Source organism: Neoarius graeffei, chromosome 4, assembly GCF_027579695.1.
Source record: "Neoarius graeffei isolate fNeoGra1 chromosome 4, fNeoGra1.pri, whole genome shotgun sequence".
In the NCBI taxonomy this organism is placed as follows: Eukaryota; Metazoa; Chordata; class Actinopteri; order Siluriformes; family Ariidae; genus Neoarius; species Neoarius graeffei.
The window spans coordinates 14,575,801-14,647,889 of NC_083572.1; the positions used below are offsets into that span (position 1 = coordinate 14,575,801).

At 42.8% G+C, this 72,089-nt stretch overlaps 2 long non-coding RNA genes across 3 annotated transcripts; both read right to left on the minus strand.

The window, feature by feature from the left end:
• Positions 1 to 36,812: 36,812 nt before the first annotated feature.
• On the minus strand, positions 36,813 to 46,495 carry LOC132884306 (uncharacterized). Of its 2 annotated transcripts, none has more exons than XR_009654436.1 (6): positions 46,283 to 46,495; positions 46,090 to 46,193; positions 44,961 to 45,019; positions 44,768 to 44,854; positions 42,510 to 42,629; positions 36,813 to 37,405 (listed from the first exon to the last, which is right to left on the minus strand). It is a non-coding gene; the product is annotated as an uncharacterized LOC132884306 (long non-coding RNA). The 2 variants fall into 2 exon arrangements; XR_009654437.1 differs by having other exon boundaries at positions 44,961 to 45,032.
• A 65-nt stretch (positions 46,496 to 46,560) lies between these two features.
• Positions 46,561 to 50,559, minus strand: LOC132884308 (uncharacterized). Its single transcript, XR_009654438.1, has 3 exons — positions 50,491 to 50,559; positions 50,285 to 50,335; positions 46,561 to 46,926 (listed from the first exon to the last, which is right to left on the minus strand). It is a non-coding gene; the product is annotated as an uncharacterized LOC132884308 (long non-coding RNA).
• Between the last annotated feature and the right edge of the window lie 21,530 nt (positions 50,560 to 72,089).

The following is a 72,089-nucleotide window of genomic DNA, read 5'->3' on the forward strand; positions in this document are numbered from 1 at the left end:
GTTTTGGCACATTGTCATCCTGAGTTCATTCTTAATACGAGCCAGTCTGGAGAATGAACGTTCCCCTTCACAATTTGTAATAGGCAGGGTCAAAAAAAGTCTGAGTGCTATGTAGACATTTGGAAAAGTGGACTGTAGATCAAAATCCACCATGTACTTGGGCATTTTTGATTTTCTGACATGAATGATTTGTATTGTACAAGTTCATCTGCCATGCTCATGTCCAAATCTGTGGGATATGCTGCAGCAAGTCTCTCATCTCATTATCTCTAGCCGCTTTATCCTGTTCTACAGGGTTGCAGGCAAGCTGGAGCCTATCCCAGCTGACTACGGGCGAAAGGCGGGGTACACCCTGGACAAGTTGCCAGGTCATCACAGGGCTGACACATAGACACAGACGACCATTCACACTCACATTCACACCTATGGTCAATTTAGAGTCACCAGTTAACCTAACCTGCATGTCTTTGGACTGTGGGGGAAACCGGAGCACCCGGAGGAAACCCACGCGGACACGGGGAGAACATGCAAACTCCGCACAGAAAGGCCCTCGCCGGCCACGGGGCTCGAACCCGGACCTTCTTGCTGTGAGGCGACAGTGCTAACCACTACACCACCGTGCCTGCTGCAGCAAGTGATTTGGTAAATCAGAGGCCCTTTGTAAGGACGTTTGTAATCAGAGGGCTCTCTTCAGGGGCGTCAAAGTAGGGGGGAAAGTGGGACTCAGTCACCAGGGCCATATGTATTGGGGGGCCCCATGGGGGGGGGCCATTTGAGCTAGGTCCATAGGGCCCAGAATTTGGTGCTACTCTTAACAGTACGCTTTCCCGTTAGGGCTCTCTCTAGGGCCCCCAGATAGCCAGAAGTCACGACCTTTAGCAGGGGCTTTCATAATCATAGTATCCTCTGAAAGCATTCCCCCTACTTCCTTGAACCCCTAGTTGGCAGACGTTACAGTCTCAGGAGTTTTCACGAGAGGCACTACAGCAGGGCCAGGGGCCCTCTGATTGCCGTGCCCCGCCGCCCACCAACCCACCCCTTCCCTCTGTTTTCTTCAGATATGCCCTATAACAGTGTAAGTAGTCATAAGATCCTAGAGAATAGAGGCCCTCTGATGTCACAATTGGCATCGCCATCGGCATTGCTATGGGCCCCCCTGGGCCCCTGGACCCCTTGGGTCCCTGGGCGCCGGCCCGACTGGCCCGGTCCGTAATCCGGCCCTGGATATCAAGAGTTATCAAAGAACTACATGCAAATTTCCCCACTGATAATAGGCAAGGCAAGGCAAGTTTATTTATATAGCGCAGGGCTTTTCAAAGTGTGGGGCGCGCCTCCCCTAGGGGGCGCCAGAGTTCTTCAGGGGGCGCGCAACGTGAGGAAAAATAAACCAGAATAAGTTACTATTGCGGACATTTAGCGAACTTCAGCTAGCCTTTGCCAGAGACAAAATGGATCGATTTTTAGTACCTAAAGCTACAGTGAGTGAGGAGACAGAGTCTGGGCCAAGCAAAAAAAGAAGGAAGTATGACCACGATTATTTAAAGTTTGGATTTTCATGGACTGGATCTGAAGATGCTCCACTGCCACAGTGTGTTGTCTGCCAAGAGGTGCTAGCTAACGATGCTATGAGATGTTTAAAATGTGTAAAGCAAGATGTTTAAAAAAAAAAGCACAGATGTTTAAAATGTGTAAAAATGTTTTAAAAAGCACAGATGTTTAAAATGTGTACAAAAGAGGTTTTAAAAAGCACAGATGTTTAAAATGTGTAAAAAAAAAGGTTTTAAAAAGCACAGATGTTTAAAATGTGTAAACCAAGATGTTTTAAAAAAAGCAGATGTTTAAAATGTGTAAAAAATGTTTTAAAAAGCACAGATGTTTAAAATGTGTACAAAAGAGGTTTTAAAAAGCACAGATGTTTAAAATGTGTAAAAAAAGGTTTTAAAAAGCACAGAGGTTTAAAATGTGTAAACCAAGATGTTTTAAAAAAGCAGATGTTTAAAATGTGTAAAACAAGATGTTTAAAAAAAGCACAGATGTTTAAAATGTGTAAAAAATGTTTTAAAAAGCACAGATGTTTAAAATGTGTACAAAAGAGGTTTTAAAAAGCACAGATGTTTAAAATGTGTAAAAAAAGAGGTTTTAAAAAAGCACAGATGTTTAAAATGTGCAAAAAAGAGGTTTTAAAAAAGCACAGATGTTTAAAATGTGTAAAAGATGTTTTAAAAAAAGCAGATGTTTAAAATGTGTAAAAAAGATGTTTTAAAAAAGTGCAGATGTTTAAAATGTGTAAAAGAAAAAAAAATGTTTACAACAACCATTTTTTAAAATACGAATGGAACATTAAGTATAGCAACAAACATTGTAAGAGGGGGCACTGTTTATTTGCTCTCTGAGGGGGGGCTGACTCTCCCACACTTTGAAAACTCCTGATATAGCGCATTTCATACACAGTGGCAGTTCAATGTGCTTTACAGAGGTAAAAGCAAAACAGTAAACAATAGAAAATAAAATTACATAAAATAAAGGTGGAAGAAGAGAGAAAAAAATAATAAGAATTAAACAATAGTAGAAATACAATAATAAAATGAAGTAAAAGTTCAGTAAAAACAGCAGAATAAAATAGAATAAAAGTTAAGTAAAGTTTAAAACATCCAGAGACTGTAAAAGTTAAGTAAAGTTTAAAACATGTAAAGATGATGATATTTATCAGTTAGCAGAAAGCATCTGAGAACAGCTTGGTCTTTAATCTAGATTTAAAGCTGCCAACAGCAGGAGCATTTTTGATGCCCTCTGGGAGTTGGTTCCATAGCTGTACTGCATAGTAGCTAAAAGCTGCTTCACCACATTTTGTTTTAACAACAGGTTTTACCAGTAAATTTTGCTGCTGCGATCTGGTAGATCTGATTGGGTTAGGCCGCTGCAACATATCAGAGAGGTAATTGGGCCCTGTACCATTTAGAGATTTGTACACCAGCAGCAATGCTTTAAAATCAATTCTGTAGCTTACTGGAAGATCGTGGTTGGAGGTGATTTCAACTGAACTCCTGATGAGTGCATGGATACATGGCCTTCAAGACTATCACAACAATATAGAAATCCAATTATAGGGGAATTCATGAGTGATAAATTGATAGATATCTGGAGAACTTTAAACAAAGAGGCTAAACAGTTTACTTGGCACAAACCTAATAGTCAAATTAAATCACGTATTGATTATTGGCTGGTATCAAACTCAATCTTAAAACATGCCACAGAAACAACAATTTCTAACACTTCTTTAAGTGATCACTGTCTCATTAATTTGAAGCTGACAAACAAAAATAGAAGCAATAAATTCAAAAATTATTGGAAATGTAATTCACAGTTGCTAAAGAATGAGTATTGTCATTAAAAAAGAAATTAGATACCTTGGTATTTGGATCACCAAATGCTCAGATACAAGTGGGGAAAAGAATATCCAAAATAACATTGATAAATGTAAAAAAAATAAAAAAATTTAAATTAAAAATAAAAATAAATACTAAGTAACTGGTTTCAAAGCAATTTAACATTATTTGGAAGGACAATATTAACTAAAATTGAATCTATATCTAGGCTAATTTATCCAGCATCGTCTCTAGAGATTCCTCCCAAGATCATTAAAGAAATTAATAAAATAAACTTTAATTTCATTTGGCGAAACAAACATCAATACATCAGAAAGGGGGACTTTCATCAACTGGTATTGTTACAGTGGAAGTTGATCTTTAAACATAACTTCAGCTCTCATAATGTTCCATTGTGGAATAATAGAGCTATATTAAGTAGGAGGAAATCTATATTTATGGAAGACTGGATGGAAAAAGAGATATGGTCTATTGTACATATTATGGATGGAAATGGCAAAATACTTGAATTAAATGAATTTAATACTAAATATGATATGGATTGCTTCATCAAGACTTATAAGAAAGTGACACAGAACATTCCAATGGCCCTTATTCAATCAATAAAAAAATAATATTGCCTCCTGGGAACCAAGAAAAAAATGGGTCTCTCAGTTTCTCTTTTGTTGCGATTTCCTTACTAGGAATTTCCCAGCAACCCTCCTAGTCACATGATATATCATTGGAAAGCCCAGGATGTACTCTTTACAAGACACCAGATTCATGAATAGCTTGAAAGAGTAAGAGGGTGTGCACATAAAACAAATGTCAACTACAGAGGACACAAGTTTATGGGCTGGTTCTCAGGAGGATATTAAAATTGATGATGTGGACCTGGTGAACAAAAAGTGCAACAATAAGTTTTTGAGAAAATATTTAGTTAACACTATTTCCAGGTATAACAAGGAACACACTTTGTCTTCAAAATTATGACAAATCTAAAATTTCAACTACCAGAACAAATTTCTTAAAATTTCCAATCCCCCAAATATAAAGAAATACATTTTAAAACAATATATCCATCCATCCATCCATCCATCCATCCAATGAATATTTTATATATATATATATATATATATATATATATATATATATATATATATATATATATATATATAAATAAAAGATTTCAATTAGAAGTAGAAAATTGTTATATTTGTACCACAAATATAGAAACGACAGAACACGTGTTTTATGCTTGCGAGGTAGTTCTGAACTTATGAAAATCCCTTCACAATTGGATATCTTCCAAATCCATAAAAGTATAGATTTCTTTTCCTTCCAAAACATTCAGATGGGTTTGATTCTGGAAAATAAGAACACTGAGTTTGTCAGAAATGGCGAGCTGAGGTGAAGTGAGGACCCAAGAGCAGACTCGAAGCAGGCAGTGTACAAAAAAAGAACTTCGTTAATGAAGAAAAACTGAAGAAAACAGGGACAAGGGAAACCCAGCCAGAGAAAGCAAAAAACACAATCCAGAGGAAAAGGCAGGTAAAACAGGGGCAAAAAACTGGACCCATACAAGCAGGGGGACTTGAGAAGTCACAAAACCAAAAAGCTGCAGCGAGGTGAGGAAAGTCTGCAAGAGACAGCCTGGCAACTGGAGTGGCTCCAAACAGCTCTTAAGTAGGCCCTGGCTGGTGGGAGAGGCGTGGTCGTAGGTGTGGGAGTGCCGCTTCAGGGAAGATGGCCTCCAGCAGGGCAGGACTGAATTTTGGTCCTGGATCCAGCCTGGAACCGGCATGGAAGTCCCACAAACTCAGGCAGGGATGGACTGGACCAGACTGTGACAGAGTTTCTAGTGAATAATCTCATTATAGTTACAAAATATTACATACACAAATGTCAATCTAGACAGTGCTCTCCATCATACTGAAACAGGAATTATCTTTATTTCACAAGTGTCTCAAGAATATTAACAATGCCCAGGCTAAGAACTTCATTCATCTCATTATCTCTAGCCGCTTTATCCTGTTCTACAGGGTCGCAGGCAAGCTGGAGCCTATCCCAGCTGACTACGGGCGAAAGGCGGGGTACACCCTGGATAAGTCGCCAGGTCATCACAGGGCCGACACATAGACACAGACAACCATTCACACTCACATTCACACCAGTGGCGGCTGGTAGTCTTTCAAACAGGGGAGGCTGGTCGGTTACGATATTTCCAGATTTTAAAAGAAAAAACACCTCAATTTTGCCCATACTCTTGCCTCTGATCTGGCTGATTGTTGGCAGGGTCACAAACTGTGAAATAACAGGTTCTTTTGGCCCATTAGCCTACTGTCCAATATACAGGTGCTGGTCATATAATTAGAATATCATGAAAAAGTTTATTTATTTCAGTAATTCCATTCAAAAAGTGAAACTTGTATATTATATTCATTCATTACACACAGACTGATATATTTAAAATGTTTATTTCTTTTAATTTTGATGATTATAACTGACAACTAATGAAAATCCCAAATTCAGTATCTCAGAAAATTAGAATATTACTTAAGACCAATACAAAAAAAGGATTTTTAGAAATGTTGGCCAACTGAAAAGTATGAACATGAAAAGTATGAGCATGTACAGCACTCAATACTTAGTTGGGGCTCCTTTTGCCTGAATTACTGCAGCAATGTGGCGTGGCATGGAGTCGATCAGTCTGTGGCACTGCTCAGGTGTTATGAGAGCCCAGGTTGCTCTGATAGTGGCCTTCAGCTCTTCTGCATTGTTGGGTCTGGCGTATCGCATCTTCTTCTTCACAATACCCCATAGATTTTCTATGGGGTTAAGGTCAGGCGAGTTTGCTGGCCAATTAAGAACAGGGATACCATGGTCCTTAAACCAGGTACTGGTAGCTTTGGCACTGTGTGCAGGTGCCAAGTCCTGTTGGAAAATGAAATCTGCATCTCCATAAAGTTGGTCAGCAGCAGGAAGCATGAAGTGCTCTAAAACTTCCTGGTAGATGGCTGCGTTGACCTTGGACCTCAGAAAACACAATGGACCAACACCAGCAGATGACATGGCACCCCAAACCATCACTGACTGTGGAAACTTTACACTGGACCTCAAGCAACGTGGATTCTGTGCCTCTCTTCTCTTCCTCCAGACTCTGGGACCTTGATTTCCAAAGGAAATGCAAAATTTACTTTCATCAGAGAACATAACTTTGGACCACTCAGCAGCAGTCCAGTCCTTTTTGTCTTTAGCCCAGGCGAGACGCTTCCGACACTGTCTCTTGTTCAATAGTGGCTTGACACAAGGAATGCGACAGCTGAAACCCATGTCTTGCATACGTCTGTGCGTGGTGGTTCTTGAAGCACTGACTCCAGCTGCAGTCCACTCTTTGTGAATCTCCCCCACATTTTTGAATGGGTTTTGTTTCACAATCCTCTCCAGGGTGCGGTTATCCCTATTGCTTGTACACTTTTTTCTACCACATCTTTTCCTTCCCTTCACCTCTCTATTAATGTGCTTGGACACAGAGCTCTGTGAACAACCTTTTGTGTCTTGCCTTCCTTGTGCAAGGTGTCAATGGTCATCTTTAGGACAACTGTCAAGTCAGCAGTCTTCCCCATGATTGTGTCGCCTACAGAACTAGACTGAGAGACCATTTAAAGGCCTTTGCAGGTGTTTTGAGTTAATTAGCTGATTAGAGTGTGGCACCAGGTGTCTTCAATATTGAACCTTTTCAGAATATTCTAATTTTCTGAGATACTGAATTTGGGGTTTTCATTAGTTGTCAGTTATAATCATCAAAATTAAAGGAAATAAACACTTGAAATATATCAGTCTGTGTGTAATGAATGAATATAATATACAAGTTTCACTTTTTGAATGGAATTACTGAAATAAATAAACTTTTTCATGATATTTTAATTATATGACCAGCACCTGTACATGATGGTGGTGTTGGGGGGGGTATATTTTAACATTTTATATTTTAAAATTGTGGCATGTTGTTTAAAAATTGATCATTATTGAAAGCAGCTCTTTGTCAGGAACCTCAGCAGTAACAGCAGAGTGTTCTGGAATAGGCACAAGCACTGACCTTGGGGAGCCAAACATAGAGCTGGGTGCCACACATTTCATTCAATGACACTTTCCCTATATTTTACTTATTTTGACTGAGAAATGTTTTATTGACAATTTTGATAACCCTTCACTTTTAATCCAGGTCTGTAGTGTGAAATGTTCTCGGCTCTGTTTTTGTTTAAAAATGTTTTCCAAATTGTAGCTGTGTTTAATTCATATCCAGAAAAATATATATTCCAATATAATATACTCAGCATAAACATTTTAAATAGATTCTATATTTTTGGTCCATCCATGACATATTACTAAAGTAGCCTATTTACTGTTGTTGATGTGGGTCACTTGCTGTTAGCCAATTCACTTTCTCGTACCAGGAGAGCTGAAAGGAACGAGTATTATTCCCTACCTTTTTCACCAAGTCAATTTGAGGCGTTGGTCTACCCTGCTCTTTAATTTTAATTTTTTCCTCGAAAGGAAGACTGGCAAATGGCTTCGCCAAAATTAAATCAGCAATGCTTGGCATCCGTGCGCAGCTTTCTTGCTAGCTGACTAGCCCCCTCAAGTTCAAGTTCAGTCACTCAAATAAACGAAATTTCTGGAACTAAGATAGCAAACTTGACAACACTATATTTACATTTTATTTACAATGAAAATATATACAAACTAAAAAAGCTGGTAGAAACCGTATGTAATGAATGAAATCGAAATGTAAGCTGATCTCTTACAATACACCACACCACTTGCGAATCCGCATGGGACTGAACTGAGATTCACCGCTGCCTGTCTATATTTGAAACGAGCTGTCAATCAAAGAAAATATCCGGCTGCTTTCACCAATCACCAGTCTCCTCGCGGAAAGCTTTGCCATGTCCCTCCCACTGTGAGGCTGGGAGTCCGTGGGGTGGGCGTTTTCGCAGTATTTGTCCAATAACCGTCTTGCATTTTGATATTGAAAAGCGCATAGCTCCCAAATGCCATTGAAGTCCACTGAGGCTGGGAGTCCGTGGGGCGGGCATTTTCACAGTATTTGTCCAATAACCGTCTTGCATTTTAAGATTGAAAAGCGCATAGCTCCCAAATGCCAGTGAAGTCCACTGAGGCTGGGCTGCATCGCGCTGTCACGAGGGGGAAAAACTCACGCACACATTAGGGAGACTGGGGAAAGTTATAACGGAATGATTTCGCACTGTAGTTGGGTTGAGCACATATATTTCTATGATTCTGGATCTGAAATAGCAATGTTATAAGGTCGGCTATAACATAAGCCTAGCGCAATTCATCCTACACGATGTTCGTCATTTTTAGAGGAGGCTGAGCCTCCCTCGTTGTCTTAGAGCAGGGGTGGGCAATTATTTTTTCCATGGGGCCACATGAGAAACAGAAGATTTTGTGGAGGGCCGGACCAAAAGGCTGAACTAAATTCTGCATAATATTAATTGCATTTCTTTATATAAAGCAGTAAATAACATTGTTTTTACAAGCTGCTAAGACTGGTAAGAGTATGGAAAAAACGAGGTTGCCTTACAAAAAATGTCATTTATTCAATCAAATTTCCCAAAACAATGGTTAACAAAATGTGAACGTTTGTACCATTTTTTTGTCACATTCACCCCAAAACACAATAAAGACATCACAATATTGTCTTTCTACTCCAAATATCAAGCAAGATACATCATATTATAATAATGATGCCCACATTTGTAGTCTAATCACCTCATTTGGTGTTTTTCAGTTTTTTATTTGTTCAGTGAGAGAAATCTAGTCTCTGTTGGTCTTTAACGAGTGCATCAAAGTCAGGTTGAATGTCTGAGGTGGAGATGCGAAGCACAGCTGACAGATGATCATCGGTGAGAGAGGATCTATACCTGGATTTGTTAAACTTCATCACTGAAAATGTTTGTTCGCATATGTAGGTAGAGCCAAAGAGAACAAACATCTTCTGAGCATGTCTCCTCATGTTTGTTGAAAGCCCTGCATTCGGCATCTACCTTTCTTCTTTTTGCGGACGTTTTGGGGGCTAAAGTCTTCTTGTGATCTGCTCGCAACAACGTCGATTCGGTGTAGGTATCAGATCTACAGATCGGCTCCGGCGCCTGCTGGTGACGTCACACCATGTGATTGGCTGGACCATTTGAAGGATGACGTACAAGTTTGTGGTTGGTCTGGACAAATTACGGAAGTAGTTATCGCGGGATTAGGTTTCGTGGGATTTCATGTCATGTTCATGTCGCGCTCATTGCGTTTTTGTTGAACACAACTTCAAAATAAAAGCAATGCACATTCAGTCCATGCATGAGGTAAAATTAGAAAATACGTTTATTTTGTAATTTCTCATTAACCTTACGTGGGCCGGTCAGAATGAACCAAAGGGCCGGATGCGGCCCGCGGGCCGTAAAATGCCCAGGTCTGTCTTAGAGCAATCGCCTGTGATTCACACCTACGGTCAATTTAGAGTCACCAGTTAACCTAGCCTGCATGTCTTTGGACTGTGGGGGAAACCGGAGCACCCGGAGGAAACCCACGCAGACACAGGGAGAACATGCAAACTCCGCACAGAAAGGCCCTCGCCAGCCATGGGGCTCGAACCCGGACCTTCTTGCTGTGAGGCGACAGCGCTAACCACTACACCACCGTGCCACCCGGCTAAGAACTTCTGCTCACTTATATTGTCATATCAGTTGTGCTAACCCCTTGTTATATTTGTTTTCTTTTATTTATTTCATTCATTTTCTTTGTCTTACATATCTTTAATCCACTCATTAGAGGAGGTGGGATTTTGGTTTTTGATAGAATTGATAAATGTATTGGAGTGAGTTTGTCATTGCATTGGATTCTTTTGTTTCAATAAATAAATAAACACACACACACACACACATATATATATATATATATATATATATATATATATATATATATATATAGTGGTATGCAAAAGTTTGGGCACCCCTGGTCAAAATTGCTGTTACTGTGAACAGTTAAGCAAGTTGAAGATGAAATGATCTCCAAAAGTCATAAAGTTAAAGATGACTCATTCCCTTAATATTTTAAGCAAAAACATTTTTTTTCTTTTCATCTTTTACATTTTCTAAATGACAAAAAAAGGAAAAGGGCCCGAAGCAAAAGTTTGGGCACCCTGCATGGTAAGTACCTAGTAACACCCCCTTTGGCAAGTATCACAGCTTGTAAACACTTTTTGTAGCCAGCTAATAATCTTTCAGTTCTTACCTGGGGGATTTTCACACATTCGTCCTTGCAAAAGGCTTCCAGTTCTACAAGTTTCTTGGGCTGTCTTGCATGCACTGCTCTTTTAAGATCTATCCACAGATATTCAATGATGTTTAGGTCAGGGGACTGTGAGGGCCAGGGCAAAACCTTCAGCTTGTGCCTCTTGAGGTATTCCATTGTAGATTTTGAGGTGTGTTTTGGATCATCATCTTATTGTAGGACCCATCCTCTTTTTAACTTCAACTTTTTTACAGATGGTGTGATGTTTGCTTCCAGAATTTGCTGGTATTTATTCGAATCCATGCTTCCCTCGACCAATAAAATGTGCCCTGTGCCACCCGCTGCAACACAACCCCAAAGCATGATCGATCCACACCCATGCTTCAGAGTTGGAGAGGTGTTCTTTTCCTGGAACTTGGCACCCTTTTTTCTCCAAATATACTTTTGCACATTGTGGCCAAAAAGTTCTATTTTGATTTCATCAGTCCACAGGACTTGTTTCCAAAATGCATCAGGCTTATTTAGATGTTCATTTGCAAACTTCAGATGCTGAATTTTGTGGCTAGGACGCAGGACAGGTTTTCTTCTGATGACTCTCCCATGAAGGTCATATTTGTTCAGGTGTCGCTGCATAGTAGAACAGTGCACCACCACTCCAGGGTCTGCTAAAGCTTTCTGAAGGTCTTTTGCAGTCAAACAGGGGTTTTTATTTGGCTTTCTAGCAATCCAACGAGCAGTTCTTTCAGAAAGTTTTCTTCATCTTCCAGACCTCACCTTGATCTCCACTGTTTCTGTTAACTGCCATTTCTTAATAACATTACAATCTGAGGAAACAGCTACCTGAAAACACTTTGCTACGTTCTTGTAGCCTTCTCCTGCTTTGTGAGCATCAATTATTTTTAGTCGGGGAGCCAAAGTCCCAAAAATGGGTTGAACCTGACATGGCTTGTTATACTTTTTATTTGTGATTTTATTGATAGTTTTATCCCTAAGGACAAAGAATTGGAGGGTCTGCTCTGTTGGAAATATCGCGAAAAAAAATTGTGCCTATTTTAGTGTATGTACCCTTCATTTTTCGACGAAAAATTCTGAAAAATGAAAAATTCCCTGAAATCCTCAGTGGCTTGGGTAAGCTGTCAATAAATGCTTTCCAGGTGCAAAGGACACATATGTTGACAACATTCAGTGAAAAAACAATTCTTAAACCACATTTCTACATGATTTTAGCTCCATTTAGTGCAAAAAAAATTAGGCGTTTTTTTCACTTTTTTGCAATATTTTCATCTTTACTTCACTGGCAATGAACTTTTCTCCCAAGTTATGACATCAGACAATATGCCATTCTTTTTACCATGCAGTACACTCATTCCACAGAAAAAACTATAAAAATCCAACCAAAATCAATGGATCTGTGGCGATTTCACTTCTAGTTGGTGATCAACAGGCCCAGAAACTCAATAGAATTTTAGGCTACTCTCAACATTCTGAAAGGTACACTGTGTACTTAACATGGTTTTAATGTCCACGTTACTAAACATCATAGCCTAGGGAGCTTTTAAATTTAAAAATAACTGTTCTCCCAATGGAAATAAGTAAAATTGAAAAAAAATAAAATAAAATTAAACAAAAATACTTTATTATCTCACAATTTTATTGACTCACTGACAACTTTAATAGAACAAAGTAATTTAAAAGTAAACGTGGGGTCCCTGCGCGGGTCCCTGTGAATTAGGATAATCAGGAGGGTGGCACACTACAGATCCTTCCTGTCACCTGATGAGACAACAAACAAGACCGACAGGGTGGGTCATACAGCAGCTGGATAAAAGATGCCCCCCTCCACATTGATGTACACACGTGTACACACACACACACACAGTCAACTTACATGTCTCTTTCTTCAAGCGCAAGTTCAATCCTTGAACATCTGTTGGGGTCCCTGGTGCAGAGGCATGCAATGCCACACCTCACATTTGCTCTTGCACAGGAGCATCCTCGGGCACACATGCTCTTCTTGCAGTTGCAGTATTTGTTGAGTTTGAGTTCCGATGGTTTTGCCTCTTTCAGCATCATAACTGGCACCAATTTGCTGTTTACAAGTTGCCTCCCAAACTCAGTAGCAGCTGGGTGGTTTGGCTGAACCAGGTGCGCCCGCTTACACACAGCTAATTGATGAAGAGCACAGCGAAGGTGTAATAAGAAGGCATCTTCTGTTGGAGGAAGGCAACGTATGTCTCCTTTGATGTTAACAAAGAGATGGGCTCGCAGGGCATCCAGTGTCCCAACAAAGTCACTCCTGTCATAAAGAGACACCATATATTGATGTGCTGCTGTGATGACCTCTTCCTGAACATCTAGGCTTTCCTCAGGGTCACCATACCTGCAGAGTGGCAGAAGGTCTGTCAGGTGTTTAATGGTAGTTGTGTAGGCCCGCCTTTTCCCTCTTCTGTAAAGATAGCTCACTGTGTCACATCCAGTAAGTATGTACGTGCTGAGGAGAATGGATGTAAATTCTGCAGGTGCAGTGTCATACTTCCCTGCCAGAGCTTCTGTCATGGCATGAACAGGTAGGAAGTTGTCATTCATCTTCACCCACAGCTCCTGCAGCCCAATCATGTGTCTGATGTAGTAGATGCACATCATGATCACATCTGTGTCAGTTGCAACTACCACAGCCCGTTTGTGGTGCATAATGCATACTGAATATGCAATGTGAGCAAACATTCTAGTATCTGCCTCCTCATGTTTTTCACAGGAAAGTTCTGGAAGCTCAATCTGACAATTTGCTGCCAAGAGCACAGTGTGACCAGGATCACAAAAGACACCACCAAGAATAAGTGTGCACCCTGCAGGAAGTGACTTGTTCTGAGCAGTCCATGCTTCCCCCAGGTAGTTCAACAGATTAGCTTTATTCCGTGGATTGTGAATGAAGCCTTTCCATTCAGGTACAGGGAGTGTGTCATGCGGCTTATACTCCTTCATTTTGCTGGGGCAGGTCTTCATCCTCATCTCTCGCTCCTCACCTTTCAGACTTTCAGCTGGAGAGAAATCATATCTATCACCAACAAAGTGGATGCAGTCACATTGGTCTGGGAGCATTCCAAGTAGCTGCCTCAGATAATTCCCTTGCAGTTCATAGAAGGTGCTGCTCCCAAGATGCTGGTAACGTTGAATGAATGCCATGGCATCAACTACCATTACAACAGGCTTGTCAGACGGTGGTATAAGTTTCATGACATTTAAGCCATAGCCATAGAGAAAGTAAGGCAAAACATAAAACTTACCTCAGATAAATGGGTGCCGTGGGGGGTGTCACCGGGGTGCAAATCATTGTAGGATCCCCAAATTACTCATATGTGTGTGTTTGTGTGTGTTTGTGTGTGTGTGAGAGAGAGAGAGAGAGAGAGAGAGAGAGAATGTGTGTCATATTGCTAAGTATTCAGTGTGCCTTTCAGAATTTTGATTGTAGCCTGAAATTCTATTGAGTTTCTGGGCCTGTTGATCACCAACTAGAAGTGAAATCACCACAGATCCATTGATTTTGGTTGGATTTTTATAGTTTTTTCTGTGGAATCAGTATACTGTTTGGTAAAAAGAATGGCATATTGTCTGATGTCATAACTTGGGGAAAAGGTTGATTGCCAGTGAAGTAAAGATGAAAATATTGCAAAAAAGTGAAAAACGTCTAATTTTTTTGCATTAAATGGAGCCAAAATCATGTAGAAATGTGGTTTAAGAATTATTTTTTCACTGAATGTTGTCAACATATGTGTCCTTTGCACCTGGAAAGCATTTATTGACAACTTACCCAAGCCACTGAAGTACGGAAGCCGAGAGAGGCCCGTCATATAATCTTTTTTTATTCACCTTGTTATCCCGAGATAACGGCATAATTAATTTGAGATCTCGAGAAAACAAAACCGTTATCCCGAGATAACGACATAATTAATTCAGGATCTCGAGAAAACAACACAACTAATTCGAGATCTCGAGAAAACAAAACCGTTATTTCGAGATCTCGAGAAAACAAAACAATTATTCCGTGATCTCGAGAAAACAAAACAATTATTCCGTGATCTCGAGAAAACAAAACAATTATTTCATGATCTCGAGAAAACAGCTGAGATTTCTAGCAGAGCTGCGCTCCCTCTCTCGGCTTCCGTACCCCTGTGGATCAGACAACGAAATTGGCGGACAGGTAACAGAGTAGAAATGGCTTTTTACGATGCCTTGAGAGAGAGGGGGGTCCCAGAGGAGAACATCACCCGGATGATAGAGGACAAGGTGAGACAAATGTGTTTAAACCTCACAAATCGAAGGTGTTGGCTAATCTCTGCATTTCATGAAAGCTCACCTGTTGCATCAAGCAACAGGAGGCTAGCCTAGCATGCTACAAGTGTTCACACCCAGCGCTAGCCTGCTCTCTGGTGGTAGCTAAAGTAGTAGGCTAGCGATTCAATCTTTGCTCAAGTCAAATGCAGTTTAACCATATTTATATGTTCATGTGCTGGTTCCCTGTTTACATGGAGCTGCTTACATGCAGAGAGGTAGATAGCACTAGCAGACTAGCCGTAGCAAATATCAACCATCTGTGGCCATAGTGCTTCTACTCAAGTCATTTTTTTGATATAGTGCTTGTACTTCTACTCCACTCCTCTGCTCCAGTACTTTATACATTTCTAGCAGGGACTGAGCCTGTGATTCAGTATTGCAAGGTGCTGTGTGACAGTATGTGTATGATAGTAGCCTAGTGCAAGTACATAAGGCAGTGCAGTGATAAAGTTAAGAGACCAGCATTATGTATGAACAATAAACACTGATGAAAATGATAATAATAATAATAATAATAATAATAATAATAATAATAATAAAAATATGTTTACACTTTCAGGTGGACCAAGACATCATGAATGCAATAGATGACGACACCTTGTCGAGGTATATTCCTCATCTGGGTGACAGAGTGTTTGCCAGGAACTGGACCAGTGGTGAACGCAATGAAGAGAGGAAGAGAATCCTTGTGGATCGACTTCGGTCCAAAATGAGGCTATCCAGCACCAGTGGCCCAGCACCAACAGCCACTCAAAGCCGCAACAGGATTGGTGTGGGGAACAAAAATGCAGAGAGAGGCACAAGGAAGATTGAAGTAGGATGGATGAACTACCACAATGGTGTTATGAAACAGGTTCGACGTCCAACTGGAGGTGGCACAAGGGAAATCATAGTCAGGAAAAGTGACACCATGAAAAAAATACTTGAGGATGCAAAGAAGATGCTTTTCCCTAATGGGAAATCCACAAAAGGACATATGGACGAATTTGAATTCACACTCTGTTATGGGTTCAGATGAGCCTTTAGAAGAGACACTGTCTGTTACAAGTGTCTATGACACAACTCGGCATAAAATTCTTCGATTGTATGTCTGCTCTAAGAGAAAAGATACTGAAAGTTCAACTAATTTGAATGCCACACCTGAGGCACCTCACCAAGACAGCTCACTTGCAGAGAGTACTTGCACTACAGCAAGCAAGACTGCAACTCCAGACAGACTTTCTCCACATGCTTGTTCTTCTACTATATCTCACCTCAGCCCTATAATGTCTGCTCCAGTGTCTGAAATAGGACAGCTTGTGTCTACCTCCAGCCCTCCCATACCTGCATGTGTGATTTCACATTCAAATGAGGAAGATGAAGAGGTAATATTTCTTGGTGGGCCTAGGAATGTGTCATGTGACGACGCAAGCGACACACTCGTGTATGACCCACAAATTACACCTCTGCCTCTATTTGACAATTTGCTAACCGACTTGCTTGCTGATAACGTGGTTGATGCGACATTTGATGCAAACTCCAACTCTTTCTTTGAAAACCCAGAAAATGTTGCAGAGAAGCAGCTCCTCACTATTCGTTCAGCCCACTGCATTACAGATATGATTAATACCTTTTCTGACCCCAACATCCTGGATGCAAATATTACTTTTCAGCGGGTGCTGGAAAATGGAGACATAGAAAATGGGGTGGGCAATGGCCTCGTGCTGGACTGTCTAACAGACTTCTGGTCGAAATTTTATTTGTCAAGGACTTCAGGCACCACATTCAAGGTACCCACCTTGCATCATGCTTACAAAGAAAGAGAGTGGGAAGCAGTGGCCCGCATCGTGGCCTTTGGTTGGAAGTACAGGTATCTTCCGATTAGATACTACTTTTATTACTTAGTTTTCATACATGTGGTAATGTCAAAGTTTAATCTAAGCTAATGTACATCTAAAAAAAGTTGTAAATGCAAGTGTTACATCAAGTATATTGCATGATATTAGAAGCAGTTGTCCTGCAATTCATGTGGGGTTGATCTATTGTTTTGAACCCACTCCTAGTAAGGGGAGTGCTTTGTCAGATTGAGTTCAGTAGGGAAAAGGGGAGAAAAGGGATTGCAGTTGTGCTCATGTTCTTAAAATATCTCCATGCAAATAACATGATGTTTATACCATTTTCTGTTGTTTTTGTTTACTTTATAGATTGGTACAAGCATGCAGATTTTCCTGTCCAGACTGGAACCATCGCAGCCATTCATGCTCTGCGTCGGGGAACAGAAGAATAAGATCCACAAGTTCTACATAATCATTGACAGTCAGGCAGTACCATGCAGAGCACAAACATCAGTAGCTGCATTTGACGAACTGTTCAAGGCACACTTTGTTTTCGGAACATCGTATTGTGAGGCACTTGATGGTTTTTACAGTTTCATTCAAACGGCAGTATACAATATTGATGTGGGCAAGACAAAAGAAAAACCAAGAGTCCAGGAACTGAGGGCCAGATATCACAATGTGAAAAAGTAATTTGCCATAATAAGGGTCATAAATTGTATGATTTATGTTCACTTGTTTTATTTACAAAACATTGCATTCAAACTCTTATCTGATTTGCCGTCATTTAAAATTTCATCATGGCCTTTATCCAGGAAAATATTTGCGTTTGAGTTGTGCAGAAACTGGATGTTCATCAGTATTTGGAACTTATTCTGGATTTAAAAAACATTTAGTTCGGACTCATGGAAATTTGGTTCCTTGTAATGAACATGAGGGAGATGGAGGGAGTACGGAGGGTGCGTCACAAGGTGGATGGGATCATACTGCCTTTGAGGCTTTAGAGAGTAGCAATGCTGAAACTGAAGGACAGGCAATGGAGAGCTCTTCTGTTTGTGAAATTAATTTGGATGATATGTGTGGGTCTTTGGTTGCACAGTTGCAAGCTAACATGGTAGGTCAGAGTTAAGTTCAAGTAGCAGTTGAAACAATTGAAGAATTAGTTGATGGCATACAAACCCAGGCAAAGGAGGCAGTTCTTAGTAATATTCCATCAGAGCTTCGTGAGACTGTTGAGCGATGTTTCCGTTCCATTGAAAATCCACTGATTAAATTTAATACGCTAGCTAAACGCCGGAGGTACTATGAAGAGAAGTGGCAAATTGTACAACCAGTGGAACATGTTCTAGGTGTTAGATTTGATGTTAGACGTGACAGGAAAACTGGAATGTACAGCCAGGTTCCTGTTACAGATAAGTTTGTGTATGTCCCAGTCCTTGAAACGATCAGGACTATGTTTAACAACAAAGAAATATTAGAGGCTTTTCATCAGACAAAAGAAAACAAAGTTTTTTATGAAGACATTTGTGATGGTGAATATGTCAGGACTAACAGATTGTTTTCCTGTGAAAAAAATGCGTTACAACTTCAACTTTACTATGATGATTTTGAGATGGCTAATCCCCTGGGGTCCAAAAAAGGGATCCACAAGCTTGGGTGTATTTATTTTATTTTGAGGAATCTTCCTCCAAAATTCAACTCTGTTGTAATGAACATTCAACTAGTTTTGCTTTTTCACACGTCTGACATTAAGAAGTATGGTTTTGATGTTATTTTGAAGCCTCTTGTGGACGACTTAAAATGTTTGGAAAGGGATGGTGTGTCTACTCCTGTATCTGAAAACCCATTACGAGGGAGTGTTGTTCAGATCACAGGAGACAATCTTGCACTTCATGGTCTGTTTGGATTCGTTGAATCATTCAGTGCCACATACTGTTGCCGGTTTTGCTTAGCGGATAGGGATGCACTGCAGAGTATTGTTTCAGAGGATCAGCCTGATATTATTTTTCGGTCTAAAGAACTTCATTCCCAGCACTGCAGTACTTTACAGGACAATCCAGAGATGTCATCAGCTTTTGGTGTGAAAAGAGCTTGCTTGTTAAACACACTAGAGTATTACCACACTTGTGATAACTTTGCTGTGGACATAATGCACGACATATTGGAAGGTGTGGCCCAGTATGAACTGAAACTTGTTTACCAGTACTTAGTTGATACAAAGACAATTACGGTGAATGATTTGTGTGAACGGATTGTCGCTTTCAACTCTGGGTACATTGAAAGAAAAAATCGTCCAACTGCTTTAAAGATGGATGACAGTAAAGACCTTGGTTTAAATGCGAGTCAGGCATGGTGTTTGTTGCGCAACACACCACTCATTTTTGGAGATCTCTTTGAAAACAATGATTCTATATGGCACTTGCTTTTACTTTTGTTACAAATTGTATATATTGTTTTTTCTCCTCATATAACAGAAGGTATGGTTTGTTTTCTTAAACATTTGATTACAGATCACCACAACCTTTTCAAGACCATATTCCCAACCAAAAGACTGATACCCAAGCACCACTTTTTAGTGCATTATCCGAGCTGTATAAGGAAAATAGGCCCCATTCTTCATGTTTGGTGTATGCGGTTTGAAGCGAAGCACAATTTTTTCAAGCGCTCTGTTAAGAACTTTAAAAATGTTACTAAAACTATGGTGAATGCACATCAATCACACATGGCCTTTTATTGGGAAACTTTTAATTTTGAAAGGTTTGAGCATGGACCGACTTGTATTGAAATGGTGTCTAATTTGGAGGGATGCGATGTGATATGTCAGTCTCTCAAGCTTAGTCCAAATTATGATGCTCAAACAACTAGCTGGGTAAAATATTTTGGTACTGAGTATCATGCTGGATTATTTGTGTGTTGTGGTCTACAGTCTGAGATGCCTTTATTTAAAAAAATTATCAATGTTATTTTGAAGGATGGCTGTGCATATCTTGTACTGTGCGAAGTGGTAACTTTGGGGTTTGATGACCATTTAAGTGCATTTTGTATAGAAGAAAAACTTTGCCCTTTTCACATTGTTAGTATTGAAGGGTTGTTTCATTATAAACCTTTTGATAAACAGTTTTCCTATAATTCTGATGGAAAAGTCTATATCAGGGATGCCAGGGTGAAATTGGTTAGGGGGCCAGATTTTTTTAAGTGGGACCTCGGGGGCCGAATTACACCTTAGGTACTCAACACATGGATATACTGTTTTTAAAATGATACCAACAACACATCGAAAAGGAATTGTATTGGCACCACAATAGCCTCACAATGAGGCATACAATTACATAGCAGATATTTACCCTTTGAAAATGTGACACGGACATATCCATGCAAGTAGTCCACATTTATAAATTAGAAATGCAACAAAATAGACTAGGTGCCAATGCCAACACATTTTCTACAAATAACACAAGAATTTTGATCATATTTATTGAAGGCTTACACATAAAAGCATTGTTAGGCCAAAATTAGGCCAATTAAAAAAGTCAAGGCCAAACACTCCTAAACAAGTCACAGAAATAAGTGCCAGAACAAAGCAATCCAAAAAATAAGCAAAGTGACTTAATATTCAGTAGAAAAACGTAAGGTTCTTGAAAAAAGCCAGATATGACCTCACATTACATTGGCTCAACAACAGATGGCATGTTTCCTTTGCCAGTCATACAACTCCAACCCACATTTTCACAAACCCATGCCTATGGCATTAGCCTACTGTACAGCATACATCAGTAAAATCCAACCCATTTTATTCCCTCCCAACCATATCACACAGGAATATGATGAATGGGAAGACAAACCTACTTCAGCTACATTTTACTTGTCGAAGCTAGACACCTTTTAACTTTCACTAGCTTTTCGACATTGGGGGACAGGTTCTGGGCCGTGGCTATTTTCATAACGTCATTGAGATGTTCGTGTGTCAGGCGATTACGCAGTTTCGATTTATTAATATTCATCACAGAAAAGGCCTGTGTGGCAGAGTGTGATTTGACAGATAGGAAAAAGACTTGATTTAGAGAAAAGACTGAACACATGTCATTTATATTATAGAACTGCCACTTTATAGAAATTTCAGTGTTATAATTCACTCCTGCTGAGAATAAATTCACCAGCAGATGGCGCTCTCACATAGGAATACACATAGGAAGCTTGCAAATCGCTGACATCAGAACGAAGTGTTGTCAATGAATGAATATACGTGAATGAGAGCGCTATCTGACCTGTTGCATCTTTGTGTATTCCCAACAGGTAAATACACTCAAAACATAATTCTGTAAACAGTAACACTTATAGGAGCACAGATAGCGACCTGTGTAATGGTTGTAATGGTATTAGCAATGAGTTTTCCTGTCAGTTGTTTCTGGTGCAGCGAGGGCGGCCAGTTAATGGTCACCAGTGAAGCCACTGAGTGTTTGGTACAAAATAACCTGTCAGCTAAATGAGGAATGCAGTTTGGAGATGGATATGTAATGTATGAGGTTTACTGTGAAATGTGCTAGTAATGAATATGTTTACCGTAGCCTAAACATGCTAGTAATGAATATTGCAGGTAGTTGGGTTTCGTTCTGTGTTTACCTCAGCCCTAATGAACGAACGTTAGCTAGCCTAATGCTAATCGCGATTGCTAACTCTTAGCATTTAAGCATTACAGTAGAGGGTACTTGTCTGTATGTGGTTGCTGAGGGAAGGATATACCAAGACACGATTGTTCTTTAAAGTGTTATGTGTCACACTATTTCTGTATCTATTTTATTGTTATTCCCTGTTGAGTGAGAAATGTAAATTGAATGGCAAGAATATAAGCAAGACAAATGTTGATCCGTGGTGGGAACGTTATAAATGCACGTGCAGGCACAGGAACACACACACACGCGCACACACAACGCACCCACCCACAAACACACTAGATCTTCTCCCAGTAGACACTAAGATTTATCTGCATGTTTACTATGTAGAGAGACATGATTATTGATTGAAATGCATACTGTTATTGTTGATGTAAGATGTTGAATTTGGTTACTGGCGAAATACTTCCTTTTAATGGAATACATGTCCATAGAGAGTGAATGCACACACAGTATTTTGTCTATTGTAAGGGACCAGAACGTGGCATATGATCAGTTGTATGTTAAGTAACACCTATGTTATTATTTACAGTTAGTATGGAATCCAATATGAAATAGCTGACATCAGAACGAAGTGTTGTCAATGAATGAATGTACGTGAATGAGAGCGCTATCTGACCTGTTGCATCTTTGTGTATTCCCAACAGATGATATTTCATTAAATATGTTACTCCAGACCACAGTGTCATTTTTGGGACCCGTAACATATTTTGGCGAGCCAGCCAGGAGGAATAGTTAACAAGAAAACACCACCCCTTTCATACGGAGACGAGCCTTGAGTGAGACAATGGGAGACATCCAGTATCTTCGAGACAAAGTGAGTGAAGCACTGTGGCAGTTGGTGGAGAAGGAACTTTCTGAAGTCTGCATGTATCTGAAATGCGACGGACTGGACAGAGGAGAACCCTGCAGCAGGACCCGGAGATCACTCATCAAAATGGTCGAAGGTTTGCTGGATGAAAAAGAGGAAACTCAGGAAGAAAGTGAGGTTAGTTCATTATTGACTGACACACTGTCATTTGTGACTGAGATGGGGGAATGGGCTGCCCTGGAACAGACTGTTTTCGAGGAACCCAGCCAATGTAAAGGGCTGGGTGAAAAGTACCTGCAGCCCAGTCACACTAGATATGAGACAGAGGAACACACACGAGACAATGTGGATGCAAAACTCAGCCACAGGCCTACTCTGTTTTGTAGCAGACGCGAACAGCCTGCTGGATTGCCTGAGGTCACACTGAGAAGAGAGTTTAAGATCTTTGGGCAAATCGGGGAGAGTGGTCAGAAGGATAAACTATCTTACCTTAGCCTGATCAGACAGATTGAAGTAGGACTGGACAAAGGACACTCAGATACAGAGATAATTGAGGCGGTGATCAGAGCCATAACCCCAGGTCTACCTTTGAGAGATATGCTAGAAATCAAGCGCGGGCTAACACTTAATTCCCTGTTCACAATCCTAAAAGGCCACTATAAAGTAGACAGTGCCACCGACCTCTATCACCAACTGATCAACATATCGCAAGACCAGAGGGAGACAGCGTTAAACTTTGTGTTCAGAGCTATTGAACTGAAGGACAAGCTCCTATGGAAGGCCACAAATGGGGATCTTGATGTGCAGTATAGCAGGGACACCATACAGCACAAATTCCTACGCTCAATCGCAACTGGATTGCTGAGTGACTCGGTGAAATTTCAGATCTTGCCCTACCTCAGTGATGTCAGAACGTCAGATGAGGAATTGATTGAGCTAGTGAATGAGGCAACAAAACTGGAAGGTGAGCGTCTGGAGAAAAGGAAAAGGCTCACCACGGCAAGGAGTCCACGTGTGCAGGAACTTCACACAGAAACTCAGCCTGCTTGCCCAACTGTTCAAGTGTCTCAGCCACCCAAAGAAGCCAGCCCTGCTGCTACAGCGGTGGCAGTGAGGTCTGTGAAGGGAAAGGAGAACAAAGTGGAGACATTGTGTACACAGGAGATCATTGAAGAGCTCAGAACTGAAATGAAGCAAATGTTCCACGAAGGAATGGAAGCCAATTCTACCCCATCATGGCCTAGGCGGCATGGTAGAGGTTGCAATAAGTGTCAAGAGGAACAGAATGGGGACAACTGTCAGCACTGCTTCAGGTGTGGTCGGGAGGGCCATTTCTCACGTGGATGCCGGGCACCAGTTGGGAATAACCAGTCGGGAAACGGACAGGGGCTGCTGAGATGGGACACTCAGTAGTTCCTCAAGAAAAGTCCCACCCACTACAAAACAGCCAGTCCACTCAAAACGCCCCAATGGACATAAAGGTAGCCAGTAATAATCCTTCTAAGCCGTTCAGGGTTCAGTACTTATCACCCCAACACCAGTCGCAGCTAGTCAAACTGGTAGGGAGACGATGCATGGTCAGCTGCTTCCTGGACAACCATCCAGTTGAAGCATTGTGGGACACTGGGGCTCAGTCTAGTGTAATTAATGACCGTTGGCGACAGCAGCACCTCCCTCATACAACCATTAGACCCATCAAGGAACTACTAGGGGAAGACACGCTCACTGTTCATGCAGCTAATAACACACCAATTCCCTACCTTGGCTGGATTGAGGTGAATTTCACACTGGCTGGAGAACCAGATACAGTAACAGAACTAAGAGTCCCCCTGTTAGTGTCCAGTGACCCAGCAGTGGCCGATGACCCCATAATAGGCTATAATGTAATTGAGACTGTCTTCCAGCAAGAGGGGGGCAAAGCTGCTCTGGAGAGACAAGAACTGGTACACAAGGTGAGCAAAGCTTTCGCCATAACAGTGAGCAGGGCACAGACAGTAATGAAACTGATGCAGCACTCAAAGACTCAACCTAACACTGGTGTTGTCAGGACAGGGTGGAAGAGAATGTTAGTACCAGCAAAACAAGTGATCACTGCTCATGTCCGAGCTCACATCAGCCCTCAGCTGATGTGGGCCAGGATGTGTACTTCTCACCAGATGTGCTCCACCCACCACAAGAAGGCCTAGTCATCAATGAAGTGCTCGTTCGAATTCCAGATAAGAAGAGGATGTATGTACCCATCCCCATAAGTAACACCACAGACCACAACATTGTCCTGGAGCTACACCGAATCATGGGACATTTAGAGGCAGTGAAGACTGTGTATGCACCAGAAACACAGGCTGTGGACAAGCCACTGGAGGACAAGTCGATGTCCAATTCTGTCGACACACAGTGCAGTCAGAGAAGGCACCAGCAGTCACAGGTGTGGGATCCCCCAGTGAACCTTGACCATTTAACAAACACAGAACAGGAAGTAGCAAAGCAAATGCTAAGAGAGGAATGCCAGACCTTTGCCTATGATGAGCAGGACGTTGGGTACATCCCCTCTCTCAAAATGCATATCACTCTTCAGGACACCCGTCCGGTGCAGAAAACTTACATGTCCGTCCCTAAACCTCTACATAAGGAAATTAAAGAATACCTGCAGGACCTCTTGAACAGGGGGTGGATTAAGCCGTCCCGGTCACCATACTCTTCACCAGTCGTATATGTGCGGAAGAAGGACGGTGGGCTATGGCTGTGCTGTAACTATCGAGAGTTGAATCAAAAGTCAGTCTCAGATCGCCACCCCATCCCAAGAATTCAGGACATGTTGGATGCACTAGGTGGGAGCTCATGGTTCTCAGTCCTGGACCAGGGAAAGGCGTACCACCAAGGGTCCCTTGATGAAGAGAGTCAACCGTTGACAGCATTCATAACTCCGTGGGGCCTCTACCAGTGGGTGCGTATACCATTTGGTTTAAGCTCCGCCCCTGCAGAATTCCAACGTAGCATGGAACACTGTCTAGCTGGGTTGAGGGACACTATCTGTTTACCTTACTTAGATGACAACCTCGTACACAGCAGCAGCTTTGAAGACCATCTCAAACATGTCCGAGCTGTGCTTCAGCGCTACCAGGAGCATGGGGTAAAGCTCACTCCAAAGAAATGTGACCTTTTCCAGAGAAGAGTGAAGTTCCTTGGGAGGATAGTGACCGGTGAAGGCTACACAATGGACCCAGGTGAAACTGCGCCTGTGAAAGCCCTGAAAGAGAAAACACCAGCTACGGTGGGTGACCTGCGTCAGCTGTTAGGATTTCTCTCTTACTACCGGGCTTATGTCCCTAACTTTTCACGGATTGCCCAGCCTTTGTATGCATTACTGACTAGTGCCCATGTCGAGAGCACCACGCCAGAGTCGTCAGACCCCCACTGCAGGAAAAAGAGGAGGCCTGGTGAGGCAGAGAGAGCACAACTCCCATCATGCACTCCAATACAGTGGACCAGTTCACACCAAGTTGTTCTCAACCAGTTGATAGACACCCTCATGACGCCTCCAGTCCTGGCCTACCCTGACTTCACGCAGCCATTTGTGTTGCACTGTGATGCATCCCAGGAGGGTTTGGGCGCGGTTCTGTACCAACGGCAGGAGGGGAGGATGAGGGTGATCGGTTATGGCTCACGTACCCTTAGTATATCAGAGAAGAACTACCATCTCCACTCAGGAAAATTGGAATTCTTGGCATTGAAGTGGGCGATATGTGAACGATTCCGTGACTACCTCTTCCACGCCCCATCTTTTGTCGTATACACAGACAACAACCCCTTGACGTACGTGCTCACTTCAGCTAAACTCAACGCTACCGGACATCGGTGGGTGGCGGAATTGGCGGATTTCAATTTCACCATACGGTACTGGCCTGGGAAGAACAATGCTGATGCGGATGGACTATCCCGTATGCCCATGGACCTGGAGAGCTACATGGAGAAGTGCACAGAAGAAGTGTGTCAGGATGCTATTAGTGCATCGTTTGAAGGAGTGATGGTAGAGAGAGAGAGCCCTCGCCAAGGGGTAGGAGTGGTCCAGCTATGTGCCCTTCAGTTCGTGAAAGATGGTGGCAATAGCAACCCTGGCCAGTCACTCATCCCTGCACAAATCCGAAAAGCTCAAGAGGAAGACAGCATAATTGGCAAGGTTCTAGATTATAGGCGAAAGAACCATCGCCCCGGGAGAGCGGAAACAAAGAAGGAGCATCCAGAAGTGGCCCTACTGTTAAAACAGTGGACAACTCTCTTTGTCGATGAGGATGGAATACTGCGGCGAAAGACCTCCAGACGAGAACAGCTTCTGCTACCTAGAACTTACCACTCATTGGTCTTTAAAGAGTTGCACAAAGACATGGGCCACTTGGGGGTGGAGAGAACACTCGGTCTGATTAGGGAGAGGTTTTATTGGCCCCAGATGGAGAGGGATGTGGAACACTTTGTCACAAAGGAGTGTGAGTGCCTGAAGAAAAAGAGGCCAAACAAACAGACCCGAGCCCCTCTGATACCCATACATACCACCTACCCTTTTGAAATTGTATCCATAGACTTTCTACATTTGGACAAGTGCAAACATGGATATGAGCACATCTTAGTAGTTATGGATCATTTCACAAGATTTGCCCAGGCATATGCCACTAAAGACGCATCTGCTAAAACAGTGGCGGATAAGATCTTCAACGACTATGCACTGAAATTCGGATTTCCGAGTAAACTACATCACGATTTGGGCAAGGAATTTGAGAACAAATTGATGGCCAGACTGAAACAGCTGTCAGGCATCCATGAGTCCCATACTACGCCCTATCACCCGCAAGGTAATGGGCAGGTAGAGCGGTTTAACCGCACCCTGTTAGCCATGCTACGGACCCTCGCGGATGAGGAGAAACTGAACTGGAAAGAATCACTAGCAAAAGTTGTGCATGCATACAATTGCACACGTAGCGATGCAACAGGCTACTCACCCTATTACCTTCTCTTCGGTCGATCGCCCCGCCTGCCAATCGATCTCTTGTTCAACTTGCCAACAGGGGATTCACACCATACTTACCAGGATTACGTAAAAACCTGGAAAAAGAGAATGGAGGATGCATATGAGATAGCGTCTAAGACAGCCAGGAAATGTGCAGCTCGGGGCAAAGCTCAGTACGACAAGAGAGTACAAGGGGGTGACCTCAATGTAGGCGACCGGGTCCTTGTCTGCAACCTCACTCCCAGAGGAGGGACAGGAAAGATTCGATCACACTGGGAGGATCAGGTCTACATTGTGAAAGGACGGAAAGGTGACAACAGTCCTGTTTACGAGGTAAGCCCTGAGACTGGCCAAGGCAGAAACAGGGTCCTCCATAGGAACCTTCTCCTTCCCTGTGACTGCTTGCCTCTGGAAGAACATGGGGGGTCAAAGCACCAACCAGGAAACATCATTGCTGCTTGTCCGAGGAACAAGTCTCAGCCAAATCTAAGACAGCCCACGGCAGACAGTGACTCAGACGACGAGGACAGGGTCGCTTATCAGCGGCATCAGGGCACCAACAAGGACCCTTGCAAGCAATCCTCCTTGAACCCCCAAGCAGAGCCTTTCTGTTTAAGGCAGCAGCTACAGGGTTGTCCTCGAAAGGATGTGCCACTACATGAGTTAGAAGAGGATGTGCCACTACAGCATCAATTAGAAGAGGATGTGCCACAACAGCATCAGCTAGAAGAGGATGTGCCACTACAGCATCAATTAGAAGAGGATGTGCCACTACAGCATCAGTTAGAAGAGGATGTGCCACTACAGCATCAATTAGAAGAGGATGTGCCACTACAGCATCAGTTAGAAGAGGATGTGCCACTACAGCATCAATTAGAAGAGGATGTGCCACTACAGCATCAGTTAGAAGAGGATGTGCCACTACAGCATCGTACACCAGCTTCCACCTCATCTAATGCTAGTGAGGAGGCTGACACCTCTGACTCAGAGGGAAGTCAGCCACAGCAGGGGAGACAACAACCGAAGAGACTGAGAAAGCGACCGGTGATGTTGAGGTATGACACATTGGGCCAACCATGCTATGCACAGCGGGATTGTAAGGTAACAGAGACTCGAATCTCAGAGCCTGTGACTTTTTGGCGCCCCTGGGCCAGTGTGACCATGGTATAGTGACAAATGTCAGGAGACATTTATTTTTGTGGGGGAGAGTGTGGCAGAGTGTGATTTGACAGATAGGAAAAAGACTTGATTTAGAGAAAAGACTGAACACGTCATTTATATTATAGAACTGCCACTTTATAGAAATTTCAGTGTTATAATTCACTCCTGCTGAGAATAAATTCACCAGCAGATGGCGCTCTCACATAAGAATACACATAGGAGGCTTGCAAATCGCTGACATCAGAACGAAGTGTTGTCAATGAATGAATGTGCGTGAATGAGAGCGCTATCTGACCTGTTGCATCTTTGTGTATTCCCAACAGATGATATTTCATTAAATATGTTACTCCAGACCACAGTGTCATTTTTGGGACCCGTAACACCTGCTCACATAAATATGTTGTCCCGAACATACACAATATTTTGCCTGCAAATGCCATCATAACTGGGTACTCTGGCGGCCAGGGGCGTAGGCAGAAATTTGTAATACTGTGGACTTCTATGAAATAGAGTGGACCCCATTGTAAGCGGGGGGTCTGGGGGTCCTCCCCCAGAAAAAATGGTATTTCTTAGATGCAATTTCCTGCATTCTAACCAATTTTAGGGTGAATATATTAGCAAATCCCATCTGATTCACAGCCCTCTGATTAATGGCAAGATTAAGAATTGTGTCAAGTTTCAGCTCAGAGCAGGTCAGACAGGGACGTCACTAGGTTTGAGAGACAGGGGTAGCTTAGCACCCAGAGGAGAAAAGGTATTGCCGAACATTTTTCAGAGCACCTACTAAGGCTGTCAATCAATTCATTATTTCAAGAGCATCACACCTTGGGGACACACTTCCCACCATTTCTATTCTATTTTAAAATTGCTTTCATCATTTAATTGCTTGCTGAAGCAACTTCACCAGCTAAACTACAAAAATGTGAAAAAAACAATGGTAGGTGTCATGCATTCCTGCGCAAACTGAAGAGGGCAAGTGCTTCACAAATCATCATGTAAACATTCTACAGAAGACTCAATATAGTCTAGGTAAAGTTAAGCAAATGCAAACCACTGACATCAAATTACAATCTCACCGTGTGTGTCTGCAAATGAAAGCATAGAATTCTGACTCTCTGCAAACCCAACTCAATGGAAGCCCGCACCGCGCCTGCTGCAGAATGCCCGCGTAGTTTTTTAAGTCCTACTAGCCTACCACTCGACGTGACGCTTGACACAGAGCCAATGAGGAGGAATCATAACGATATTAATAATATTGCATTAAACAATAAATAAGCAAGCAGAAACTGTTGTTCGGATTAACTTGCGTTCTTGATGGCTCATGTTCAGTGCTTTACTGCCTTTGTTTTTTTTGGGAAAAAAATAAAAATATAAATAATTTAAAAAAGGGCAAAAAATATAGGGTGGCTTTGCCATAAGATAGGGTGGCTGGAGCCAGCGCTCGAAACTAACGGTGTCCCGACGTCCCGGGGACCATAAAAAATGTCATCGGGACACAAAATTATCATATCTGGGACAATCCCGGGACAATGAAAAAAAAAATAGATCTAGAAAAAAAGTTCTACATTAATATTATTTACAAAGCCGTAACACATACGTAGACATTCACCTAATTTGTCAATTTTAATTTTAAAACGTTAACAGCGAAAAATACATAGTAGCTACACTTTCGATGCACCTGCATCCGTAGGCTACAGAGCAGCGCATTCTGTTCTAGAATCTTCGTCCGGAGTCCGCATTATATGGACTTGGAATGGAATTGCTACCGCACACGCTGCGCCGACTCTTGCCAGAACAAAAATGCTTAAGTGGTTGAAGCGGACCGACCGCGGGGAAGAAACTGAAAGCCCAGACATAACGTCTCCGGGACCTTCAGGATCCAAAGTGTCATCGCCTGGTCTGCAGGCAACGCGAGCAACTGAATGAACTTAATGAACACTGTTAGACACGTTATAAAATACAACAGGAATGATGTGGATGATATTGACGGAAGATACCGTTCAACAGAATAAGTGAGTTTTCTTGGTGTCTTTCTAGTTCAGAACGTTTAGTCAGTCAGCAGCACAACTAGGCTCGGACCTGGCACTATGCTGATGGTGCTAACATTTGCACCCGGCAGCGAAAGTTCATAAAATGAATAACGGAAAGTTCATAAAAATGGATAACGGTAATGGATAACGGAAAGTTCATAAAAATGGATAACGGTAATGGTGAAAATTATAAGTTGGCCTTATAAGTGCCAACAGATATTCAAGGTATAAGTAGATGAAATGAACATAAAAGGGGTCTTATTTTCAACTAAAGTGTACTGCAGATGTAGGGAGTTGAAACATTTTCTGAATGAGCTAGTTGGCCCCTTTAAATAAACGGGTATCTATTCATACAGTGAGATCGCCAAAGTTTAATAAACTGAAAATGCAATAACTGTAATTTTGAAGTAGATGATGTATAGGACATGTGTCGCTTGTGTCTTGTGACTTATTGTAAAAATGATATAAAGGGTTCAAAATCGCATAGTTACAAATATAATAGTAACTTCATATGATAATATTAACCACTGGTTATTTCAGAGAGGAAAAAAATGGGGACACTATTGCTTCCATTCGGGACAATACAACACAGAATTCGGGACCACTGGGGGACACAAAGAAAAAAAGTTAATTTCGAGCCCTGGCTGGAGCTACCCTAAAATGGGTCTGGCGACGTCTATGAGGTCAGATCTTTTGTTTTGAAATACAGGACGATTCCGTATTGTAAGGGACAGTTGACAACCCTACCCTTTCACCCCCCTATTTTGCTTACTTTAAAAAAAAAACAAAAAACAAAAAAAACAAACCTACATTATAGACAACGGGTCTTTATTCGCTATTGTTTTGTAAGAGAGAACAAAATATATTTTTCACAAAAAGAACAACAGAATTTTTAAAAACATGGCCATTTGAAGTCTAAATTTAATGCAGTAGAATAAATGAATAAAATAGTAATAATGAATAGTTAGTTACCCAATTATAATACAACAATTAAGAGTTTTACCGTTGGCCAGTAGGGGGAACCATTCCTTTGACATCCCGAATACAGGCAAGAATGACAAGGTTTCATCAGCAGACAGCGATGTCTGTTTAGACATTTTCTGTTTAAGTTAGCGCAGCTAAACTAGCATTCTAGGTCAGCGATGACTTCCGTTTTTTGGCATAGCAACGGATGTTTGCTTCTTGCCGCTTATCAAAAACGCGGGCATTAGCCAATCAAAATGATTATAGAGAAAAAAAAACACTGACAAAAATATAATTTCTGTAAATAGTTGTAACATTATACTTAATTCAAAGTGTTTTGTTTCGTGTTACATTATTGTTATCCTGCTGTTCATTGAATTTCACGTTAAAAACACCTCCTCTATGGTGGGCGAGCCAGCTGTCAATCAAGTTGGACACCTCCGATAGGGTGGGCCAGCCGTCAATCATAGTGGCACCGGCCCACTGTTGCTCTTATGTGCCTACGCCACTGCTGGCGGCAAGTATTTGTAGAATGATTCGATTGCAACAGATGTGTACTTATCCTTCAACGGCGCGCAACACTGCAGTTCAATCAGTTCCATTTGCATCAGGATGTTCAGGGATGTGATTTTTCCGCGAATTCGCGGAATTCCGCTTTTTTCACCTCAAAATTTAAAAAAAAATTTTTTTTTCCGATTTTTCGCTCAAAAATCTGCATTCATATCCTATTCGTTCCGACTTTCAGTAATTCCGTCATTGAGATGAAACGAGGTACGTGATTGGCCCATCGCTCTGTAACAACCAATGAACGCGCTTGTTCGATAGCTGTACGTAAGCTCGCTTCAAACAAAGAGTTGAAAGATGGCAGCCTCCGTGATCGAGCGTAAAGATGCACCTGATCATCAGTTTGGTGTGTGTGTGTGTGTTTTTAAAGTAAATAAACATGGGGAAGAAGAAAAAACAACCCAGCTCATTTCTTTCCCCATAATAAGCCTGTGAGTGGTGATGGTGTCACTGCACGTGTGACGGAGTGACGAAGGTTGCCGTGGCAACGGGGCCTCGCGCCATCTGTTACTTCCTGGATGCGCATGCGCACGCTATGAAAGCTGTGGCGAAAAGGTTAGCATCGGAGGCTAAACCTTCTGAGGAGAAAAGAAGGGGCAGTTTTTATTTCAGTTTGTTTTAGTTACGTCCGAAGAAACAGCAGTTTAAATCACGGCTCTAGTTTACAAATCAAAATGGTTACTCAGTGAAAACAAAACAAAAGCTAGAGAGAGGGGGAGTGGTGGGAGTTTAACCCGGGAAAGTGAGTCTGTGAGGCGGCAGTGATGCTTGACCCCTCCCGCCTCCTCTCACTTTACCTCAGAGTCTCTGCCAACTTCATCACAGATTATTTCACCTTTTTCACTCGCAGTTAGTTTTAATTTTCGCTCAAAACTTTTCCCACAGCGTGGATGTAAGGTAATTATACACAATTTTGATTTGTTTATTCAATATTAAAATGTTAGTGCAAATAATACATACTTGCCAACTTTTCAAAATTCTCATGAGGGAGAAAAGTGCATGAAAGACATTTTCAATTGGCCGAGGGTCTGATGCGCGGTTGAAATGATAAAAACAGTGGATCCCAATTAATTGCAAACACATTTTTTGTGAATGTTGTTTAGTGAAAAAGTGATTTTTATTCTTGCATATGAAAATCCTCAAGTGAGTGAACACTGTACAGTTCTGTATATGAGTCAATTTCACAGAAAACGTATTTTTTTTGTCCGGACGTGTTTTGTTTACATTTTGAGATTTCTAAAACCTTTTTATGGTCTCATATGATAAAACATTATCAGTTCTACCTTGCATTTCAAAATTTGACTACTTTGGTTCATAAATGTGCATTTTGTAGCAAATTTTAGGGTCGAAAATGAGCAAAAATGGCTGTTCCACTGAAAAGAGACTTTTTTTCAGACATGATTCTTAATGTTAGACAAAGGTGGAATTGAAACATTTTCTTGTTGAACGACAAGACTGTGGAAACCACAATGGACATATGATGTCACAAATTGAAAATGCCATTAAGAAAAGATATTTTTTTGATTTTTTGTTAATTTTTGTACCTGTCCCAGAGGTTTGTGTCAATTCTGTTACCGTGATTAATCACATAACAAAAATAAATGCTCCCAAAAGCTATTATTGAAATTATTTGTTGCCAAGGATCTACATATTCTCACCTTTTATATGGATGGCAGAATGAACTGAATCTGAGAATATTTACTTAAAAATTTCAGTTTTGGTAAGTAGTCTATGCATGACTAATTTTTTTGTGTCAATCCTGTTACCCTGTCTAAACGGGGTGTGCAGTAACTTAATCAAATATTAGAAGTTGCCATACATAAGAAGCAAACCGGGAGACTACCAGGAGCAATAGAGTTTAATAAATAATGGTGGATGAATTCTTATGTTGCATCATGTTTGTTTGAAAAGGCACATTTAGGTATGTTCAACTTCTACGGTAACTGAAAGTAAAATTTTGTTTTTCCTTATACAATTTTCTATTTATTCTAATGCAGATGATTTAACTTAGAATGACATTTTTAGGTTTCATGTTTTGGCTTTTTGTCAGTTAAGAATCATTGAATTTACTATAGGGGCTCAGAGTTGCATGTTGACCATTAAATTGGCTTGAATTTGTTAATCATGACAAGTTTTTTCTTGTGTGTTTGCTTGCCATTTTAGTACAATTTTTAAGTCAGAAAACCCCAGAACCCAGGAGCTTCGGGGGGCTTCGCCCTCCCTTGTCCCCCCACCAGGGCACTGCCCTGGACCAGCTGGGGGCCTGCGGCCCCCAGACCCCCGGCTAAAATTTTCAGATAATTTCACCAGCCCCAAATCACATCCCTGGATGTTAGTCCGTAGGCTAACATCCTGGTCAGCGCACGCGCTGCAGCAGCTGAGGCGGGCAGCAGCAAAAGACAAACTGAAATAATTCCACGAAAATTGAATAAAAATAAAACGTCAGATTGAATTTTTTAAAGGAAAAACCATTAGATGAAAGTTTATTTTATTAAATTTTTTAATTAAAAAATGGCTCTCCCATATCAACCACGGGCCGGATGTGATGTCCAATCGGGCCACTTCCGGCCCGCGGGCCGTAACCATGGCATCCCTGTTTGTACCTCACTGCCACCTTTGCTAAAGTCCTGGTAAAATGTATGCCACTGGTTGAAGTTCTAACTTCGAGGACATTTCACTTTGTAAGACCCTTGTTTATTATGGTGGGTAATGTGAAGTTTTACAACATGCTAAGAAGTCATTACATGCATTGAATGTAAGTTTATGTCAGTATGGATCCATTCATTCAATGACAGTGACAACACTAACTGGAGTAAAATTAACACTCATGTAGATTTAAAAAATAACTCACTCAATGACAGTGACAACACTAACTGGAGTAAAATTAACACTCCTCTAGATTTAAAAATTAACTCCATACACTACTGCATGAAGAAACTAACTCTATCTGGTGTTGTGGAGAGCATGGGCGCCGCCAGGGGGGGAAAGGTTAGAACAATTCTAGGGGCCCAGCACTGCCATGGGGCCCTTTAAGGGGCTGATAATATGCTTTTGATGATTTTAATAAGACTTTTGAAATAACAACAATGCAATATTCCATCTGGTAAAATGAGCTAATTGAACAAGGTTGTCTATTTCTTGAGTTCTTCAACATATTGTCATTTAACCCTCCCCCTTTTGCGAAATGGTACGGTCCAGTTCTGGTAGAAGCGTGATGCGTTAAATCTGTGTGCTGATCAGTGCAACGCTACTTGCTGCTGTGTCGCGGTGCAGCAGCCAGCCAGCCAGCCGTGGAGTGCGTACAGTCTATGATCGCTAAATATGAAGAGTGGCTGTCAAAAACGTAAAGAAAGGCAGCTGAAAGCTGAGAGGGGCCGGAGAGGCAGGCAACTGGTCACTCAGTTTTTCCCAGAGAAAGGTAGCTATCGCTCACATGTGTGTTCAAAATATTAGCGAATGGTAAATGAACAGTATGAACGTGGTTGGATTAGCCTATCAAGAGAACACTTTTACAGTTTGTACAGTGACATTTTTTCCATTTTAATAACTGAACTGACTTGTGTGATAAACAGGATGAAATATTACGTTATGCTGGTGCTAATAACTAGTGCTAATAACCAGTTTTATAACTAATGGGGTGCCCTAAATATGCACAGATTCAGCCTCAGGGGGACCTCCGCCCTACCAAACCACTGAACCCCCCTTTGGAGAAGGTGGTAAGCAGCAATACAACCCATAAATGCTTTAGGATTGAAGAAGTTTTTAATGAGCGAGCGCCATATACAGTTTGCTAGATTAAAGTGTTGCTAATGTAACAGACGTTGCGTTGTGTTGTTCACCAGTCTTTTTATTCTGAAGAAATGAGACACAAATACACTGCTGAGGATGGGCTGCAAACGTCCAGTGGCATTGGCGCTTACATGTCCAAAACGAACTGAAGGAGGCCAGCGCCTCGTTCCCATAACTACCTGCGCTCTTAAAGGGCCAGCGCAGAATTTCCCCACCACTACACACAATGGCAAGTGGAAAAAAATAAACCCGTTACACTAATAACGGACACCAGTCAAGTGTTTGACATGGTTACGTGTGTGGAATGTTCACACGTTCTAAACCATTGGTTTCAACCATTGGTTAATACATAAAATGTAATAAAGTCACAAATTCAAGGTCCATGGGCTATCAAAAGTCAAATAATGACAATAGTGCAATTGTGACGAGGGTGGGCAAAGTTGGGGGGCCCAAAATTCTAATCTTTCATGGGGCCCAAAATTTCTGGCGGCGCCCCTGGTGGAGAGTTAATTATTAACTCTAATTGGAGTCATTTTAACACTGAATCAGAGTTGTATAACCAACACTTTGGCGAGTGTTAAATTAACACTATAAAGATTGAGACAAAATAAACACTGGCGTAGTGTTGAAATTGACACTCGTAGAGTTGATTTTAACACTAGAATTTGCTGTGTAGTAGTGCGGATATAGTAGTGGGGCTATAGTAGTGTGGATATAGTAGTGTGGGATACAGTAGTGTGGGATACAGTAGTGGGGATACAGTAGTGCGGATACAGTAAATCAAATCAAATCAAGTTTATTTGTATAGTGCTTTAAACAATAAACATTGTCGCAAAGCAGCTTTACAGAATTTGAACGACTTAAAACATGAGCTAATTTTATCCCTAATCTATCCCCAATGAGCAAGCCTGTGGCGACGGTGGCAAGGAAAAACTCCCTCAGACGACATGAGGAAGAAACCTCGAGAGGAACCAGACTCAAAAGGGAACCCATCCTCATTTGGGCAACAACAGACAGCCTGACTATAATATTAACAGTTTTAACAGGTATAACCCTCAACTGTCCTCATGGGGCCGTCCTTCACAGGAGCGGTGCGATAAAACTCCGACCAGACACAGGGCACCAGGATGGATCAAGCAGGTCCGAGGGGCAGAAGAGGCCAGCATCTCAATCCCAGGATCAACATGTAACTCAGAGGGACAGATTGGGGGGGGGAAGAAAACGCAGTAGTGCTGATAGAGTAGTGCTGATAGAGTAATGCTGATGGAGTAATGCTGATGGAGTAATGCTGATGGAGTAATGCTGATGGAGTAATGCTGATGGAGTAGTGGGGATGGCTGTGCCAGGCTAGTAATCTCTACTACACAATGAGGCCTGCTGGTGGTCATATTTGTCTGGGTCATACAATTCTATGTTATATAGCTGACCCGACCCCGGCCCCCCATCACAGTCAGGAACGACAATGTGGCCCCCAGAGAAAAAAGTTTGGTGACCCCTGTTGTACATCATCACTGGCTTGCCCTGGTAGAGATCACACCCATTCCTCCCCGGACGAATGCGATGGTTGTCCCACATTTGCACCACTGTGTCCAGCTCGTCCTGTAAGGCAGACACAGAGTGAGAAGCATGATATACAAGTATGATTCAATACACGCACGGGTTTAATAGATTGCAAATTGGCCTGGCTGCATTACGCACTGTTACGCACACAATTACGCACACACCCTATTCCAACCATTTTTACTCTCAAACTAAATAGCCTATCATGTGTTGATTGATTACCTGTATAATCTTTAGGAAACAGAATTGAATAAGACCCTTGTCGATAAAATCACCACTGAAATCACCCATAGCTTGGAACTCTCTGAAGACGTCTCGCCAGTAGTCCACATTCTGTCTCCTATACGTCCCCCACCAACATTCGATTCTCTGGTTTGCCGTGCTCCTTCCTTGAATAACACAAGGAGGACCATGGACCTCTCCAGTGTCATCTTCCCTGAAAAAAGTCTGTAGTCTGTTGGCATGGACATTCTCTGTTCCATGATCTGATCTCAGGTATTTTGGGCAGCCTCCGAGTTTAGTGACAGTTTGAGCAAAATAGGCTGCAATCACGCACGGGTTGCTGTTGGTGCAGTTTGCTTCCATCCAAATTATATGCCTTGAAAATCCATCGATGCACCCGTTCACCCCGATGCCAAAGGGGGTGAGCTTGTCGTATGAATCCATGTGCCACACATAATTTGGCCCCAGAACACTGTAGGATCTTCTACGCAGCCTCCTACCTTTCCGACGCTGCACGGCCTCGGGATCAAGAGTGGTCTGGATCTCCGCCACAACATCACGACTGACACGGAATCCGGCTAAACGGCACCTTTCGTGCATCATACGGTAGCCATGAAGCCGTCCTGGCCCGTTCATAAGTTTAGAGATAAAATCTACGACCTCAGCTGGATCACTGTATCTCCGTCGGTAGAGACGAAGCCGGGCCAGTCTTCTGCGGAGGTGCCGCGGACTAATTTTGAAATTATCCCTTATTAAGAGACTTAATGCAATCTCTCCCTGTGTCAACCCCTGATCAAAATATTGCCTTATTAGGTGATCGATTATTCCAGACATTCTAATGACCAAAGTTGTGTCTATACAGAATGAGAAATAGCCCCAAAGTCAGCACATCACAAGTCTCTTGGCACACCTGAATGAACCATTTCTCAGCTGTTTACTCGAGATCATGAAATAATTGTTTTGTTTTCTCGAGATCACGGAATAATTTTTTTGCTTTCTCGAGATCACAGAATAATTTTGTTTTCTTGAGATCACGGAATAACGGTTTTGTTTTCTCGAGATCTCGAATTAGTTGTGTTGTTTTCTCGAGATCCTGAATTAATTATGTCGTTATCTCGGGATAATGGTTTTGTTTCCTCGAGATCTCGAATTAATTATGCCGTTATCTCGGGATAACAAGGTGAATAAAAAAAGATTATATGAAGGGCCTCTCTCGGCTTCCGTACTACATACACTAAAATAGGCACAATTTTTTTTTCGCGATATTTCCAACAGAGCAGACCCTCCAATTATTTGTCCTTAGGGATAAAACTATCAAATAAATCACAAATAAAAAGTATAACAGGCCATGTCAGGTTCAGCCCATTTTAAAGGGTTTTTGAGACTTTGGCTCCCCGACTATTTATTATTCAGAATGCGAGGGAGTTGCTTAGAGGAGCCCATGGCTGTTGATTTTAGGGACAAGTTTGAGGAGACAGAGAATTTATACAGCTTTGAAATCTGCATCATCTGACCTTTCCTAGAGAAGAATTTGAACAAGCCAAAGCTCAATAAGCTAATTAAGGTCTGGAACCTTGGTAAAAGTTACCTGAGAACTCAAATGTATTAGGGTGCCCAAACTTTCGCATGGTGTTCCATTTCTTTTTTCAGTCTCTAATTGTACAAAACAAAAATAATACACAAATCTTGCAGAAAACGCTGAAAAGAAATGTCATCTTTACTATTATGCCTTTTGGTGAACAATTCATCTTCTGCTCACTTAACTATTCACAGTAACAGATATTTTCAGTAAGGGTGCCCGAACTTTTGCATGCCACTGTGTGTGTGTGTGTGTATATATATATATATATATATATATATATATATATAAAAAATTTTTTCTTATAAGAAAAAGACAGCAAACATACATACGTTTTATTTATATATATATATATATATATATATATATATCTCATCTCATTATCTCTAGCCGCTTTATCCTTCTACAGGGTCGCAGGCAAGCTGGAGCCTATCCCAGCTGACTACGGGCGAAAGGCGGGGTACACCCTGGACAAGTCGCCAGGTCATCACAGGGCTGACACATAGACACAGACAACCATTCACACTCACATTCACACCTACGCTCAATTTTAGTCTCACCAGTTAACCTAACCTGCATGTCTTTGGACTGTGGGGGAAACCGGAGCACCCGGAGGAAACCCACGCGGACACGAGGAGAACATGCAAACTCCACACAGAAAGGCCCTCGCCGGCCCCGGGGCTCGAACCCAGGACCTTCTTGCTGTGAGGCGACAGCGCTAACCACTACACCACCGTGCCGCTAATATATATATGTGAGTAGGGAGCGATTTCAGACACAGGGCAAGCCTTGTATTGCATGTGAATGTTTAGGTAAACTCTGCTCCACTGTCTGAGTGTGAACACCAATATGCGGGATTAATTCCTCACTTGATACACACAACTACAGCCCTCATTGAAGATGGAGATAACTAATTTTCACTGTACTCACTAATCCAAATAAAGAGAACGCACAAAATTTTAAGTTAAACCGCTGATAAACTGGCAGAGTGACATGAAATTACTAGATCTGGAAAGGTTACAATGAGACATACCGGTACTAGTTAAATTACATAAATTTTACATGTTCTTCTCTACATCTGAATCCACTTCCATCTCTTCTTCAAGGCTTAGTTTTATATATATATATATATATATATATATATATATATATATATATATATATATATATATATATATATATATATATATACACACACACACATATATATATATATATACATACACAACCCCGATTCCAAAAAGTTGTGACAAAGTACAAATTGTAAATAAAAATGGAATGCAATAATTTACAAATCTCAAAAACTGAAATTGTATTCACAATAGAACATAGACAACATATCAAATGTCGAAAGTGAGACATTTTGAAATTTCGTGCCAAATATTGGCTCATTTGAAATTTCATGACAGCAACACATCTCAAAAAAGTTGGGACAGGGGCAATAAGAGGCTGGAAAAGTTAAAGGTACAAAAAAGGAACAGCTGGAGGACCAAATTGCAACTCATTAGGTCAATTGGCAATAGGTCATTAACATGACCGGGTATAAAAAGAGCATCTTGGAGTGGCAGCGGCTCTCAGAAGTAAAGATGGGAAGAGGATCACCAATCCCCCTATTTCTGCGCCGACAAATAGTGGAGCAATATCAGAAAGGAGTTCGACAGTGTAAAATTGCAAAGAGTTTGAACAGATCATCATCTACAGTGCATAATATCATCAAAAGATTCAGAGAATCTGGAAGAATCTCTGTGCGTAAGGGTCAAGGCCGGAAAACCATACTGGGTGCCCGTGATCTTCGGGCCCTTAGACGGCACTGCATCACATACAGGCATGCTTCTGTATTGGGAATCACAAAATGGGCTCAGGAATATTTCCAGAGAACATTATCTGTGAGCACAATTCACCGTGCCATCCGCCGTTGCCAGCTAAAACTCTATAGTTCAAAGAAGAAGCCGTATCTAAACATGATCCAGAAACGCAGATGTCTTCTCTGGACCGAGGCTCATTTAAAATGGACTGTGGCAAAGTGGAAAACTGTTCTGTGGTCAGACGAATCAAAATTTGAAGTTCTTTATGGAAATCAGGGACGCCGTGTCATTCGGACTAAAGAGGAGAAGGACGACCCGAGTTGTTATCAGCGCTCAGTTCAGAAGCCTGCATCTCTGATGGTATGGGGTTGCATTAGTGCGTGTGGCATGGGCAACTTACACATCTGGAAAGACACCATCAATGCTGAAAGGTATATCCAGGTTCTAGAGCAACATATGCTCCCATCCAGACGACGTCTCTTTCAGGGAAGACCTTGCATTTTCCAACATGACAATGCCAAACCACATACTGCATCAATTACAGCATCATGGCTGCGTAGAAGAAGGGTCCGGGTACTGAACTGGCCAGCCTGCAGTCCAGATCTTTCACCCATAGAAAACATTTGGTGCATCATAAAACGGAAGATACGACAAAGACCTAAGACAACTGAGCAACTAGAATCCTACATTAGACAAGAATGGGTTAACATTCCTATCCCTAAACTTGAGCAACTTGTCTCCTCAGTCCCCAGACGTTTACAGACTGTTGTAAAGAGAAAAGGGGATGTCTCACAGTGGTAAACATGGCCTTGTCCCAACTTTTTTGAGATGTGTTGTTGTCATAAATTTAAAATCACCTAATTTCTCTCTTTAAATGATACATTTTCTCAGTTTAAACATTTGATATGTCATCTCTGTTCTATTCTGAATAAAATATGGAATTTTGAAACTTCCACATCATTGCATTCCGTTTTTATTTACAATTTGTACTTTGTCCCAACTTTTTTGGAATCAGGGTTGTGTATATATCTCATCTCATCTCATTATCTCTAGCCGCTTTCTCCTCATCTCATCTCATTATCTCTAGCCGCTTTATCCTTCTACAGGGTCGCAGGCAAGCTAGAGCCTATCCCAGCTGACTACGGGCGAAAGGCGGGGTACACCCTGGACAAGTAGCCAGGTCATCACAGGGCATATATATTAGTGTGTGTGTGTGCACGCGTGTATAAACATTTTATAAAAATATTTTTTAAAAGTAGTAATACTTGAAAATCTAAATAAAAAGCAGATTCTGGTCACATTTTGATTGAATTGTACCATATTTTAGCAGATTTAGTGGAATTGGCAGTTATCACACTGTTGTCTTTAGAACCAAAGTTGTACTATAACGTGTTGCCCTGAGTTTTAAACGCTTGGTAAGTTAGACCCAACATGGGAAGGTGCATTTCAACCTGCCTTGAAATTGTACATGTGACCACTACAGAAGTATACGGTGCAAATTATAGGCCTATTTTTTTAAATTATCGACCATCATTACCTAATCCTGCATATCCACATCCATCTCCTCTGTATCCTCATCCACCTCCATTTCTTCTTCTTCCTCCAGAGTTAGGTTCTCGACGGATCCACTGATCTCTCTAATGCCATTATGTGGATTCTGAATAAATAAACACAAGTTTGGGTGGTTTAAACAATCTAAATAATAATAATAATAATAATAATTTATTATAAAATATATGTCTGGAAGATTCCAACCATGTCACAAATGTCATCATACAGCATCTATGGAATAGACGTGTGGTCAAACCACATGTTTATTTATATATATATATATATATATATATATATATATATATATATATATATATATATATATATGTGTGTGTGTGTGTGTGTGTATATATATATCCCAACTGACTACGGGCGAAAGGCGGGGTACACCCTGGACAAGTCACCAGGTCATCACAGGGCTGACACATAGACGCAGACAACCATTCACACTCACACCTATGGTCAATTTAGAGTCACCAGTTAACCTAACCTGCATGTCTTTGGACTGTGGGGGAAACCGGAGCACCCGGAGGAAACCCACGCGGACACGGGGAGAACATGCAAACTCCGCACAGAAAGGCCCTTGTCGGCCACGGGGCTCGAGCCCGGACCTTCTTGCTGTGAGGCGGCAGCGCTAACCACTACACCACCGTGCCGCCCCTATCAGATTTTCAAACAAGTCATAAAAGTAGATAAAGAGAACCCAGTTAAACAAATGAGACAAACATATTATACTTGGTCATTTATTTATTGAGGAAAACGATCCAATATCACACATCTGTGAATGGCAAAAGTATGTGAACCTTTAGGATTAGCAGTTAATTTGAAGGTGAAATTAGAGTCAGGTGTTTTCAATCAATGGGATGACAATCAGGTGTGAGTGGGCACCCTGTTTTATTTAAAGAACAGGGATCTATCAAAGTCTGAGCTTCACAACACACGTTTGTGGAAGTGTATCATGGGACGTACAGAGGAGATTTCTGAGGACCTCAGAAAAAGCGTTGTTGTTGCTCATCAGGCTGGAAAAGGTTACAAAACCATCTCTAAAGAGTTTGGACTCCACCAATCCACAGTCAGACAGATTGTGTACAAATGAAGGAAATTCAAGACCATTGTTACCCTCCCCAGGAGTGTTCGACCAACAAAGATCACTCCAAGAGCAAGGCGTGTAATAGTCGGCGAGGTCACAAAGCACCCCAGGGTAACTTCTAAGCAACTGAAGGCCTCTCTTACATTGGCTAATGTTAATGTTCATGAGTCCACCATCAGGAGAACACTAAACAACAATGGTGTGCATGGCATGGTCGCAAGGAGAAAGCCACTGCTCTCCAAAAAGAACATCGCTGCTCGTCTGCAGTTTGCTAAAGATCATGTGGACAAGCCAGAAGGCTATTGGAAAAATGTTTTGTGGACGGACGAGACTAAAATAGATCTTTTTGGTTTAAAGAAGAATAAAGTTAATGTTTTGGAATGGCCAAGTCAAAGTCCTGACCTTAATCCAATCGGAATGTTGTGGAAGGACCTGAAGCGAGCAGTTCAATGTGAGGAAACCCACCAACATCCCAGAGTTGAAGCTGTTCTGTACGGAGGAACGGGCTAAAATCCCTCCAAGCCGGTGTGCAGGACTGATCAACAGTTACCGGAAACGTTTAGTTGCAGTTATTGCTGCACAAGGAGGTCACACCAGATACTGAAAGCAAAGGTTCACATACTTTTGCCACTCACAGATATGTGATATTGGATCATTTTCCTCAATAAATAAATGACCAAGTATCATATTTTTGTCTCATTTGTTTAACTGGGTTCTCTTTATCTACTTTTACGACTTGTTTGAAAACCTGATGATGTTTTAGGTCATATTTATGCAGAAATATAGAAAATTCTAAAGGGTTCACAAACTTTCAAGTACCACTGTATATATAAAACATTTAATAAAAATAATATTCATTTTTGTTAAAAGTAGTAATATTTAAAAATCTAAATAAAAAGCAGATTCTGGTCACGTTTTGATTGAATTGTACCATATTTTAGCAGATTTAGTGGAATTATCAGTTATCAGATTGTTGTCTTTAGAACCAAAATTGTACCATAATTTGGTGCCCTGAGTTTTAAACCCTTTGTAAGGTAGACCCTTATTAAAAAAATAATTCATCAACATCGGTGCATTTCAGCCTGCCTTGAAATTACACATGTGACCACCGTGCAAACTATAGGCCTATTTATTAAGTTATAGGCCATCATTACCTCATCAATGTCCATTCTTTCTTCTTGCTCCTCCAGACTTAGTCTCTGGAACATTCCAACCAGCTCACGAATGTCATCAGACACCATCTATGGAATAGACGTGTGGTCAAACCATCTAAATAATAATAATTTCATATATATAAATATAAACACACACACACACAGAGTGGTGCTTGAAAGTTTGTGAACCCACGTTTTGATTGAATTGTCCCATATTTCATTTATGGATAGACTCTTCCAGATATGTTGAATCTATGGAATAGACCTGTGGTCAAACAACAACAACAATAATAATAATAATAATAATAATAATAACAACAACAACAACAATAATAATAATAATAATGAGAGGTCAACAAAGTACCCAACTTCATTACTTTACTCAAAGTACAGATCCCACTGGTCAAATGTTACTCTGATACAAGTGAAAGTTGTCCAGCCAAATTTTTACTTAAGTTAAAGTATTGAAGTACTCGCTTTTAAAAATACTTAAGTATTAAAAGTACATTTTCTGTCAACACATTGTTGCATTATTGCCACAATGCTTACAAAACCTAATGTCGTTACCAAAGACAGAAATGTGAATTCACAAAATGAACACATGCTGTGCCATCATGGTGGTTTAACATGAAGCTAGCTTGTCACATTCAATGTGGCAGGTGGACCTTCACTGACGAGCTAGCTTAATGTTAAACCACCATGATGGCACAGCATGTGTTCATTTTGTGAATTCACATTTCTGTCTTTGGTAACGACATTAGGTTTTGTAAGCATTGTGGCAATAATGCAACAATGTGTTGACAGAAAATGTACTTTTAATACTTAAGTTTGAAAAGCATTTGCCAATGTGTAGGTACGCGCACATCTCCGATCTATCGGCCACCATTTTGTTCCATTCCCAGTATGACCGCGAATGGAACAAAATGGTGGCCGCTAGATCGGAGATGTGCGCGTACCTACACATTGGCAAATGCTTTTCAAACTCACAATTATATCGGGTAGCTAATGCTACTAGAAAAGAAAGATTTCTACATTCTGTTTATTTGGCAAGATTATGCTAAAACTTATTTCTGAAAGCACTTCAGATAAGTTATAATGTTATTCATGTTAGCGTAACTCCATTTTTACATGCTAACTACAGTGTCCAAGCTAGCTAGCTATGTGTAAGTGATACAGTCGGTTCTCGGCACGTTAAAAGTGGATCAACGTTGTAACGACATAACGTTACTGTACAAGCAATGCTTATTTAACCGTAACAAACTTAAGCCCTATATGTTGAAATTCCTATCTTATTCATTCGTTAATTTATCACACGGTCTTACCTCCGTCAAGTTCGTCTTCTCGACGCAGCCGGAAATGGGCGAGGCCTGCTAAAGTCACGTGGCAGACTACAAAATCGCAAAATGACCCCCGTGAAATTCCTGCCCTGCTTATGAAAAAAATAATTCATCAACAACATGTAAAGGTGCTTTTCAACCTGTCTTGAAATTGCATGTGACCACAACAGAAGTATACCATGCAAATTATAGGCCGTGATTACTTCATCCAGCATATCCACATCCATCATTTTCTTCCACTTCCATTTCTTCTTCTTCCAGACTTAGGTTCTGGAAGAATCCACTGATTTCTCTAATGTTATCATGTGGCATCTGAATAAATAAACACAAATCTGTGTGGTTTAAACAATCTAAATAATAATAATAATAATAATAATAATAAATTATGAAGTATATTATATTATAAATGTATATTTAACATTTTATAAAAATTATATATTTTTAAAAGTAGTAACATTTTAAAATCTAATTAAAAAGCTAATTAAATGGATACATAAATCTTCATTAACTTGTATGAATTGAGGAAAGAAAGATAAAAGAAAGAGTCCACTTAGTCTTTGCTGGGTTTTATTTCATCACGGTGATGATTCATCAACGTCTTGTTCAGGCTTTTCGCCACTTTCTGTGCAGTTTTTCTGCTTTCTGCTTTGAGTTGTAGGTATCATGCCGCCATCTTGTGTCAGAACTACAATTCCCAGGCAACTTCCGCGTTGACTACGTCACGCCTGGGCGGGATCACGTACACATTCCTCAGGTTTCAACAAAAGGACTTGGAACACAGCCATCTTTGCTCTTTCGCGTCGGACTCTAACTGAGACTGACCTAAAAAGAGAACTCATCATCAGACGTCTAAACAACGCGTTTCCTTCTTTAATCTGCTCCTGATCAAAGTAGATATCGGAAACACACGATTATCAACTCAAGCGAGTTATTAACCGGTTTTTGCAAGTATCACTTGTCTTTTAAACGCGTACGCGGCTGCGAGCAAAGGCAGTTTTCTAAAGAGCTCTTCTCTTTTCTTTCTTTTAAATCCGTGCACGGTGTTGAACAAAGACTTTGTCTTATCAACTACGAAGATCACCAAAGAAAGCTTCAGAACTTCTCTCTCCCTCACCGAAGACTTCTGACCTCAGGAAGCGCGTGCAACTTCCTCGAGCCTCCAACTTCAGACCAATGCCGGGGTGGCCCTATATTTAGCCGGGACCATCCCCGGCCCAAACCATCAATGGTGGCCTGCTTGGAGCATGGGGAAAATAATTTTCACTAATTTTGGTCACTGATCTTATTCTTGCATTAATCATCAATTCAACTGCACTCTGCATTTTCACATGGCAGCCCAGACGCCGACAGCATCGCAGCAGATTAAATAGGCGCTACCAAATAAGGAAATTCTCCCCTCCCCTCTATTGCAGTTGGTTTGGTCCAAGACTCCTCCTCTGTATTGCGGGGAACTTAAACAACATTGGCGCGAAACAGCGCGTGTCAGTGATGGAGGGCAGAAAGAGGCCAGGTGGAACTGAAAGGGCGAAGCTTAAAAAAAGGAAGGAGGTGGCAGCAAAATGTGCCAAATTGACAGATATGTTCTCAAGACCAGCTGGTAGGTTACGAAAGATATGGAGTATGATAACCCTGTTTGTCAATTTTATCAGTCTATGCTAGGCCTATAATGTGTCGATAGTTTGTGATGTCAATTCAGCTTTTTGATGTCATGTGAAATCTCGCAATTTACACGGTATAGATGTGGTGTATGTCTTAATTCTAAGAAGAACCGGACATTGCTTTACATCCCAGTTATTAAAAATTTTAGATGAACAGGTCCCAAATGTGCTGTTGCGCGTTATTTCCTCATCCAGCCTATTTCATCTCGCTGTCACACCGTGCATTTCCACAGGCGTGCACACATTGTGGTTATGAACACATAGGCCTAGAAGTCATATTTGATGTTAAATAATTGTTGTTAAATATATAACTTAGAAGAGGTGTATGCGTATGCTAATATTCTAAGCAGAATCGAACACTTGCTTTAGCCTACATTTCATTTAACCATTTTTGAGTTGCCTAATGCGCCCTCACGCTTTATCTGCTGGTTGCTGAGTACCCAGCATTGTTGATTTGCCATTATTTTCGAGGCGTATGCGGCATGTAATGCACAAGCATTGGTTCAAATGCACGCGAGATGGGTGCTTTCGTTATTTTAAGACTGTGTGACTAAAAATGTGTTGTGTAATTCGTCTTAAATAACGCGAAACAATCAGCCATACTCGCTGCTTTGCTATTTGGAGTGGCAGTCAGCTGGATTTCGCCCTCGACGTAAAAGTTCATTCCCACACCCGGGCCGAAGATGCCGATTTCTAAAGATGCATGTCCTTTGGATGTGTTTTCAAATATTTTCACTAAGGAACTTTGGGACATGTTGGTGACACAGATAAATGTATATGCGGATTAGACACGCGGCCATACACCATCCAATTTTAAGTGGAGCCCCGTGAATGTGAATTAAACTCCTGGACTGAAAACAGGGCCCACTCCGGCCATGCTTCAGACCGAAGACAAACTTTCTCTGCAGTAAGAAAGGCATTGGGCAACAGAAGTTTAAGTCTTAGGAATTAGTTTAACTTAATGTAAAGATTGTATGAAGTTAAATGAAGTGTATACACTGAATCTTGGTTCTCTATCATTTGTTTGTTGATTTAAAAATTGGTTAATCCATAAGTTGCATGCTCTCTCTCTCTCTCTCTCTCTCGCTCTCTCTCTCTCTCTCCTTTTAACATCCTGAATTCATTACTCACTCATATCCTGATCTCATTAAGATTTCAGTAACTCGGGTAATACTAGGAAGTTAAGAGAGTTGGCTGGCTGGAAAGTTTCCCTTCCACTGGGCCTCACACGTGTTTTAGATAGCAAAGCAGAGCCAGCTCCTTTGTTCTCCAAGAAGCAGATGTGGGCCGTGCCTCCACACACTAAGTTTGAACACGTGGTCCTGTATCTCAGTATTAGATAAACATCATAAGTCCTGAGTTTAATTCAACCTTGATAGTAATTCTCCTGTTTACATTTAAAGCCATATAAACTACAGATGACTGTTTGAATGTTTAATTTTAATTAAAGCCTTCAGCTTTTACACACTAGGCCTGGAAGCACATGGCTAGTTAGAAATTCTTTTGTTCAGTTAGCTCACAAGCTAAAACTGCTTATACACACACGTGCTCACTAGACTTTGAGGATTCCCCTCCTCCAAGATTGCAGATAGCACGTCCTGGTACGGACGCATTCCAACTTCGAGAGAGAGAGCCCAGGTCTCTCTCTTTTCTCACACACACACACACACACACACACACTGTTTACAGAAGATTTCATTTCTGCTGCTATTAGATTGTTCAAATTTTTTCTTTTTATTAGAATTTTTATTATCTTTTTAATAATAAACATTATTATTGAAATCGTGTCATTGTCTGTTGTTCTAAATACTTGAAGTCGCCCACATTGTCAAAGAACTCCTAAGGTGTATGAATAATTAATTAGATGCAGTTTGGTAAGTGATAAAATTTGAATTATCAAATTTTAAACGATTCTTCAATTGATTCACTAAATGATTCACTTGATTCACTAAATGATTCACTTGATTCACTAATTGATTCATTGAACGATTCACTAAATGATTCACTGAATGATTCACTTCAACCAATTCAATGAGACTGATTCTATGGTATGATTCAATTCAAATGAGTCAAATTAAACGATTCAATAGGATTGATTCATTTTAACTATTAACCTTCAAATTTAATGAGACTGATTCCATGTAATTATTAAAGAGTGATCATTTGATACCAATCTACATATCCATAATCATTAATTACACCTACAGAGTGTCTCCAGTGGAGGAAGAAAAGAATAGTTTGGATAGGAGGGAAGGAAAGGAAGGGAACCCCACTTCATCCAGCCATTGCTGTGGGGTGGGGGGGTAATAAAGGTATAAGAGTAAGACAGAAAACAAGTCACCACTTTGATATCTATCTTTTTAGTCAAGACATTTAATGAACAGATGACTCATCATTGCTCTTAACTGATTACTGAAACTGGTGCTGAAATAATTGTTCATTAATTTAGACCATATATTTATCACATACTGTATTTTCTGTATATTTAGTAGCAACAGTTATTTAAAGCTATTCATAATTACCCCAAAGAGTTCTCGGCTGCTGCTCATCATTGCTGCTTTGAAGAATGTAACCTGTATGAATAAAAACCAGCCAGTACAATTGAAACTGCAAGAATAAAAATGAAGACTCTTGCATCTGAATATTTAATAGTTTCTTAAGAACCATTATACAAAAAATCCAATCTGCTATTTTTAAAAACATTTTTCATTCTTAGGACAGAACCTACCTCTTGTTTGAGTTCCACCTGTCTAATGTGTTGACTAAGAGCTTCTTCCACCGTTCCTGTTCATGTCTGGGTAGAAGTGTTGTGTCATCACACTTGCAAAATAGAAACTTCAACTGCCCTCGTATTTCATTTGCCTGTGAAATCTTTCAAGGGAAGCATGCAGATGACTTGGAACGGCCTAATCAAAGCCCAGACCTCAATCCAATTGAGAATCTGTGGCGTAACTTGAAGATTGCTGTACACCAATGCAACCCATCTAACTTGAAGGAGTTGGAGCAGTTTTGCCTTGAGGAATGGGCAAAAATCCCAGTGGCTAGATGTGCTAAGCTAATACATACCCCAATAAGAGACTTACAGCTGAAATTGCAGCAAACAAAAAGGGAAGGGGGGATGAATACTTTTGCAAGCCGTGGAATAGTGGTGACATAGTCTTTCCATTTTGCTGTAATGGATTTAATGGTGTTCTGTGGGATATTCAAAGCTTGGGATTTTTTATTTCTTTTTATAACCCAACCCTGATCTATACTTCTCCGCAACTTTGTCTCTGACCTGTTTGGAGGCTCCTCGGTTTTCATGTTGCTTGCTTAGTAGTGTTGCAGAGTCAGGGTCCTTCCAGAACAGGTCAATTTATACAGACATCATGTGACAGATCATGTGACACTTTGATTGCACACAGGTGGATCTTAATCAACTAATTACATGACTTATGAAGTGAATTGGTTTCAAGGGGTTTCATGTGAAAGGGGGTGAATACGTATGCACACTGCAGATTTCTGTTTTTTCATCTTAATTATTGTTTGTACACCTTTAAAGTTGTAGGCATGTTGCGTAAATCAAGTGGTGCTAACCCTCCAAAAATCCATTTTAATTCCAACTTGCAACGCAACAAAACAGGATGACAACATACTGTAATTGCAAATTTGTACCTGGGTAAATGCTGGATCATAATATGATGGGTGCTGCTGAGGCCTTTGACCATCCTCCTCCTCTCCTTTTCTCTTCTTGTTCACTTTCAAACCTCACCCTTTTTTCTTCGAGCTCAGAAAAACCCTCGGCAGCCTCTGCCTGAGATGCAAAGGAGGACATGCTGGTGATCAAGCTCTTTTGCTTTTCAAAAAGGCCAATAGATTTCCTTATCATGGATCTTTGTCCTTGAAAGATAGTACTTTTAAATTGTCATGTTTTTACTTAGAATATTGTTTCATTTTTCAGTTATTTATTTATTTTAACAGGGGTACATATTGCCTTTAGGCTTTTTTCAATGAGCCTGGGGGGGAATCAGTAAGAAATAAGAAAATATACAAAAGTATATAAAAATATGAAGTCAGAACAGGAAACATACTGCATACTTAAAATAAATGGCAACTGATAATAACATTACAATAAGTAAATCATAAATAACTAATCAGGTAAACAACACAAAGTGAAGCTATCCCAAAGAATATGAACAAAGCTTGAAGGAGTTTGCATATTGTTATTTACATCAGCACTCTTGTTTATATATGCGTTTAAAGGCTGAAAGGGAGCTGGCAGATGTTAACTGGGACGGAAAGCTCGCTGTGTCTGCTGCAGGTGAGCTTTGGGCAATTGAAGACCTCCTTGTGTTCTGAGGCGAGTGTTTTGTGTGTGTGTGTGTGTGTGTGTGTGTGTGTGTGTGTGTGTGTGTGTTAGCCTAGGGCGTAATTTTGGGTAGGGACGCTAGGGACGTGTCCCTACCAATATTCAGCCGCTACTGTGTAATCACGATCAATAAAACCGATGTCCTAACCTGAGCAATGATTATATGGCACACAAAGGGTTAAATGTATGACACTGCTAATAATCCCCCCTCTAATGTAGATATCATTCTCTGATTAGCTACCTGTTTCTCGCTAACTTACATGGTTGGCTATCCCAGCTGTCACTCCATCTGCTGTAAAAGCAGCACACTTCCCACAGCAGCCGTGACTACCCGCCCATCAACCCCCCGTATCTCACACGTACACACCTGACCTACCCCACGCACCCCCCACTCTCCGTCAGCCTACAAATTGAGCTGGACTTCGATGTCCATGCATGCTTGCCCTACGACTCGCATGCTGACTTGAGTATCATGGATGACGGCCCCCCTCCCAAGAAACGAGACATTCGTTCATTCTTCTTCAAAGTCAAGAATGTAAGGGTTTCCGTCAGGCTTTAAAAACTCAACAAAATCCTGTTGATGTATGGAAACCCTTCATAAAAGTATTGCTGCAGCTCCTTAGGACGCATCAGAGCTAGGCTACTGCATAGCAAAGGAATACTGACCTGACAGAAATCTGCCAGCAGTTTGTCTCTGTTACAGACAGGCGTAGGCATGTGTTTGGTTCTTTCAAATAGGAGCAACCAGTGTGAACTAATTTGCTTGTGTTTATGTTTGAGTATCAGTAACCAACACATTTACGTGTACTTACATGTTGTAGTTATGTGTTTCAATGTTCTTGATGTATGTTAATTGACAGTATGTTGCACTTTTGCAGCCCTTAACATCCTGCATGAGTAAAGCTGAGAACTCTGAAGTTGACTCCTTGACTTCTGAATTTAGCTGACGCTTTTATCCAAAGCAACTCACTGTTACTATTTTGGTACAGGGCATTGGTTACAGTCCCTGGAGCAATGTTGGGTTAGGGCACTTCAGCCATGGATGGAGACGTAGGGAGAGGTAAGGGCGGGATTTGAACCTGCAACCCTGGGATCCAAAGACCAACTCCCTAACTATTAAGCCACGGCTGCCCTCATTAACCTATAAGATCTGCATGACGTGAAATTATGATTGCTAATGGAACAAAAAAACATCTTTCAGAAGCTCTGCCTTGGATTACTTTTGTGTCCCCACCAATGTCAAAATCAAAGTTACTCCCTTGGTGTTAGCTAGCTGGGTGAACAGATCTGAAATATGTGGAGGGGACAAACCGTTAAGGGCCTTGTATACTAGTGTTACCTTATTCCTTTTTTTGTATATCAGCTACCGATGCCCAGCCTAAAATGCCGAGGACAGTGGCAGAGGGGGTGTAGTAATCACATCCTAGTATTACTCTGCCAGCTCTGTTTTGAAGTTTCTGTAGTTTCTCAAGGTACCCCTTACCTCCCTGGTCCCATACTGTACTGCAGCACTGAATGTGAGGGAGGAACAGTGCTGTGTAGATTGCAAGCAATGCCTGTCTGTTCAGGTATGGCTTTATACATTTCATGATACCGATGGCCTGTGACAGTTTCTTGGTAACATGGAGATAGTGATAGGTCCACCACAGACCACTGTCCAGAACAACTCCCAAATACTTAAGTGTCCACTTGCTCAAGTTCAGTGTCTGCTAGTGTAAGGTGTAAGTGGCTTTTTATGGCCTTAGCCCTGGGTGACCCTACTAGCATGGCTTTACACTTAGACGGATTCAATGAAAGCTTGTTTGCAGTGAACCACTGCACAAGTCTAACGGAGTCTCGCTGAATGGTCCGTTTGTCTGAATGTTGCGATCTGAAAAGTAAATAATGGTATCATCTGCATACATTGCCACCTTGCATGCCTGGATACAGTTTAGTCGATCATTGATATCTCATCTCATTATCTCTAGCCGCTTTATCCTGTTCTACAGGGTCGCAGGCAAGCTGGAGCCTATCCCAGCTGACTACGGGCGAAAGGCGGGGTACACCCTGGACAAGTTGCCAGGTCATCACAGGGCTGACACATAGACACAGACAACTATTCACACTCATATTCACACCTACAGTCAATTTAGAGTCACCAGTTAACCTAACCTGCATGTCTTTGGACTGTGGAGGAAACCCACGCAGACACGGGGAGAACATGCAAACTCCGCACAGAAAGGCCCTCACTGGCCATGGGGCTCAAACCCGGATCTTCTTGCTGTGAGGCGACAGCGCTAACCACTACACCACCGTGCCGCCCTCGATCATTGATATATAAAATGAAAAGAAGAAAAAAATGCATGTTTTTGTTTTTCAGACAATTTTATTTGGAGGAGTACAGTTTGAAGACATGATGGCTCATGCGAGATTCTTGGCTGGTACCATCAACGGTACATCTGACCACAATGCCATGGCCTTGATGTTAGAGAAGCATACAGTTTTTGAAGAGTAATAATGGAATCTCATGCTACAGTGTCACTCAGAAGAAGATTGGTTCCATTGTGAGTCAGCTTCCTCTCGAAGTTTCTTCCTCATATTGTCTCAGAGAGGTTTGTCTCATCAATGTTGCTTCTGACTTGTTCATTACTGATTTAAATCTACTTTTAGAAAGCAGGGACGTATCTACTGTTAAAAAGTGCTATACAAACATGACTGAATTGACACAAGCAGTTACGTGATATTGGGTGGGGATGCTATGATCACACTGAAATTTTCTGTACAATACCATTCACTAGGGCAAAGTTAAATCTAAATAAAAGTTTTTCATGATCCCTAAAACCAATCAAGGTGAAATCTGGTGGAATGCATTCATGTACTGACCTGTATTTGTATTTCTAATAATTAATTGGTTAATGAACAAACATGGTCACCATCAGCCAATCAGATCTGAAAATGTATTTCACAGGGTTAGCACTGAGCTACCGTGATAAAACTTAATGCATGTTTGTCTATTGTTCTGTTTAACTTGGCAAGAACTGGTGCTTGGACACCACAGATTACCATTTGTGGTTATATTTTTTAAAATTGTGTTCCTACACACAAGCACACAAACCCCTCCACCACAATAAGGTGACAGTTCTAGGAGGGGCTTGTATGCTTGAATGATTTTTGTATGCTTGAATGTTTGTGTGCTTGAATGATCCTAGGAGCTATGTTGTCGGGGGCATTATGCCCCTGTTAGGGTTTCCCAAGGCAGACAGGTCCTAGGTGACAGGCCAGACCAAGAGCAGTTCACCAAAAACCCCTATGGAGAAAAAATTCAGGACCGTGACGTCGCCCGGTATGACGCAGCCGGGGCCCCACCCTGGAGCCAGGCCCGGGGTTGGGGCTCGTATGCGAGCGCTTGGTGGCCGGGCCTTTGCCCATGGGGCCCAGCCGGGCTCAGCCCGAAGAGGTGACGTGGGCCCGACCTCCTGTGGGTTCACCACCCACAGAGGTAGCAGTAGGGGTTTGGTGCAGTGTGGATTTGGTGGCAGTCGAAGGCAGGGGCCTCGACGACCTGATCCCCGGACACAGCGGCTGGCTGTTGGGACATGGAATGTCACTTCGCTGGGGGGGAAAGAGCCTGAGCTTGTGCGGGAGGTTGAGAGGTACCGGCTAGAGATAGTCGGGCTCACCTCCACACACAGCTTGGGCTCTGGAACCCAGCTCCTCGAGAGGGGCTGGACTTTCCACTTCTCTGGAGTCGCCCATGGTGAGCGGCGGCGGGCTGGTGTGGGCTTGCTTATAGCTCCCCAGCTCAGCCGCCATGTGTTGGAGTTTACCCCAGTGAACGAGAGGGTCGCCTCTCTGCGCCTTCGGATTGGGGAGAGGGCTCTTGCTGTTGTTTGTGCCTACGGGCCAAATAGCAGTATAGAGTATCCGGCCTTCTTGGAGTCCCTGGGAGAGGTACTGAGGGGTGCTCAGACTGGGGACTCCATTGTGCTACTGGGGGACTTCAATGCTCATGTGGGCGACGACAGTGACACCTGGAGGGGCGTGGTTGGGAGGAACGGCCTCCCCGATCTGAACCCGAGTGGTGTTTTGTTATTGGACTTCTGTGCTAGTCACGGTTTGTCCATAACGAACACCATGTTCGAGCATAGGGGTGTCCATAAGTGCACGTGGCACCAGGACACCTTAGGTCGGAGGTCGATGATCGACTTTGTAGTCGTTTCATCTGATCTCTGGCCCTATGTCTTGGACACTCGGGTGAAGAGAGGGGCTGAGCTGTCAACTGATCACCACCTGGTTGTGAGTTGGATCCACTGGCGGAGGAGGAAGCTGGACAGACCTGGCAGGCCCAAACGTATGGTGAGGGTTTGCTGGGAACGTCTGGCCAAGCACTCTGTTGGGGAGGTCTTTAACTCCCACCTCCGGGAGAGCTTTTCCCAGCTTCCGAGGGAGGCGGGGGACATTGAGTCTGAGTGGACCATGTTCTCTACCTCCATTGTGGACGCAGCTGTTCGGAGCTGTGGCCGCAAGGTCTCCGGTGCCTGTCGTGGCGGCAATCCCCGAACCCAGTGGTGGACACCAGAAGTAAGGGATGCCGTCAAGCTGAAGAAGGAGTCCTATCGGGCCATGTTGACCTCCGGGACTCCTGAGGCAGCCGACGGGTATTGGCAGGCCAGGTGTGCTGCAGCTCGGGCAGTTGCGGAGGCAAAAACTCGGAACTGGGAGGAGTTCGGGGAGGCCATGGAGAAGGACTATCGGTCAGCCTCGAAGAAATTCTGGCAAACCGTCCGGCGCCTCAGGAGGGGGAAGCAGTACTCTGCCAACACTGTTTACAGTGCGGGTGGGGAGCTGTTGACCTCGACTGGGGACATTGTCAGGCGGTGGAAGGAATACTTTGAGGATCTCCTCAATCCCACTGTCATGTCTTCCACTGAGGAGACTGAGGCTGATGACTCAGAGGTGGACTCGTCCATTACCCAAGCCCAAGTCACTGAGGTGGTTTGCAAGCTCCTCGGTGGCAAGGCACCGGGGGTGGATGAGATCCGCCCTGAGTATCTCAAGTCTCTGGATGTTGTGGGGCTGTCTTGGTTGACACGCCTCTGCAACATCGCGTGGCGGTCGGGGACAGTGCCTCTGGAGTGGCAGACTGGGGTGGTGGTCCCTCTTTTTAAGAAAGGGGACCGGAGAGTGTGCTCCAATTATAGGGGAATCACACTTCTCAGCCTCCCAGGGAAAGTTTACTCCAGGGTACTGGAGAGGAGAATTCGACCAATAGTCGAACCTCGGATCCAGGAGGAACAATGCGGTTTTCGTCCTGGTCGCGGAACACTGGACCAGCTCTATACCTTTCATAGGGTGCTCGAGGGTTCATGGGAGTTTGCCCAACCAGTCCACATGTGCTTTGTGGATCTGGAGAAGGCATTCGACCGTGTCCCCATGGTATTCTGTGGGGGGTGCTTCGGGCGTATGGGGTTCAGGGCTCTTTGCTAAGGGCTGTCCGGTCCCTGTACGAACGGAGCAGGAGTCTGGTTCGCATTGCCGGCAGTAAGTCAGACCTGTTCCCAGTGCATGTTGGACTCCGGCAGGGCTGCCCTTTGTCACCGGTTCTGTTCATAATTTTTATGGACAGAATTTCTAGGCGCAGCCAGGGGCCGGAAGGAATCCTGTTTGGGAACCACAGGATTTCATCTCTGCTTTTTGCGGATGATGTTGTCCTGTTGGCTTCTTCAAACCAGGACCTTCAGCATGCACTGGGGCGGTTTGCAGTCGAGTGTGAAGCGGCTGGGATGAGAATCAGCACCTCCAAGTCCGAGGCCATGGTTCTCGACCGGAGAAGGGTGGCTTGCCCTCTCCAGGTTGGTGGAGAAGTCCTGCCTCAAGTGGAGGAGTTTAAGTATCTCGGGATCTTGTTCACGAGTGAGGGAAGGATGGAGCGTGAGATCGACAGGCGGATCGGTGCAGCCTCCGCAGTGATGCGGTCGCTTTACCGGTCCGTCGTGGTGAAGAAGGAGCTGAGCCAAAAGGCGAAGCTCTCAATTTACCGGTCGATCTACGTTCCGACTCTCACCTATGGTCATGAGCTTTGGGTAATGACAGAAAGAACAAGATCGCGGATACAAGCGGCTGAAATGAGTTTCCTTCGCAGGGTGGCTGGGCGCTCCCATAGAGATAGGGTGAGAAGCACAGTCACTCGGGAGGAGCTCGGAGTAGAGCCGCTGCTCCTCCACATCGAGAGGAACCAGCTGAGGTGGCTCAGGCATCTTTTTCGGATGCCTCCTGGACGCCTCCCTGGGGAGGTGTTCCAGGCATGTCCCCCCGGGAGGAGGCCTCGGGGAAGACCCAGGACACGCTGGAGGGACTATGTCTCTCGGCTGGCCTGGGAACACCTCGGTGTTCTTCCCGAGGAGCTGGCCAAGGTGTCTGGGGAAAGGGAAGTTTGGGCTTCCATGCTTAGACTGCTGCCTCCACGACCCGGTCCCGGATAAGCGGAAGAAGACGAGACGAGATGAGACGTGTTCCTACACAGATTTGCCATGTTTTACTGATCACTTGAATTAGTTTAATCCAAACTTTAGTACTCAAAAACAAGTCACTCTATAAATAATATCAAAGTTGGAAAGTTCGGGAATAAAAGAAGCACTTTTGCTCCAATAAATAACCAGAATATTACGATATACATATACAATACCAGTCAAAATGTTGACACCCCTACTCATTCATAGGTTTTTCTGTATTTTGACTAGTTTGTACATTGTCAAACAATACTGAAGACATCGAAAATATGAAATAACATGTGAAACATGTGTCGCGCCATGGGATTTTTCTACCAGATGCTCTGTTTACGGAATGCGTACAAATGGTGTTGAAAAGCACACGATATTTTGCACCATTTTCGCTGGCTGATCCAGTAACCATCAACGAATAATCCTCAATAGCGCCCTTACAGGATACACGCAAAACATCGTGTGCTTTTCAACACCATTTCTATGCATTCTGTAAACAGCATTTGCTCCAAAAATCCTGTGGCACGACACATATATGGAATTACGTGGCAAACAAAAAAAAGTGTTAAACAAAATACGTTTCATATTTTCGATTCTTCAAAGTAGCCAGTGTTTACCTTGATGATACTTTACACAATATTGGCATTATCTTAACCAGCTTCATGAGGTAGTCACCTGGAATGCTTTTCAATTAACAGGTGCCTCGTCAAAAGTTAATTAGTACAATTTCTTGCCTAATTGTGTTTGAGATCAAATAGTAAATAATAATAATTTAAAAAAAAAACACACACAGTAAATATCCCAATTCTACAACTGTAGTAATCCATATGACGTCAAGAACCACTCAGCTAAGTAAAGAGAAACGACATCCATCATTACTTTAAGACATGAAGTGACTTTTAATGAATAAAAATAAAGAAAAAACATTGAATTAGAAGGCGTGTCGAAACTTTTGACTGGTAAATCTGTACTAAAGGGTCCATAGAACTGATTTTAAGCTCAGGGGGCGATATTTTGGGGTCATGTTCCCATGAAAATATTAAAGACAAGCTAAAATACAAGAAGCAGAAGCATATGCAATAGTACTTATCTGGTTCCATTGAATTTTATTGGCTCTTTCACCAAATGCCAAAGGCTGTATGTGTGTATTTTTTTTTTTAATGACAGCAGAATCTTTAGGAGTCTATTGGAGCATTGTCAGGCCAACGAGCCCAGAGCTTCTCAACTGAGTAACATTGAAATATTAAAATAGATATGTAGAAAGGCACATGTTTTGTCGAAATATAGTCTTGGCTTAAAAATAATATTAATAAAACAGGAGCAATTAATAATAAAATACAACAACATGGTGGTAAACTGTCAAAAGCTTTGACCTTATAAAGCGCCTGTTCCTCTGAGAGCAGGACTCAGTATAAATATTCCTCCTTCTCCTTCTCCTCTTGGAAAATAAATGACAAAAAACAATCTGTACACCACCATTGGCACAGGACACAGGCTCTGTAATACATCACTTACACTCATAAATACTCGCTCGCTGAGAATCAGCAATAATGTCAATGACTGTTTGGTCCGACATACAGTAGCAGTGTGCTTGAGTACAGTGTTGATCTAAGCTTATCCTGAGAGAAAGAATGAAAGGAGAGAGAGAGAAAGAGACAGACAGACAGAGAGAAAGCGCTCCAGTCCTCAACAGCATAGCACCAGCAGCCATGCAGGAAAGGAGCTTCAGGTGTTTTGGCACATTTGCAGCTCTGTTGTGTCTAACAATGCAAGCACTGTCCTGATTTTGCCGAGTGGCAGGTATCACTGGTTAAAGAGGGTGGAGCGTAATTTACAACGGATTAGCATACTTGATCATGTGACATCACTATTTCTTTTCTTTAGCTTGACATAACCTAGCTTACCAGTCTTAAATACACAATATGTACAACACAAATTGTGGACTGTGCAGCTTCCTGTAATGGTTCTGGCCCCTTCTGTTAATTACAGCAGACAGCAACTACGAAAAGTGCTTCCACTCCACATTCCAGCACAGGTGGTCTTCAACTAAAATTTGCTAAGGTCCAATTATATAATATTCCTTTCTTACAAAGCAACTAACTAAGTGGTTTTGTTAAAATAGTGCAACGGTCTATGAACAGATAATACATGTCCGCTTTGAATTTTTATCGCAGGGAGAATAAACACGTACTTCTCTGTCCAGTCATCTTTAAACATTTTGTTTCGTAAACCATGTCATCACTATCACTAATCAGTCAGAGAGGGTAAACAAAAAGAAAGCTCTCGGATAGTCTCCCGTTTTGAGATTATATCCTTCACCCTCTAGCTCGTCTCTGGTTTGATAAGCTGCCTTCAGCTAAATGATTTACACATAAATGCTTATGACTGGATAAACCGCAAAAGATCCAGTTCATGTTTAGAAATCTGTGCTCGCTGGACTATTTTTTCTGCTGAAATACTTTGCCTTTTCACTTGATGACCCCGATCTCCTCCATGTATTAATAGTACACAACATTTTTGCTTAATTTTCCAGTGTAAACATGCTGCTTTCACTGGCCAGATGGCAGCTAGTGGGGCGCTGTGTGAGGCGGCTGCCTCTCCAGTAGCTCTGTAGTTTTTAGCTCTTTAAACCTCTTTTTCCCCACCTTTTTACTTTTCTGCTCTTCTTACGAAGACATAGTGTGTTTTACTTATATCACATGGATATTTTTAACTTTAACACCCAACCAAGAGCCAGTTTTCTCGCTTATTCGAGAGAGGAGCTGCTGGCCCTGAAAACAATGGGACTAGCCGGAATACGACACCCCATCCCAGCGGAGCTGAGGAGGAAATCCAGGGGCTGCAAAGCTGGAGCTAAGCTAAAGGCTAGGCTAGTGGACAACCGGCGGCGCTACAAACCATCCATTCCCTCCGTTATCATGGGGAATGTGAACTCGCTGCCGAATAAGGTCGACGAGCTATCCGCACTGAACAACCAGCGGATTTATCGGGAGAGCAGCTTATTTATCTTTACAGAGACATGGCTAACACACCTTGTACTGGATGCTAACGTGGACCTGCGGGGATTCACTACTGTGAGAGCCGACAGAGACACTAAAGGATGCGGGAAAGGCAAAGGTGGGGGACTCATCATTTATGTGAACAGCTGCTGGTGTAACCCAGGACATATCTCCGTAAAGACAGTTTTATGTTGCCCGGACTTGGAGCTGCTAGCTGTTAACCTGCGGCCATATTATCTGCCGAGGGAGTTCAGTCACGTGATCACCACCTGTGTTTATATCCCTCCGAGGGCAGACGCAGCCACTGCATGTAAGAGGATTCACTCTGTCACAGCAAGGCTGCAGACACAGCACCCTGAGGCATTTATCATCATTTCTGGGGACTTTAATCACGCTACTTTGGACTCTACTTTGGCTGCTTTTTACCAGGCTGTGGACTGTCCAACAAGGAACAACAGGACAATTGACTTGCTGTATGCTAATGTGAGAGATGCATACAGAGTCACACCCCTCCCCCCACTAGGGAAGTCTGACCATAACCTGGTTCATTTACAGCCAAAGTACACCCCCCTGGTTCAAAGGCAGCCTGCAACAACTAGCTCCATCAGGAGGCGGTCCCCTGAAATGGAAGATGCCCTCAGAGACTGCTATGACATCATGGACTGGGATGTGCTGCTTAGCCCACACTGTGAGGACATAGAGGGGCTGACGCACTGTCTGACAGATTATCTCAACTTCTGTGCAGACGTGGTTTCCCCCACTAAGACTGTATGGTGTTACCCTAATAACAAGCCATGGGTAACACAAGAAGTGAAAGCTGTCCTCAACAGGAAGAAGGTCGCCTTCAGGAGCAGGGACAGGGAGGCAATGAAAGCAGCACAGCAAGAGGTGAAATGCTGCGTGAGGGAAGCTAAGGACAGCTACAGGAGAAAGGTGGAGCAGAAGCTGAAGGAGAACAGCATGAGGGAGGTCTGGGAAGGTGTGAAAACTATCACAGGCCACAATACAAAGACCAGAGTTGTTGAGGGGACAGTGGAGAGGGTGAACGAGTTGAATGACTTCTTCAACCGGTTCAAACAGCCCACATCCCCCCCACCCTCCCCCTCACTGCAGCCATCTCTCCTTCTTCCCTCAACACACCTCCCCCTAATCATCGCAGCAGCCCCCTCCTCCCCCTCCTCAACACAGACTCCTCCATGCATTACTGCAGACCAGGTCAGAGGTCAACTGAGGAAGCTTGACCCCAGGAAAGCAGCAGGCCCAGACAAGGTGTGTCCCCGACTACTGAAGACCTGCACTGCTGAACTGGGTGAGCCACTCCAATGCATCTTCAACCTCAGCCTGCAGCTGGGGAGAGTGCCCACCCTCTGGAAGACATCATGCATCATTCCAGTTCCCAAAAACAATCGGCCCAGCGAGCTGAACGACTTCCGACTGGTGGTGCTCACTTCACATCTGATGAAGACATTGGAGCAGCTCTTCCTCAACCTCCTCAGACCCCAGGTACAACATGCCCAGGACTGTCTGCAGTTTGCGTACCAGGCAGGTGTTGGTGTGGAAGACGCCATCCTCTACCTGCTACACCGAGCCCACTTGCATCTGGATAAGGGAAATGGCACAGTAAGGATCCTCTTCTTGGACTTCTCGAGTGCCTTCAACACCATCCAGCCCCTTTTGCTTCAGGACAAACTGAACAGGATGCGAGTGGACCCCTGCCTGGTCACCTGGATCTCCAGCTACCTCACCGACAGGCCACAGTACATCAGGCTGAAGGACATCACGTCTGACACTGCGATTAACAGCACTGGAGCACCCCAGGGCATGGTGCTGGCCCCTTTTGTCTTCACCCTGTACACCGCGGACTTCTGCTACAACTCAGAGCTGTGTCAGATTCAGAAGTTCGCCGATGACACAGCCATCATTGGGTGTATCAGTGATGACAGAGAGGAGGAGTATAGGAGCCTGGTGAGGGACTTTGCTGTGTGGTGCAACAGGAACCATCTGCAGCTCAACACCTTGAAGACCAAGGAGCTGGTTATTGACTTTGGGAGGTCCAGACCAAGGTCACGACCAGTTCTGATCGAGGGAGTCGAGGTGGAGGCTGTGGATTCCTACAAGTACCTCAGGCTGTGGCTGGACAGCAAGCTGGACTGGACTTGCAACACCAATCACTTATACAGGAAGGGACAGAGCAGGCTATACTTCCTTAGGAGTCTGCGGTCCTTTAACATCTGCAGGAAACTCCTGTGGATGTTGTCTGTGAAGATTCTCAGTCATCCAGGTCATAGTAACTGTGGGTGGTAAAAGAGAGCAACTGGACTTGCTTGAAGATTCTTGAAGACGTTTCACCTCTCATCCGAAAGGCTTCTTCAGTTCTGTCTGACTAGTAGGGAGTATCAGGTATTTATCCTCTCATGGATGAAAAGCTCATCTAAGGTGTCATTGAGCCCATGTTTACATTAGACCGTATCAGCGGATCATAAGATTAATGTTTTTAAAACGATTAGTGTGCACACAGCAACACCAATACACGATTTGCGTGCACATAGCAACGCCAATACACGGATACGCTCGGCTCCGCAGGCATCCTGCGCTCCAAATCACTCCGCCCTGAACAGCGAGTGCCCTCTGGAGGGTGCGCAGTCCCGCCCAGCGCAGCTCACAGAGCGCGCGAGTGAAGTGCACAAGCCACGATTCAGGACTGAGCCACTGTGTGTGTGATCCCAGCGCATATCACTTACTACTTGCAAGTGGAAGGATGGCAAGCCTAAAGACAATCATAACTACACAATGGGCAGTATTTGCATCAGTATTTGCAGTATTTTCATACTTTTATACTCTTTAATGAAAGGTGATACAAGGCGGAAGTCCGCGCCGTTTTTCAGCAGTCGCGTCACATGACCAACGCCAGCGAATCAGGAAGGTGGATGTCACAGTGACGTTGTCCAATGAGACGCCAGCTAGAGCTCAGCACAGCGTATCCACATATTCTGAATGTTTACACAGCACCGGAGCTGACACGATCTGGATTGAATACGTGGACGCTGGCGGATTCCCGTTTCCCGGCGTTTCCAGGCGGGTTAATGTAAACGGACAGTGCATCCGCGAAGAAAACGAGACAGATACGGTCTAATGTAAACGTAGCCTGAGTCATCCTGTTGGTGTTGGTCACTGGGGGCTAGATGTGAACGGCCTCAAGAGTCGTAAGGGTGATCAATAGATTGCCCATTAAGGTGATCAATGGAATGCTGATTCTCTCTGTCCTCTTGTGAGTCACTGAAAACAGCTGGGTTTTGGTGTGGATTCAGTTGTCTGGGAAGTGTGCCAAGGACTGCATTGTAGGTGGCTGATAAATGATGTCTTAGGCTACGTTTACATTACGTCGAATCAGCGGATCATCAGATTAACGTTCTTAAAACGATTCGCGTTTACACTAAAACCGTTAGCCGTGCACACAGCAACGCCAATACGCAGATACGCTCGGCTCCGCAGGCATCCTGCACTCCAAATCACTCCGCCCTGAACAGCGAGTGCCCTCTGGAGGGTGCGCACTCCGTCCCTGCGCAGCTCACACAGCGCGCGAGTGAAGTGCACAAGCCACGATTCGGGACTGAGCCGCTGTGTGTGTGATCCCAGCGCATATCACTTACTACTTGCAAGTGGAAGGATGGCAAGCCAAAAGACAATTATAACTACACAATGGGCAGTATTTGCATCAGTATTTGCAGTATTTTCAAACTGTTATACTCTTTAATGAAAGGTAATACAAGGCGGAAGTCCGCGCCGTTTTTCAGCAGTCGTGTCACATGACCAACGCCAGCGAATCAGGAAGGTGGATGTCACAGTGACGTTGTCCAATGAGATGCCAGCTAGAGCTCAGCACAGCGTATCCGCGTATTTTGAATGTTTACACAGCACTGGAGCTGACACGATCTGGATTGAATACGTGGACGCTGGCGGATTCCCGTTTCCAGGCGTTTCCAGGTGGTTTAATGTAAACGGACAGTGCATCCGCGAAGAAAACGAGATAGATATGGTCTAGTGTAAATGTAGCCTTAGGCTACATCCACACGACAATGGCAACGAGATGTTATTTAAAAATATATCGCGTCCAAATGGGCAACGATCAGTAAAATATCAGGTCCATATGGCAAAGCAACGCTTGCTGAAAACGATGCAATACACATGCCACACCTCTAGGGGCGCTGTAAGACGGTCCCTTCAGAGACACCAGAACAATAGAAGAAGTAAGGACGCATGCGCATAAACTATTCTGCGCGAGACTTCATATTAGCCACAAAGTCAGGAAAATCTGTTCGTAAAATTACATTATAATGACCAAATACAATGAAAAGTATTTTTCCAGTCTCACCTGTGAAAGGTAATCCCATGTGATCTCGTTTGGACGGCAAACCTGTTGGTACAGTTAAACGCAGCTAATCTTTATTCTCCACTTTGACCTTTCCAATATGGCGGCGAGGATGAGGTATGATTCTACGCGGAAGGCGGCGTCTTTAATGGTCCGGAATAAATTGAATGCTACACGTTGATGGATTAATTTGTTGTTTCTCACCTGTGAAAGGTAATCCCATGTGATCTTGTTTGGACGGTAAACCTTTTGGTACAGTTAAACGCAGCACATGAATCTTTATTCTCCGCTTTGACCTATCCAATATGGCGGCGAGGATGACGTATGATTCTACGCAGAAGGCGGCATCTTTAATGGTCCAGAATAAATTGAATGCTACACGTTGATGGATTAATTTGCTCCTCTACGCCCTTTTTGAGGAATGTATTGTCGGACTTAAACCAACATCTGAAGAGGTGAGATCGCTACTTTTTTCCCCTATTTTTGCTGGCGGGATTGACTCTGCCCTAAGGGCAGAGTCTCTCTCTCTCTCTCTCTCTCTCTCTCTCTCACTTTGCACCATTACACAATAAATATTCACAGTGAAAATATTTTGTAAGCGCGTTTCATGAACGAAGTTACAGGATTTGTTGACAACTCGCATCGAGTTCGTTACACTTCTACCCGGCGTGAAGCACGTGGTTGTGACGTCATCGTAAACAAATCCGTTCTACTCATCCAGACGACTTCACAACGGCAACGTTGCCAGATCTTTCCACTCTGGAACCCGTTCTCAAAAAGATTGCGTTTTGGGCACCCAAAATGCCGGTGCCGTGTGGACGCCAGGCCTAAACGATAAGCAATTGTATCAGAGTCACCTGAATCCGTTGCCGTGTGGACAGCCCTTCGGCCTGGCGTCCACACGGCACCGGCGTTTTGGGTGCCCCAAAACGCAATCTTTTGAGAACGGGTTCCAGAGTGGAAAGATCTGGCAACGTTGCCGTTGTGAAGTCGTCTGGATGAGTAGAACAGATTTGTTTACGATGACGTCACAACCACGTGCTTCACGCCGGGTAGAAGTGTAACGAACTCGATGCGAGTTGTCAACAAATCCTATAACTTGGTTCATGAAACGCGCTTACAAAGTATTTTCACTGTGAATATTTATTGTGTAATGGTGCAAAGTGAGAGAGAGAGAAAATAGCTCTTAGGGCAGAGTCAATCCCGCCAGCAAAAATAGGGAAAAAAAGAAGCGATCTCACCTCTTCAGATGTTGGTTTAAGTCCTACAATACATTCCTCAAAAAGGGCATAGAAGAACAAATTAATCCATCAACATGTAGCATTCAATTTATTCCGGACCATTAAAGACGCCGCCTTCCGCGTACAACCCCGATTCCAAAAAAGTTGGGACAAAGTACAAATTGTAAATAAAAACGGAATGCAATGATGTGGAAGTTTCAAAATTCCATATTTTATTCAGAATAGAACATAGATGACATATCAAATGTTTAAACTGAGAAAATGTATCATTTAAAGAGAAAAATTAGGTGATTTTAAATTTCATGACAACAACACATCTCAAAAAAGTTGGGACAAGGCCATGTTTACCACTGTGAGACATCCCCTTTTCTCTTTACAACAGTCTGTAAACGTCTGGGGACTGAGGAGACAAGTTGCTCAAGTTTAGGGATAGGAATGTTAACCCATTCTTGTCTAATGTAGGATTCTAGTAGCTCAACTGTCTTAGGTCTTTTTTGTCGTATCTTCCGTTTTATGATGCGCCAAATGTTTTCTATGGGTGAAAGATCTGGACTGCAGGCTGGCCAGTTCAGTACCCGGACCCTTCTTCTACGCAGCCATGATGCTGTAATTGATGCAGTATGTGGTTTGGCATTGTCATGTTGGAAAATGCAAGGTCTTCCCTGAAAGAGACATCGTCTGGATGAGAGCATATGTTGCTCTAGAACCTGGATATACCTTTCAGCATTGATGGTGTCTTTCCAGATGTGTAAGCTGCCCATGCCACACGCACTAATGCAACCCCATACCATCAGAGATGCAGGCTTCTGAACTGAGCGCTGATAACAACTTGAGTCGTCCTTCTCCTCTTTAGTCCAAATGACACGGCGTCCCTGATTTCCATAAAGAACTTCAAATTTTGTTCACAGAATTGTGTTCACAGATAATGTTCTCTGGAAATATTCCTGAGCCCATTTTGTGATTTCAAATACAGAAGCATGCCTGTATGTGATGCAGTGCTGTCTAAGGGCCCGAAGATCACGGGCACCCAGTATGGTTTTCCAGCCTTGACCCTAACGCGCAGAGATTCTTCCAGATTCTCTGAATCTTTTGATGATATTATGCACTGTAGATGATGATATGTTCAAACTCTTTGCAATTTTACACTGTCGAACTCCTTTCTGATATTGCTCCACTATTTGTCGGTGCAGAATTAGGGGGATTGGTGATCTTCTTCCCATCTTTACTTCTGAGAGCCGCTGCCACTCCAAGATGCTCTTTTTATACCCAGTCATGTTAATGACCTATTGCCAATTGACCTAATGAGTTGCAATTTGGTCCTCCAGCTGTTCCTTTTTTGTACCTTTAACTTTTCCAGCCTCTTATTGCCCCTGTCCCAACTTTTTTGAGATGTGTTGCTGTCATGAAATTTCAAATGAGCCAATATTTGGCATGAAATTTCAAAATGTCTCACTTTCGACATTTGATATGTTTTCTATGTTCTATTGTGAATACAATATCAGTTTTTGAGATTTGTAAATTATTGCATTCCGTTTTTATTTACAATTTGTACTTTGTCCCAACTTTTTTGGAATTGGGGTTGTAGAATCATACGTCATCCTCGCTGCCATATTGGATGGGTCAAAGCGGAGAATAAAGATGCCTCATTCATGTGCTGCGTTTAACTGTACCAACAGGTTTGCCGTCCAAACGAGATCACATGGGATTACCTTTCACAGGTGAGACTGGAAAAATACTTTTCATTGTATTTGGTCATTATAATGTAATTTTACGAACAGATTTTCCTGACTTTGTGGCTAATATGAAGTCTCGCGCAGAATAGTTTATGCGCATGCGTCCTTACTTCTTCTATTGTTCTGGTGTCTCTGAAGGGACCGTCTTACAGCGCCCCTAGAGGTGTGGCATGTGTACTGCATCGTTTTCAGCAAGCGTTGCGTTGCCATATGGACCTGATATTTTACTGATCGTTGCCCATGTGGATGCGATATTTTTTTAAATAACATCTCGTTGCCTTTGTCGTGTGGATGTAGCCTTAGACCCCCACCTGGAACGGCCATCACTGAACAGAGGTGGGGGTCTAAGGGCCTCTGCATGCTCTTGCGACAAGGCTTTCGCAGATAGCTTTTCGCAGACAGTTGTAATTTATCGTTGAGCGGGGAGTAATAGGCGTGCACGATGTTATTCACCGCCACAATGCAAGGGGGCGCGAAGTCACGAAATCGCTAGGAGTAGTTGGTGGGTGTGGTTAGTGGAGTGTTTATCCTCCGGTTACTTATAATGACTAGAACTGGAGTCGTATAGATGTACGTACTTCCTCACTTCCTCGATCAACCGCTCTTCATGCTGCTCCATCTTCGCTCGTGTTTTTAAAAATGGCAGTAGTGAAAACAAACCAAACCGGGAAAGTAGGGAAGTGGAAGTGCGTGTACAGCGGATGTAGAGTGGACCAATCAGAGCCCTCTTGTCTGCGACGCTGTCTGCGAGGCTTCTGCGGTGGTCACAATTTTTGGAAGGTGCGCGCAGAGTGTCTGCGAAGGTGGGGGGGCTACGCAGATGCTATCTGCGACGCCATCTGCGAGGACTGGGTTGTCAGCATAAATTGGCCTTAAGACATCATTTATTAGCCACCTACAATGCAGTCCTTGGCACACTTCCCAGACAACTGAATGCACACCAAAACCCAGCTGTTTTCAGTCACTACGTTTACATGCACATAGAGAGAATCGAATTTCTGCCGTTGCTCGACTGAAATCGAAGTTCAAAATGCCATGTATACACCTTAATTCGGCTGAAATTGAACCGAACTTGATTTCTCGGAATCGAGCTACACGACCTAGTTTATGCGATTTCTGCCGAGCTATTTTGTGCATGTATACCCTATCGAGCTAGTTGTCGAGCTACTTCCGGAAGTGACGAGTGACGAGACCACAAGCGGGAAACACAACAGCCTCGGTCGGCATGACAACAGTAGTAGCGAGCAGCAGAAGAGGTCAGGAGGAACAAACGGATAAGAGAAAATGGCAATGTAGAGCTCTCTGAAGTGTGGGTGGAGCACAGAGGATGGCAGGACAAAGCTTCTGGTACTAATAGGCTTTTTATTGTCAGACTTTTCAGTTTAACAGCCTACTTTTATTCTTGAGAGAAAAACACACGCGCGCGCGCTGTGTTCTAGTCCCGGGATGAGCTCTCCCCTCTGCTCTCCCTCTGCCTCCTTAAATAGGGCGCGATTACTGGGAAGCCACACAAACACAGGTTAATTACCATCAGGTGTAGTTATTCTGCCACTCACCTTCCCTGGCTCCGCCCTCCTGTCACAGACCGGCGCTTGACCACGCCCCCACTGCCACAGGCAAGCAGAAACGTGCACTTCTGGAGCAATGAGGAGACAGAGTTCATGCTCATTCAGCTTAAGGAGTTGAATATATTAAAATTCATGGACGGGAGAAAAATGCGCAATGGAGAACACGGAACTGATAACTTTGTTTAAACTCTTGAATAGCTCTTCTTCATGATGTCAACCGGAAGTGTACCAACACGATGGGGCGTGTTGTGCCAACTGTGGCTCGGGTGCACAATGCACCTCACACAATAGCCCGATTTCAGTTGTGTGCATGTACGATTGGATTTCTCTGGCACCCTGCTGGGACCTTCAGCTCGATTACCGACAGCAGCTCGATTTGGATGTGCATGTAAACATAGTCAGTGACTCACAAGAGGACAGAGAGAATCAGCATTCCATTGATCACCTTAATGGGCAATCCATTGATCACCCTAATGACTCTCGAGGCCGTTCACATCTAGCCCCCAGTGACCCACACCAACAGGATGACTCAATGACACCTAAAGGCCAATTTATTCTGACAACGCAGTCCTCGCAGATGGCGTCGCAGGTGGCGTCTGCGTAGCGCCCCCACCTTCGCAGACGCTCTGCGCGCACCTCCCAAAAATTGTGACCACCGCAGAAGCCTCGCAGACAGCGTCGCAGACAAGAGGGCTCTGATTGGTCCACTCTACATCCACTGTACACGCACTTCCGCTTCCCTACTTTCCCGATTTGGTTTGTTTTCACGACCGCCATTTTTAAAAACACGAGCGAGGATGGAGCAGCACGAAGAGCAGTTGATCGAGGAAGTGAGGAAGTACGTACATCTATACGACTCCAGTTCTAGTCATTATAAGTAACCGGAGGATAAACACTCCACTAACCACACCCACCAACTACTCCTAGCGATTTTTTTGACTTCGCGCCCCCTTGCGTTGTGGCGGTGAATAAGATCGCGCACGCCTATTACTCCCCGCTCAACGATAAATTACAACTGTCTGCGAAAAGCTATCTGCGAAAGCCTTGTCGCAAGAGCATGCAAAGGCCCTTAGATGAGCTTTTCATCCATGAGAGGATAAATACCTGATACTCCCTACTAGTCAGACAGAACTGAAGAAGCCTTTCAGATGAGAGGTGAAACGTCTTCAAGAATCTTCAAGCAAGTCCAGTTGCTCTCTTTTACCACCCACAGTTCCTGTGGATGTTCTATCAGTCTGTGGTCACCAGTGTCCTGTTTTACACCGTGGTGTGCTGGGGGGGCAGCACATCCAAGAAGGACACATCCAGGCTGGACAAACTGATCAGGCAGGCCGGCTCTGTGGTTGGCATGAAGCTGTACTCTCTGGTGACGGTGGCAGAGAAGAGGACTATGGACAAACTATTGAACATCATGGACGATGCCAGTCACCCTCTGCACACCGTCATCAACAACCAGAGGAGCCTGTTCAGTGACAGAATGCTCCTTCCCAAGTGCAGGACGAACAGACTCAAAAACTCCTTTGTCCCTCATGCCATCAGACTGTACAACTCCTCTCTGGGGGGGGGGGGGGGGGGGGGGGGGGGGGGGAG